The 72,089-nt window shown below is 34.9% G+C and overlaps 3 protein-coding genes and 3 non-coding genes across 8 annotated transcripts; 4 read left to right on the top strand and 2 right to left on the bottom strand.

Moving 5' to 3' along the window:
• The first annotated feature begins 2,517 nt into the window (after positions 1-2,517).
• On the top strand, positions 2,518-6,437 carry LOC141718035 (protein SIEVE ELEMENT OCCLUSION B-like). Its single transcript, XM_074520371.1, has 7 exons — positions 2,518-3,321; positions 3,428-3,517; positions 3,718-4,166; positions 4,273-4,385; positions 4,466-4,608; positions 4,720-5,418; positions 5,511-6,437. The coding sequence occupies exons 1-7, from the start codon at positions 2,569-2,571 to the stop codon at positions 6,153-6,155; spliced, it is 2,892 nt and encodes a 963-aa protein (XP_074376472.1). The 5' UTR covers positions 2,518-2,568; the 3' UTR covers positions 6,156-6,437.
• A 456-nt stretch (positions 6,438-6,893) lies between these two features.
• TRNAT-UGU (transfer RNA threonine (anticodon UGU)) lies at positions 6,894-6,965 on the top strand. The gene has a single exon. It is a non-coding gene; the product is annotated as a tRNA-Thr (tRNA).
• Positions 6,966-18,729: 11,764 nt separating this feature from the next.
• LOC141718034 (uncharacterized) lies at positions 18,730-22,991 on the top strand. Of its 3 annotated transcripts, none has more exons than XM_074520370.1 (5): positions 18,730-19,292; positions 21,296-21,332; positions 21,412-21,648; positions 21,744-21,791; positions 22,335-22,474. In XM_074520370.1, the coding sequence occupies exons 1-5, from the start codon at positions 18,991-18,993 to the stop codon at positions 22,431-22,433; spliced, it is 723 nt and encodes a 240-aa protein (XP_074376471.1). In that variant the 5' UTR covers positions 18,730-18,990; the 3' UTR covers positions 22,434-22,474. The 3 variants fall into 3 exon arrangements, with proteins under 3 accessions (XP_074376471.1, XP_074376470.1, XP_074376469.1); XM_074520369.1 differs by having other exon boundaries at positions 18,744-19,259; positions 22,325-22,991; XM_074520368.1 differs by having other exon boundaries at positions 18,746-19,292; positions 22,325-22,991.
• Positions 22,992-23,554: 563 nt separating this feature from the next.
• On the bottom strand, positions 23,555-26,411 carry LOC141718033 (glycerol-3-phosphate dehydrogenase [NAD(+)]). The gene is made up of 11 exons (XM_074520367.1): positions 26,058-26,411; positions 25,815-25,891; positions 25,639-25,711; positions 25,314-25,531; positions 25,097-25,204; positions 24,552-24,615; positions 24,426-24,463; positions 24,210-24,330; positions 24,054-24,108; positions 23,913-23,961; positions 23,555-23,810 (listed from the first exon to the last, which is right to left on the bottom strand). The coding sequence occupies exons 1-11, from the start codon at positions 26,194-26,196 to the stop codon at positions 23,628-23,630; spliced, it is 1,125 nt and encodes a 374-aa protein (XP_074376468.1). The 5' UTR covers positions 26,197-26,411; the 3' UTR covers positions 23,555-23,627.
• Positions 26,412-38,372: 11,961 nt separating this feature from the next.
• Positions 38,373-38,479, top strand: LOC141723105 (small nucleolar RNA R71). Its single transcript, XR_012576097.1, has one exon. It is a non-coding gene; the product is annotated as a small nucleolar RNA R71 (small nucleolar RNA).
• Positions 38,480-41,841: 3,362 nt separating this feature from the next.
• LOC141722981 (small nucleolar RNA R71) lies at positions 41,842-41,949 on the bottom strand. The gene has a single exon (XR_012575977.1). It is a non-coding gene; the product is annotated as a small nucleolar RNA R71 (small nucleolar RNA).
• Positions 41,950-72,089: the final 30,140 nt, after the last annotated feature.

Raw genomic sequence — 72,089 nt, 5'->3', positions numbered from 1 at the left:
CAACAGCTTCAAATCCAGTTCGATTAGGATACCATAATCCCAAGTTTGGTGACCCCTTCAAATATCTGAAAATTTTCTTTACAGCCATCAAATGTGATTCTTTAGGATTTTCCTGAAATCTAGCACACAAACATGTTGCAAATATGATATCTGGTCTACTAGCAGTTAAGTACAGCAAAGATCCAATCATTCCTCTATAACCTGAAACATCTACACGTTTTCCTTTCTTATCTTCATCAAACTTAGTAGTTGTAGACATATGTGTTGATGCAGGTGAGCTGTCAACCATTCTAAATGTTTTCAATTAATCTTTGACATACTTGGTTTGACTGATAAAAATTTCATCACTTATTTGTCAAACTTTAAGGCCAAAGAAGTAACTTAATTCTCCCATCATGCTCATCTCATACTCACTTTACATGAGATTAGAAATTTTTTGACATAGCTTAATTATCATTTGTTGAACCAAAAATGATATCATCCACATAGATTTGAACTAGGATAATATCTCCACCATACTGCTTGTAGAATAGAGTCTTATCGATAATTGTACCTCATGTAAATCCATGTTTGGCTAATTTCAGTTTCGACTTTAACGTAATAATCAAGTTAATTGATGAACACTTTGAGTCAAATTTGTAATGAGCGGCTATTTGAATTTTTTGGACGCAATCAGTCATCTACTTTATTTAACCCCTTTTCTTGGATAGAAATCAATGACACAATTGATATGGGTTTTATATCAAAATACACACTTTTCATGTCAAAAATTATCAACTGGCTATCCGATTTTCACGGGAACTCGTTTTAGCCACTTTAATTACTTTATATATCATTACAATAATTGTTAAAAAACGTTGACCTAAAATTTAATGAATTGATGATGTGTTTCTCAGAAAAAAATAATAATAGAGAAGCACAAAATTCTTTTTTATAATGCTATGTGGCTCTCATTTGCTAATTAGGATTTCATTAATTTTTGGTTAGTTTTATTTTGAAGATTTAATAGATTAATATATATTTCGATTCTAGTGATGAGAATGAGTTTTCGTGGAAATCAGGTAGCCCACTTGATATTTTTGACAAAAACAATGGATATTTTGATATAAAACCCGTTTGATATCCATATTTATAGCAAAATCTAGAACTTCTCGTACAGGTTTGCAAAGATTTTTTCTCATTATTTAAGATGCATTTCTTTTAAAAGTTTTGGTAATACGTTGTATGCAAAATTAGCAAGACAGTGATAAGGAGAACAGATTTTCCCATGGCTAGGGCACTTCGGAAACAAGCATGATTGTCCGTGCTCACTCTTATACCCTTGACTTAATGTTTACGCATTCAAACCTAAACTGTGGAAGTGCAGAAGTTGGCTTCCCTATCTGGGAATCTGCAGACCTTAGTGTTGCTAAATAAAATATGAAATCTGTTCAATTACTAAAACCAGAAGATTCAACTGTAGATTCAACCAAATCAATGACCTCTTAGCCTAATGGTACCTCCTTCGCTCTTGTTGCGGGAGGTCAAGATGGGTGTGTGAGAATGTGTGATTCTAAAAAAACAGTAGCAACTGCCATAAAGACGTACAATCAAACGTGAAGCATATACAGCACTAGCTTTATGGGCTTTTGCTTTAGTATGTTATTATTGCAGTAACCGCCAGGCAACGAGTGCAGAAATTCTTTTGTTTGCCATGTGAGTCACATATTACTGGTATGAAATACTAACATCAATCTTATACTAAAATAATGTTTGAATAATAGTAACCATACTTGAGCGTGAAACCTCCATTTAATCTACAAATAAGTCAGTGCCTCGTATTTCTGAATAAACATTCCATTTCAGTTACACTAATAGATTAGATAAAGGTGAAGCACCAGTAATTAAGTGTGCGAGTGTGCTTAATTAGAATTAAGAAGAGATATAATTCGACAAATAATAACGGTTATATTATAAATATATCGATTAGAAGTATAACAGCTTGACCTCGAAGCTTAGAATAAAGAAGAATCCATATATAGAAAAGATGAAGAAAGGAATGAGTAACAAACATTGATATCTTCCTTTATTTTAGTAATGTTTTGTTGCTTTCTCCTTCACTTCAAAAGAATCAGAACAATACTAGACTATGTGATGCACGCAAATAATTTGATAGTTGCTAAACTTGAAACACGTTGGAGGTCACACTGATTATCAACAGTGATTAAAAACTCTACGAAGGACTCAGCTTCGGACGATTAGATACTAGTGTAGTGAGTAGTGACAGTTAAACAAGTTGATTCAGTACTTCACTTGATTAATAAATTAACAAATTCTTAATGTTTTGGAAATTTAGTTAAAAAAGAAAGGCATTGGTGGGGTATATAGTGTCCCCAAAACACAAAATAGACTTCAGATTAACGTTTGAAATTATTCATTTTTCATGACAAGGAAGGTATTGCCACCTTTATTCTTCCTTGGTTGCAATGGAGGTGTAGTGTATATAAATAGCATACTCGCCCTCCTTGTAGTATAGAAAACTAGCAATAAAATCATCTATTTGCTAGCTTAACAGATAACAACGTAAAAATGAGCAACATCAAACAGTTGGTACCACCTCCTGCAGCGACAAATGCATCTAATATGCAGCAGTTGAGTAATGCCATGTCTTCTGCCCAGCAGCCGAGCAATACTATGCAGCCCTCCAGTGCTATGGCCAATATGCAGGCCACCACAAATGCTCTCAACAATATGCAGCAGGGGAATACTTTGGCCAATTTGCAGGCCAGCGCCAATGCTCTCAACAAAATGCAGCAGGGAAATACTATTGCAAATTTGCAGGCGGCTGCCAATGCTATGGCCAACATGCAGCAGCAGCAGCAGCAGCAACAACAACAGCAGCAGCACACCGGAAATGCAATGACCACTATGCAGCCATCTGGGAATGCTACGGCCACTATGTATCCAATGAATACAGTCACCAATATGTATCCAACGAATACAATGGCCAATATGTATCCGACGAATACAATGCCCAATATGTATCCAGGAAATGTGGCGACTAACTTGCTTCCAGGGAATGCTTTGACAAGCACCATGCAGCCAGTTGGGAATGCTATGACTGTTAGACATCCGATGAATTCCATGTTCAATCAGCAAAATTTAATCAAGGGTGACCGTAACATGTTCATGTCTTCGGATGACAATGTGATGATGAGGCAAATATATGATACACATACTCCTGATGGCAGAGTACTTTATGTCAGGCCACTACTCCATATTGTGGAGGATATCTTGTCCTTCACTCATATGAATACTCCTCTTGATGCTACCAATTCACATGTAATGTTACAAACTACAATTTCTGTCTTACTTATACATACACACTGCCAACTAAACAAGTATTTCTATGGAATGGTAGTTTAATCTGAACTGTGATCACATGCAGGGTACCCATTTGGATGACAAAACACACCAAGCTGATGTGATTTCCATGCTTGAAGCACTGTCTCACTTAATAGACCGAATTTCTTGCGAGGTAATATATGTCTTATTTTACATTGTATGCTAATGATCAAAATAAATATTGCAGACATGGGAAAATCATGTTAGCAATTGCTATATATATGATCTACAATGTGCTTAATGATTAAGCATAAAATTTTGCCTTATATGTATAGCATAGCCATTGATGTGACCGTGTTATATTTGATCCTAATAACAAAATCATATATACAGATATCAATCAAGTGTTTAAGTGGTTCAGACGGACATGTGACAACAGTGTCCATACTTCACATGGTATCAAATTATCCATGGGATGCAAAACTAGTACTAGCCCTAGCAGCATTTGCTTTCAGTTATGGAGAATTTTGGTTGCTTGCTCAACTGTACTCATCAAATCAACTTGCAAGATCTATGGCCATACTCAAGCAAGTTCCGCTCATCATGGAGCACTCGGGGTCTCTTCAACATCGATTTGATGCAGTGAACACGCTCCTCAATTCGATTATGGATTTGACGAAGACCATAATCGCATTGGAAGAATTACCAACCATGTATATTGCAAAGGACGTGCCTCCATTTTCGAGTGCCATTGAAACTATACCAACTGCTGTATACTGGAGTATCAGAAGTGTCATTGCTTGCGCAACTACTATTAGTTTACTGACTAGCATGGGCCATGAGTAAGTTTATTTACTGTACATATGAGTCAATAATTAAAGTTTCTTGTTTAATATATGATTCACTATTAAGATGCATTTTTGTTTAATCGGAATTTTAATCCATTAGGTACACGATATCAATGACAGAGCTGTCATGGGAACTGTCCACATTTGCTCAGAGGATAAAGCAGATACATGAGCATCTCAAGAGGAATTTAGATATCTGCTACCTACACATAGGTTTTCTATATATGATTTATTAGATGCGACATACATATGAAAGTAGATAGGTGTTTTGATTAATGTTTTGATGTTTGTAGATGAGAAGATGAGAGCTGCAGCTTATGAGTCATTAAGGCATCTGTTTGACGTGACTCACATTGACAATATGAAAGTTCTCAGGGCACTGATTTACCCGAGAGATGATATACAGCCACTAGTTGAAGGTTCCTCTAAAAGAAGGGTATGAATGCAAAAAAAAAAATAGTACACATAGAATTGTATGCTTTATTATAATTGTAACAAAATATTGTTTGACTTCATACATATTGAAAACATCTATACACATATACAGGTTCACCTGGATGTGCTCAGAAGAAAGAATGTCTTACTACTGATATCAGGTCTTGACATCTCTGCAGACGAGCTCTCCATTCTGGAACAGATTTATAGTGAGTCCCGTATCCATGGAACGAGATTGGAAAGCCTCTATGAGTTAGTCTGGATTCCAATTGTGGATCTTTCTCATATTTCCCACTATGGAACCACCCCTGGGCACTATGGAACCACCACCGGACCATATGGAACCACCACTGAGACATTACCAATGCAAAAACATAATAGTACCCTGCCAGAAGATCACAGTCTTCACCCAAGTAATTCGAAGACCATGTCTGTGTTTTCATCAAAAAATATGATGGATCCTCAAAACTATTCTGCTGTGTTTAAGCAGCACTGGACTGATCCTATGCAGAAACGTTTTGATGAGCTTACATCGACGATGCCATGGTACTCTGTGTACCATCCATCTATTATTGATCAGGCAGTTGTTAGGTTTGTTAAGGAGAGGTGGCACTTCAGGAAGAAGCCTATACTGGTTGTGCTTGATCCCCAAGGAAAGGAGGTAAGCCCGAATGCAATTCATATGATGTGGATATGGGGGACTACTGCCTTTCCTTTCACTAGTTCCAGAGAAGAGGCTCTTTGGAGGGATGAGACTTGGAGGCTTGAATTGCTTGTCAGTGGCATGGATCCAATCATCTACAATGACTGGGTGAGCTTATAAGACATCAACTCTTTTTTAGTTTTCTTATCTAATTAAACTTTCAAACTTATGAAGACTTAATTACATTTGGTTGGTCATAGGTAAAAGATAACAAGTACATAATTCTGTATGGAGGAGAGGACATTGACTGGATCAGGAGATTCACAAACACAGCGCGGGCTGTGGCACAAGCTGCTGGAGTTCAGCTAGAGATGGCCTATGTGGGAAAGAGCACAAAAAGGGAAATGGTCCGGAAGGCAATGTCAACAATCACTGTGGAGAAACTTAGCTACTGCTGGCAGGACCCCACTATGATATGGTTCTTTTGGGCAAGACTAGAAAGCATGTTGTTTTCCAAGATTCAAGTGAAGAAAACCGATGACCGTCATGATCCACTAATGCAAGAAATTAAGAAACTGCTGAGTTATGACAAGAGTGGAAGTTGGGCAATGTTATGCAAAGGCTCATATATTGTGACTAGTGGGCATGCACAAACTGTTTTAAGCACACTCCTAGAATTCGATACATGGAAAGAATATGTTCCACTTAGAGGCTTTGATGTTGCATTTAAAGAATATCATGATAAGCTTCATGTTGCAAACCTGCCGTGTTGCAGATTTGAGTTCTTGACCACTGCTGGAAGAATTCCAGATGGCATGACATGCCCGGAGTGTCTCCAACATATGGAGAAATATAGCAGTTTTCTTTGTTGCCATCCTGAAAATGCCGCGTACCTACCATATTAATGCAACAGGTTTGAGTGCCCCGGCCCTCAATTTTATATATATTTAAAGCTTGATTGATGTCAAAGACAGCCTAGTACATGTTACAATGGTCTTGTCTCTTTTTTTTTTTCTGTTTGTTATTATGTTTGTGGCAGTAATAGGCTGTCATATATACTTTGTTTGTATAATGTGAGCTATTATTTGGTGAGAGTGAATGTGTTGCTGTTGAGGCAAACCAAGAATAATGTAATCGTCCCTGGTTATTAATATACACATATAAACAAAGGTTTATCTTTGCGATAATATTTAGTTTGTGTTAGAAGTTACCACCTGGGAATTGATTAATTTGTTGAAGCCTTATCTTTGGGCATTTTGTTAATTCGTTGTACCACATTGTATTTTTTTCGCCATCATAAGCTCACCACTCACCAGATTAAATGAATTCAATATAAACAAGGAAAGAAAACAGCAGATATAAATATGAGAGGCTTCCAAAGAAGTGAAAAGTTTCTGAACTTATAAATGTAATCGACCTGAAACTACAAGAGTCTAAAACCATATCCAAAACAATAATAACTTGCACGTAAAAACATACGTAAAGAAGTGAAGAACAAAGTCATATAAAACAATGTGCTTCTTTGGCATGTACTAACCTAAAACAGAAATACTGCCCTTCTCCCTGTAAGTTGCTATATTAGGCAAGCTGCTACCTAAAAGCTAATTGTTATATATATTTATGTAACAATAGAAAAGCAATATGCCCTTATAGCTCAGTGGTAGAGCGCCAGTCTTGTAAACTGGAGGTCCGTAGTTCGATCCTGCGTGAGGGCACTTTTTCTTCTTCATTCTTTTTAAATTAACTTTCCAATGCACACCAACGAAATTCAAGATCCAAAAAACACACCACACTACAAAAGTCACAAAACCCCTATAAACCCTAATAAAAAATTGCAACCCTTTTTTTTGTTTTGTTTTCTTCTTTAATCCTTCAACTCTGGCTCACTCAAATTCAACAAAATGGCATCTATCTTGCAAAAACTAGCAAGAAACAACTCCACCACAAGACTCATCACTTGTTTCACGAACCCAATTTCAACTCACCCACCTTTACCATTCTTCAATCATCTTTCTCAAACCAACCCAACTCAACTCGTGCCACTCACTCCTAGTCAACCCAAAACAGAGGGCCCGTTTTCTCATCACCCTTTACATTTCTACCCAAGTTTCTCATTTGGGTGTTTTCTAAACCCCATTTCTTTATCTGGGTTGGTCCAATCTGGGAATCAAGAAGAAGAGGCTGTTTCCGGTGATTCGGGTTTGATTTGGGCTGATAGTGTCAAGAAGAAGCGGAAGCGGAAGATGAATAAGCATAAGTTAAAGAAGTTGAGGAAGCGGCTCCGCAGGAAAACTTAGATTTGGTGAGATTTTATGTTTAGGGGATTTGTTCCTCCGTATCTCCTTTTTTGCGCAAAATGTTCTTGATTTAGTCGTCCAACACTTTATTTGGGAATAATTTGAAAATGTGCTTTGATTAGACTGGTAATCATCAAGTGGGAATGCTGACTGAGCTTTTTTGTATTGTGTTACATTTGGTGCTTGTATTATGCTTCATGCGATTTAGTACATGATCTGACGTGTTTTAGTTTGGCTATTATGGTCATGCTTATTCTTTCTGGATTAAACAACACACTTTAGCTTAGTTACTCTGCTCATGCTTATTCTTCCTATATCATGCTTTTGGAATTTTAAGTAATGCCTTTCTGACTATACATTGTTGTGGAAGGCACACACTCCTAAGTAATGCTGAGTGCATTATTCGATTTTAAGGTGCTGATTGCTAAGCGATATGAAATGTATACTTTTTGGTCACTAACAGTAGTAGTTTAAAATATTCTGATACATTAAAACACATACACACACGCACACTTAGCGTAACATATATATTGTTGATTGAAATTATTAACAATAGTATCATGGCATAGTCTCAAACCTCACAGTAATAGGTCACTGTAGTTGTCAACCAATCTCACACTCGCAATCACTTCATAATAATTTTAGCTCAATTGTAGTTCACTAAGCAGTCAAGCTAAAAAATATCATTCTTATAATGGGATTGAAAGGCATCGAGTTTTATGAGTCATCGGAAGGTGTCCATTTTGTTGTGCTTCCCTGGTTGTGTTTGTGCTGCCCTTCCAGAAATAGCATGGTACTTATACTGACATTTTGTTAGGAGTAAATATATCAAGAACATCTTTGTACAGTAATGGTTTAGCTGAAAGTTACTAGGATTTAGTAATTTTCTGATGCAAGGAAAAATTGTGTTACAGGTATTCAAAGGACTACTACAGCCCCTGAAACTTACATTTTTATTTTACATCATTAGATGCAAAATATTAAAGTCTTATTCTTGATTCGAATGTTAGGCGCCCTTCTTGTAACATTATCTAAATCCCGAACATTCGAATGTGTCATTTTTCTTCATCTTAGGTCTATCCTGCATTTCGGTTTGTACATACTTTCTTATTTTGCTTCCAGAATTCCAGCTTAAAGTCGGACCAAATGTTTATGTGCAGACTTGTTGCTTAAACTTGTAGTTTGTCAACTTTCACCAGGTCGACACAATTTATCGAGATCTAGTTACAATGACTAATCATATTAGCTCTCATCATAGAATATTGAGCAGAGTTCTTTTCCATGGTACCATATCGAACAAGAAACAAGCAACCACTACATTGAGTTGCACTTATCTATTTTACAAAAATTCTTGAAAGATTGCATTCTTTGGAAGTTCACCACTAGTCTATCTACTTGGAAGTGTAAGATATGTGCTTTTACATAGGAGGTGAGAGAAAAGAGAGTCGGTGTGATTAAAAGCGTGCTTACAGCCACGCTTAAGTGCTAAATGCAGCGAAGCTCACATGTCGACCTTCACATTAAGTAAGCCCAAAGAAAATTGTAATCCTTGCTTGGTAGGCGTAGAAAGCAAGCAAAAAAAACTAAGAAAAATGTGCTAATGTGTAGATGAGAGTTTTCACCAGATCTGATTATCATCATAATAAGTGAGGCAATATATTAGTTTATAGGGATGTTTATGGTGCTTCTGGTGTTGAAGAACCACCATATAGATCAAAGTCACTATTAAGAGCAACTGATGCAAACAAAAGATAAGTATCATCTGAATCGTCTACTAGGTGTCTAATTGGCGAGGTCGAGAAAGAGTTAGAAGAGAAGTTTGAATTTTGTGGATAATAAGCATCTTCATATCAATTATAATGAAGATTTGGATACTTTTGATGATGAAGTTGTTTATGCACAAATTTAGTTGTCTATTAGCTTCTCAATGCCTTCGATAATTATGAAACATGGACCTAGTTCTTTCTTTTGTAGAAGTTTATTTTTATTAATTAGCATGTCTAGTGTTTACACTTTACACATATTCAAGTATATACTGTTATATATTGCCTTTCATTTCGAAAAATCCAGCACTTCGCTTTGCACTTCAGCTACAGGAGGCCCCTTGCGCTTCGCTGCACTTTTTGCCTTTTGTTATAAATGTAGCTAGAGCTAGTCTGCCATTTGTGAGTTGTGATTCTTCTCTTATCGGCCTGTATAGTTTTTGGTGTTTAGGTAACTGTTTAGGGAATAACCTTGTCAGCTTAACTTTTTCCATTTTATGGTCAAATGTAGACTTTTGATGTGGAAATCTGTTTTAAGCTACCTAAATACTCTATTCTTATGTTTGATTTTTTAGGGATGTAAGAACAATATTTACCAATTGTTTTTTGCTATTTTAGTAAGTGGTCAGAAAGGCTTTAAGTTAGGAATTGCAGATAAAGGGACTGATAAGTGATGAACATTGTAATCTGAAGTATGTCGGCCTGTTTTTTTTATAGCACATTGTAAGGCAAAGAATAGTGTATAGGTGGATATATATTTTTTATTTAGGATACTAGCTTATAACCCGTGCGATGCACGGGCTATAGCTAATTTTTTTTCTTGGTAGTTTTCTTTTCTCGTTCGCATAACATTTTTATTGTTAGATATTATTTTAAAATATTATTTCATATTAAATATAGTATAATATTTCGATAATAGGTTTTTATTCTTTTAAAAAAATTGCTTTAGTTGAAATAAGTAGATGCACGAAGAATTAGTAGTTTTGTGATTGTATAATTTAAGTTCTATTTATATAAGTCATTTTCGTATAACACATTTTTACTATTAATATACTTTTTTAAAAGTTATAAATAAATTCATATGTCGGTCCCGAGTCTTAAAAATATACATCTTAAAAATTTAGATTAGATATTTGTTTTAAATTAGATTTGTTAAATTTGTTTTAATTTAAAATATTATTTTAATGATCAATTATTCAAGTAATTCAATAAATAGAGACATTAATATTAAAAGGATGTGTTTAAATAAACAATTAAATTTATCCATTTAATTAGAAGCCGGAAGCAGCAGTTGTGTTATGTTTGTACAGGAGTGTCTTGTGTAAGCTGTTTATATATTCCAGTTTGCATATGTACGTAAGTTAATAGGAAGAGTAACAGTTATTTAGTAGAATTAGGAGATTAGACTCATTATTTTGTTAATTTTAGAAAGTTCATAATAATTATAATATTATTCTAGGAAGGTGTTAACCAACCGAACAAATTAAACCATGTTTCGCGTATAATAGTATAGTATAGGAGATTAGACTCATTATTTTGTTAATTTTAGAAAATTCATAATAATTATAATACTATTCTAGGAAGGTGTTAACCAACTGAACAAATTAAACCATGTTTCGCTTATAATAGTATAGTATAGATTTGGGTAGTGGTATTTAATTAATTGTGCAACACTAATTTTGTGTTCCAAAGTTTAGGGAGGAATAGGAAAGAATGAAACAAAAAAAATCAAGACAACTAGGAGCAAAGGAACAGGAAAGAATGAAACCAAAAAAATTCAAGACTAGGCAGAAAGCACCCTTTGTATCTTTCTCTTTCCTTATTTTTCCTTCAATTATAAACTCAGGACTCAGCGTAATACACAAAAATAACATATCAAAGATGTTTTTAAAGTTTTACAATGCCTGTATTGTTCGCATTTTGAGATAGAGAATGGTAGGATACTGTATTGAAATAATTATGTATATTTAGTATCCCCTACATTTGACTTCTAGTTTGTTTTTTTATCATCTTAAAACTTTTTTTAAGTGTGATACAAGCAGAGCGCTAACATTAATCAATTCATATCATTTATTTTTTGCTTTTTTTTTCTGTAGTGTAAGGCTGAATCCCAATTTGAACCTTCATATATTGTTGAATATACAAATGTTAGCAGAACGTGGACCATGAAATTTAATCAACATACCCTTTGTAAATATATAGATGTATATGCATATGCAGTATAGGTTGTATTTTCTTGATATATAAAGATGTGGTTTTCCCGGTACATCGATAAATTATGTCCGGCACTCCTCGCTTTTGTATTCTGTTGTTTTGTTTGGATTCTCTGTTCTCATTTAGTCTATCTTCCTGAACTACCCATGTCTGTTTTATCTTTCTTTCCCTTCTACGTGGATCAGTTATGCACGACTCACTTTGTGTGGGAATTGTATTCTTTTTATCTCCAGAGACCTTTCAACAAATAAACAAACCAAATATACCCAATAAATGCCACCGCCCATGAAGATGTTTACAAACAAATGTAAAAGAAAAGGGGAGGATAAAGATTACGAGAGGGAGAGAGAAAAGTAGATAAAATATATTGACAACTAGTAAAAACTTGAAAAATGTCACATGGCTTAAAAACGTAAAATCTCAAAATTTCCATTGTGTAATGGCTGGACATGGTTGCACTCATAGGGTTAGATTTCTTCGGTCTGCAAATATAAAATCTTAAATGTCTACAGAATAAAAGCCTGAAGGTCTCCTAGAGTTTCAGTGATTGCCTAATTATTTTATAATATGGTGTTGGTGTCATCTTTTGTTTGAGCTATGAAGACCTTAAGGTATATATAGTTTATGAAGTTATAATTGCACACTGGCTGGGATGTGCAACTTGCCAAATATATGAACCAAACGTCGTGGTGATGTTTTAAGATTAGAACATAGAACTTTGTTAAGAAATCACATGCGGATCAGTTGCTTTTGGCTGCAATGGTCGCCCCCTGCTTTAGATCAAGGCAGACAGGCTTCTTAGTTTTGATACCCATCCGTTGTTTTTAAGTTGGCATGCTTTCTTTTCTTTTCTTGGACCCCCAACTTATATTTTACCAAGGACCACCAGCACTGGACCTCTTCACACCTTGTAGTTTTTTCTTGAAGATTTGTGACATGGATCCTAAAAATGTTATTTATTATTCATAGTGTTTTGCTATATATTTAATGCAAATATGTAGGGAGAGATGGGGGAGGGGGACATATATATAGTTACTGAAGGGGATTGGAGAGAGGATACATTTGAGTATGATGGTGACCCCCACCTTGTTTTTCTGGCTCTTGTTGTTATGTATGGAGCCCATCACAGCACAAAAGTCCAGTTTTACTCATAGGAGCATCATACCTCCTTGTCTTCCATGTCCTCTATCAATCACATTTAGGGTCATCTCTCTGCATCACTTATTCTTATGTAGAGGGGCTCTTTAAGATATGCCACTTGTACAACAGTTTGGGCAGGATCTACCATAGTTATGGTTGTTGATCAGTTCTATTCCATCAATCTGCATGACACTTGAATGCGATGCCTTGTTTCAGTCCATAACTTGACTTTATTGGTAATATTTTCTAATTTTAGTTACAAATTTATACTGCGATACTGGTCCTCATTGTGAATAAACTCTCGAAACGGGTAAAATTATGCGTGTGTACTCAAATTTAAGTTGATTACAAGGGTCTGCATTTGTAACGGTGTCTGGTAGGTCCAAAATTTGGAGTGAGGAGGTAGAAAGGATGCCTGTGACTGAGTGATTCACATTATTGATCTGTAGTTATTCCCAGTCTTCGGCCTCTTCTTGGACTCCCCAGGCTAGCGCCAATTGCCCAAATATCCTCAAAGATGCTTGTTCAATTTCTATAATTTGATCTCCGAGCCCGACATTATACAATTTAAGGAAGCTGTTGAAAACAGCAGCAGCATGCGTTATTGTAATGAACTAGGTAACTATAAACTGTTAAAAAATGAAGTAGTAATAATTAAATTGCCCCAAATTTCTGGTGGTATGTTTGTTTACCATGAATCGGGAGGGGAATGTCCAAACAAGGAACTACGGAACAAAACGGAGGACAAATTGTCTCTGAGGATTGGAAATTCATTTGGATGGATTCGTATTTTGAAAGACGCGCGTCAGATAAGAAATAATTAGCAGTGCGGAAGCGGATCAATTTTTATTTTATTTTTTTGGTTTTAAACTTAATCATCTGAAAGAATAAAATACAACCAAGTACTTGGAAAAGTATATGTTAGTAGTGTATTTTTCTCAATATAGTTGGAAACAGGTTCATACACTTTATTAGATGAATGAACGGTGTTTTTACCCACGAGCCTAGCTTGGTCGGTCAGCTCTGGTCCCATTGTTTAATTATGAAGAGTGGGTTTTTATTTATCAATTTTATTTCAATCATTTCTTCTTGCATTTCAACCCTAAACACTGTGATGATCATATGGAGGGCACCTTGTCACGGACTTAGAACTCTCTTAGTTCAATCGCGTCGACACTTAACTCTTGTCTTCACTTGAGAACTACTAAGTAAGCCTTCTAGCCAACTAAGTGAACACACATAAGAACACTTAAAGTATTTAGAAAAATTGAAGAATTTTTATTACTTGAGAACACTAGTGTTTACAAGAGAGAGTTTTTGCAACTTTTTGGATGATCCTTCAAATGAGGGGACCTCCTCTATTTATACTACTGCAAGGAGAATTCTAGAACCTTTTACAATATTCTCCTACTCAAGAAGGTTTTAGGAGTTCCATCTAAAATATTTATTTAAGATATTTTTTAAGTACATTTCATAAATTTCTAGAGCTTTCTTTTATGTACAAGAGATTACTATAATATTTTAGATTACTCTAAAAAGATCCGCAACGAAAAATGACATGGATTGGTTCAAATTTAAACGGTTCGTGACAACCTGCTCTTCTTGCTTTGGTTTGTTTTTGTGGCCAAGTTGGTTAAACTACTTTCCATGGCTGTTTCATGAAATAACCCGCACATAACAATTCACGCGTGATTGAAAGTTGGTTTTTTGTGGGCAAGTTAGTTTTTTGAACCCAACTTAGGGATTTGATCAAACAAAATCTCTAATATTACTGTCAGTGTTTGCTATTTAGATTTTTGAAATAATTTTTTGATCCAAAATATTAATTTTGAAAAAAAATACTGGGAGAAATTTTTTCAATTTATGCATACAAAAATATAGTTAAAATATTTATTTACCAGACAGTTTTCTTCAAGATAGCTAAATTTAAACCGCTAGTTAATATATCCAACTTTATCAACTAATGAAAATAGTTAATTCAAATCGATATAACTAACAGTTAACAACTAATTGTCAAAAAAAAGATCATATTTAATTTAACAGCGAAAGTTCTCAAGTTTAAGTATTGTGTTATTTTATATGCCTTAGATTGTATTTGGTAGTGCTGTTGTTGAGATTGTGTTTGATATTTCTGTTGTAGATATCAACAGCAAAAAAACAGTTAAAATATTCTTTGGTAAAACTAAAAAGCTACTTTTCGGAAAAGTGCTTTTGACCTAAAATCTGCTGTTACAGAAAGTAAGTGCCCCTTATGCTTTTAGAAAAAATTGTTTTTTAGCTGTTGCGTGAAGTAAATACTGATTCCACCATCAAACCTTACTAAAAGTATTATTACTTTTATTTTTTTATCAAAACATATACTTATAAAAAAATTACCAAACATTCATCTAATTTTTACAACAACACTTTTTCTAACAGCACAATAATTTTTAACAGCAATCCCAAATATAGCCTTAGTTTATGTAGGAGCGTCGTTTTAATTTGTCCATTATTCTAAGAATCACTAACTCGGACCTTTAACCCCTTATTCGATCCAAGTTTGGAGTGATCGGGTGTAAGGACGATTTTATTAAAAATAGGTCAAATTTTGAGTTTGACTCCGAGTGAGTAAGGATGGGCATTTCCCCCGCCCCGTCCCGCCCCGCCCGACCCGACCCGACCCCGATCCGATCCCCTCCCCGAACGGGACGGGGGTTCGGGGCGGGGAATCGAGGATTTTTTCAGGTATAGGGCGGGGATCGGGGAGATATGTGTAAAAACTTCGGGGATCGGGGCAGGGCTGAGATTAGTGTCTCCCTGCCCCGATCCCCAACCCCGAATCGTATTTTAAATAAAAATAATATTATATATATAAATATCTCAAATAAATATTGAAATATATACAATAATATTATTATTTTCAATTTCTTATCTCCTAAATGATTTAAATTTATCTATCGTGATATTATTTCATTATAATAATATTATTTTTGTTTATTATTCTATAAATAAATATTAATTCAAATTAAGGTTAAACATCAATATTAAATTTTAAAGAATATATATATATATTATAATTTATTATGTAAATTTTTATTGAAAACTATTATTTAAAATTTAATTTTTATTAAATGAACAAATAAAGAAATTCTTTGAATACCCGCAGGGATCCCCGTTCCTCATTTGGGACGGGGAACATGGAGTAAAATAATCCCCGTTCGGGGATCGGGGCGGATTCGGGGATCGGTTTTGGGTTCGGGGATCGGGGTGGATTCGGGGATCGGTTTTGGGTTCGGGGATCGGGGCGGGGATAACATTCCCTGAATCCGAAGTGACCCGATGGTCATCCCTACGAGTGAGGCGGGTACTCGAAGTCATATTTTGGTTTGAATTCCTTAATTTTTATTAGTTCGTTCTAAAACTATCATGCTAAAAGAATAAATGTAAAATTTTATATGATGTGGTTAATTATTAAAATTTATTTTTAATAATTTTATCAAAAATTATCAAATAAATAATTTGTACTTGAAATGTGTTATTTCTATTATTGCTAATGTGTTAGGAAAATATTATTATTTTTAAATAATTAATGCTATAAAAGTTTAGTTCCGGTGGATTTCGAGAAAAAAAATGCCTAACATTGTATGCATTTCACGAATTTTTAATTTGTTCACATATTTTAGCTTATTTATTTTGAAAATAAACATAAGAATGTCAATCACATAAATATTTATTAACACAAAAAAACATATGAAAAGTTAGGAAACTTATAATTTTAATAAAAATTATTATTTAAATATTAAAATATAAGTAAGAAATTATAAATTATTATAAAGTTTGTGTAAAAATGTAATATCAAAACCTTAGCACATACTCCATCCGTCTCACCCAATTCTTTATACTGAGGTGGGCACGATTGTTAAAAAAATATACAGTAATAGTAAAAAGTAAAAAAGTGTGTAAGTGATGGTATCAATCAATATTTTAATTATATCATTATTATATAATATACATTTTATCCAAATTTTTGGTAATTATGATCTATATATTATTAATTTAATACGAACCTTTAAATCTTTAAACAAATTTATCATAACCATCTAAAATAAATAAATATTTTATAATCAACTCTAAGCAGCTATTCTAGATTGAATAGAATATCTCACTCTTTCAATGATTTAAACTAAAAATAAGTAGGTATCCTAAAATGAATAGTTAAATTTTGTAGTTGGTTAATTGATATTGTATTTGGGTATAAATAATATATGAGATTGTTTTTGTATCTATGTTATTCATGATATTTTTTTTTCAAATTTAAATAGAGGTAATTTATTCGTTTGTGTAATGATATTAAAATAATACAAAATAATATACACAATTCAGCCAGATTAAAAAAATTATACTATTGATCAAGGTTAAAATAAATTTAAAATCAAACTAAATATAATCAGTTGAATTTAGTCGGTGTAATGTATTTTGGAGTAAAACAAAATAATAACTATTATTAATTCGACTAAAAAAATCAAACTTACTATAATCAATTGGATTTGATTATTATAATGGGTTTCAGTATAAAAAAAATTCGAATAAATCTTAATATGATTCGTATACTATCTGGTATAAAACTTATTGTTTAAATTAAAAAAGGAGAAAACTGGGTCTGAGTTGACCTCAGGTATAAGGTTATAATAATTTTCCATACAAATGTTGGATGTCATTTTTGTAATAATTAAATCTGCTCATATATTTACAAAATATCCCCACTTATATTATATTTGTTTTAATCTCAGGGTTGATACTGGTTGATACGTGAGGGTGAGCTCAGTGCCCGCAATCTCTTAAAAAAATAACTATATTTCGTCAATTATATTCAAACAATAATACTACTATATATTTCAATTTGTAATTTTTTTTTAAAATTTAAATACCTATAAATAAAAAGATCGAATTAAATCTTTATTATATATATAAGAGTTATTTTATCCAAAAATTTAGACTTATTGTCCCTGCACTATCGGTCTAACATGAATAGTTAGTTTTTTTGCAAATATATGTGTATATGTATCATATAAATATTTTTGAATAAACTAATTCTGCATCTTAAAAATTACAATTCAATTTATATTAAAAAATATATTATATTTTAAAAATTTGTACATCGCACGGGTTCTAAGTTAGTATATAAAATGGTTATAATGGAGAAAATAGTATTTTTAGTTAATTTTTATATTACAAAACTATACTCCTTCGTCCCACTAATTTCTTTATAGTTTTTTCTCATACTTGGCGGCATTTTAAGGCTAACATAAAGGGTATATCTATAATTTAGTTTTAAAATTTTCTTTTTTATATAAAAATTAAAATATTTTATTTTTATTTAAAAGAAAAAAATTTAAAAAACTTAGGCAACTTCATTTTATAAGAGTCTTTGATTTCTGATCTCCCAATGTAAAGATTTGAGTGAGATAAAGGAAGTGTTATTTTAGGAAACTTTTTGAACTTAGAGAAATGAAAGGGACCTCCCAAAATGAAAACGTTAAAAAAATGAGTGGTACGCATAAAATAGATATCTTTTGATATAATTATTTAAATATATATAAAATTATTTATTTTTCAAAATAAAAATTTAAAAACTTACCATTTATATTATTTCAGGGCATGTATTCATTTTTGGGGTGATTCCTGCTACTCACAAGAACCCGAACTTGAACATGTTTAACTGATCTCAATTTGATTTGAGGTCGTCAGTCAAACTCGGCTCAACTTGATATCCTTTAATTAAATGAATCTAGTCGAGTATGTAGCTAGATGAACACTGGAGTTTGGTTTCAAGGTTAAATCTCGATTCAGCTCCAACTCAAATACAAAATTATTACAAACTATTTGGAAATTGTCCTTAAAATTTTATTTTCGTTGGCAAAAAATTTAATAATATTAAAATTTTATTCTTTTCAATTATCAGTTAGAGTCATTTATTAATTGAGGCTTGAATTACACCGGTACTCATGTGGTTCGACTACAGTGCTGCTACTCTCGCTCTATGCAAAAATGCTGAATACGAAAGAATAAAAATATAGACCACAAAGTCGCTTTCTATATAATTCTTCTCCTCTTGAAAATCATAAAAGTAAAAGAGAAATCATTCATACACACACCCTCTAGCTCCAGCCAGCCTAGCCCATTTTCAAATTCATCCCACTAAAGTAAGAAACCTCACCAACAATACAAAACATTCCACTTTTCCTGCACAAAACACACACACACACTTTGTTCATCAGTTGTTACACGCTTAGTAAAGCTGCTGCAGCCTTAGAGATTTACTAGTCTGAACTAGCTATATAAGGAGGATGGGTGGAATGACATCATCAATGGCAGCCAAGTTTGCATTCTTTCCACCAAGCCCACCTTCATACAAGCTTATCACAGATAATCTAACTCAACTTTTACTTATAAGTCCTTTTCCTCACCGTGAAAACGTGGAAATACTTAAGTTGCCCACACGTAGAGGCACCCAGATTGTTGGAATGTATGTCAGACATCCAATGGCTACTTCTACTCTACTTTACTCACATGGTAACGCTGCTGATCTTGGTCAAATGTACGAGCTCTTCATCCAGTTGAGTATTCATCTGCGCCTCAATCTCTTCGGGTAACTACTCTTGTATATTCATGTTAAGTGATTGGCTTTTATCAGGATCTTATATTAATATTTCGAACAATATATTATCTACCAGTGTTGGTTTAGATACAAAGTATTTTTGCCTACTATCTTTTTCGGATTATTAGGATAAGTCTTTTGTGCTGATGTGAACCGTAATTCATAGCTAGTTCGTGGTCTACAATATTTGTGTGTGTAAAGTACTTTTTTCTAGCTATTTTGCATCTGGCTTCTTGATAGTTAGATACATGGTGCTTAATCTTGGAGGATATGATTGATATTCGGCGAGTAGTTTATGAAGATCTCAAGTATTTTAGCTTTGCTTTTCCGGGATTTAGATTTACTTACAAAATTTGAGCTTTTTTCCTTGGGGGACAGATTTAGTATTAACAAATGGAAATATAAGATGTGGAATTAATTAATTTTGTTATGAATATTGTAATTCATTTAACAACCATTGAGGTAGAGGTGGAAACAGGATTCAGATATACCTGGGAATGAATATCTTATATAATTTACCAATTTTTCAAGATTGATCTCGGGTCAAAATAAATTTTCTACTAATTGTTACCTCAAACCTTGTTGTATGTCTCTGCTGCTAGTTTTGGATTGTCCATACACATTTTTAGATATCCTCTTACATGTATGATGTAACTATGAAGTGGATGTTGTTGATTTGTGCCAATGGTTCATTGAATTCCAAAAATCTGGCTGTTGTTGCGAGTTTCTAGCATAATTATTTGTACCAGAGGCTCAGACTGAAGTGTATATCAGAACAGACTGCAAGTTTGACCTTCACCCCAAGTCCCAATTAGTGGTAAAGTAATAAGACTGCAAGTTTGACCTTCACCCCAAGTCCCAATTAGTGGTAAAGTAATAAGTTACGAGGAATTAAATTTTAATCTGATTTGGCCCCGGTTTAATGTAATATATAAGTCTGCTATAGGATGTGACTGAAAAGTTTATCAGAAATCAGTGTAATATATATCTGCATTACATTTTGTGGAAATAGCAATTCTCTTTGAGTTTTAAAAGAGTTCTGATAGAGACTCATGTTGGCATGAATTTGAGAAAAGGAAGATATTCGTCTTTGTTATGCTCCAGTCTTTCTTTGTAAGCATATATTGCATTTTACTCAAATCACAGCGATGAACTGAAGCATTTTTCTAGCTACTTTCAAACAAAATAAATGGTGAAAAAGAATTTAAGAAAAATCACTTGGTCAATATATTTCCATTATGCTGAATAGCTGATGCAGAAGTAGATGCATAGAATATATCTCGTCATAGACCCAAATTTGTATCTTTCTGATATTAAACAGTAATTTCCTATAACTGTCATGAGACAAATACTTATTACATAAGTTTATCAGCATGCTTTACTTCCTCTGGTGGTCCTTATCAGTTATCAATTTATTAAGGTCATGAAATTGAAGTAAATGTTTTCTTTCAAGTGTGTAATTGTACTATTCTTATATCATACAAGTGCAAAACATGTGGAAAATTGAGTACCAACATGTGTTCTGGCAAGGTGATAACCAGAAAGCTGAGTTGGACCGCTGGGGATCAATGAGGCTATTAGTTCCAATTTTCTTCTATGCCTCCTCTTTTTCCTGAACAGATTAATGTAAGATGTTTAGCATGATGGAAATTAGCTCAAAGAAGCATCTTATAAGTTTAATACTAACATTCTGCCATAGATGATAGTTAAGTAATTTAATAATACTTGGCTTTGTATAATTAGAAGTCAATATATTGTTAAAAGTGTCTAATTCTATGGTTACCACTAACATATAATTAAAATTCGAAAGTCTTGACGGCTAATACCTAACTGTACTTAGTACATTGCCTAAGTGATAGATTGCACATTCAGAAAATACTTAATTCTTTTGGTGGTAGACACATTTTATAACTTTTCCGGGATATAAAAGGGTGCCCTATTAGTTAAATTTTATAATGTTTGACTTACCTGATAGGCAAGTTACTTCTATGCAGGTATGACTACTCTGGATATGGGCAGTCCTCCGGGAAGGTGCGGCCATTAGAATTTATAGATACATTACAACAAATATTGTATGGAAACTTGTGTTCATAAAATTCCTGTGGTGCAGCCAAGCGAGCAGAATACATATGCAGATATTGAAGCTGCATATAAGTGTCTTGAGGAGAGCTACGGTACCAAGCAGGAAGATGTCATCCTGTATGGACAATCAGTTGGTAGCGGACCAACTTTAGATCTTGCAACTCGTCTACCTAACTTAAGAGCTGTCATTTTGCACAGTCCTATACTGTCCGGCTTAAGAGTTATGTATCCTGTGAAGCGCACATACTGGTTCGACATTTACAAGGTAACATACATCTTCTTTACCGGTCCATCTCGTAAGTTCTCTTTAATTGCTTTTCTTTGTAGGGAAAATGTAATTTTTTTCTAATTTCATTGCAGAACATTGACAAGATCCCTCTGGTTCACTGTCCAATACTTATCATTCATGTAAGGCATTAAACATTTTTTTTGTACACTTTTGAGCTTGAATGATATTTGTATTGTGTTAAAGTCAATTAGTCTTTCTGCAACTAATAGTTATCTATCTTTTAAATGAAATCAAATTATTCAGTGAATGTAGGGTTTAGGTGGCTGTCTTGTCTGGTTGCAGATACCAACCAGGTGTCATATCTGTTCTTGCCTAATGAATCAAGATAGGTCAAGGGCTACCAGCTGTTGAGTTTATGGAAAATGATCTTATTATAGACCACTTATTAGGATGTGGCCATGTGGGTCACTGGAATGGGAGCTGTTAATGTTTTTATTAAAAACATATGTTTTTACATAATTGTAGTCACTAGCCACACTGCTCTGTGGCCCCTTTGCAATGTCAGGTTCATGATTAGATTAGGATAGAAAGGTTTGCAGCCAAGGATTTCTAACTTCTAACAAGACCGGTACTTTTGATCTTTTATATTGCTACTGTAAATCGATCGGCAAACTTCTTATGATCATCCTGTTTCTCTTAATTGTTTGTGCAGGGAACTGCAGATGATGTTGTTGATTTCTCTCATGGGAAGCAACTATGGGAAATGTGTAAAGAAAAGTATGAACCGCTATGGCTTAAAGGAGGAAAACATTGTGATTTAGAGCTGTTTCCAGAGTATACTAGGCATTTAAAGAAATTTGTATCAGTTGTAGAGAAATCACCATCACAGGGGCACAGTTCTAGGAGAAGCACAGACCATTTTGAACAATCTAGGAAAAGTACCGATGTTTATGAGGCTTCTAGGAAGAGCTCCGACAGGAGGGAGAAACCAAGACACAGCACAGACAGGCATGAAAAACTTAAAATTCCTTCTGGTAATAATGTTGATAAGCTGGAAAAAATAAGGATGTCTTTCGATCAAATGGAGAGGTCTCGAAGAAGTGTCGATTGCTTTGATAAATCTCGTAAAAACATGGACCATCAACTAGAGAGAGGTCGAAAAAGTGTTGATCAATTGGAGAGAGTACGTACAGGATAATTTCTTTTGTATACAGAAAATGTAGCATTCATGCTTTGGCCTGGTATTATTGGTATAAATTTTCATATTTATTGGTTTGTGTATTTGTACTTGGCTTGCCTGTGTTCATCAATGACTACTGCATGAGAAAGTTGTAGCTGTAAATTGGGATTCTTATAAATGTAACTTCTTTCTTCTTTTCTTTGCTTTTTTTTTCTCGCTTAAGTTTTGATCACTCATGGTAAGTAGAAATTCTGTGTGCTACAAAAAAAGTGCGAAAAATTAAAATGTCAGTTTACAGGTGATCAACTTGGTGTTTTGCCAAAAAAAAAGAAGAAATTACAATATCACATAAGACATAACCAAATAATTGCAACTAATAGATTATCACTATGATCTTTTTGTTCAAGGACATCCTGTGTGGTATATATCCAGATGCTAATAAAATATGGATAGTATACATGAGGCAGTATCCTAGGTTCCTAGCTACTGCCAAGATACACATTTAGCCGCACCTCTGGGCTATCTAGCCTCTCTAAACATCCAACTTTTTACTGATGTGAAAATAAGACAACAAAAATAGTAGACACTTGTAAGAAATCTGCAAACAGATAATATAATTGTGCATCATATATGAGGAGCTGTGATTCTGTGAAGCTGCTTTCAGTATTTGCAAACTGTTTTGATCTATTTCAAAACTCTCTTTTTTGAAATTTGCTATTTGTTTCACTTCTTTTAGTAACAAAGTCTGAAAAGGAATGCAGATGTAAGAAAGCCACTTAAATTATCTAAAAAACAAATATCTATTATAGCAGTTACTTCAATATATTCGGGGAAATCAGTATATCTGAGCCGAGCCTCCCAATAGTGATAACTTCGGTGCATGCTCACTGTATTCAACAATTGCTGATGGTGGAAGACGTCCACTGCAGATTTCATGGACCGTCGTAAAAAGGGGAAACAACTCTAACCATCCTCTGTGGTTTAAAACCTCATAAACCTCTTTCGCTGTCGAAACACCCTTCACAAGTTAAAAGAAACAATTATTAGCAACATCAAGCATCCAAAATAACTTGCTTGTGCATGGTTAGATATAATACAGCAAATAAATTTTGGTATCTACCTGCAACTTCTGGCCTTGCAGCATCTCAGCTTCAAGCTCATCAAAAGACCTGTAAATAAAATTTAGAGGCAAACTTGATCAAAGATTGTTACTGCTTTTATATTTCCAGATAGGTTTCTAACCAACGTAAATTTGAGAAACCTTTTGCCGCCGTTCCTAGCAAAAGCATCGGCACATTTCCTGTTTCTGCCCCCCACTGTAACATTCAAACAATTTCATTATTCTGTTAGCAGTATTGCTGAATTTGAATGAACTTAAAACATGCATGCAGAACAACACATATATCAGCCTCCTTACGGCAAGTTGTTATAAGATCCGCTACACCGCAACTCTCAAAGAAGGTGCTATCTTTAACTGAGGAGAAGAGTAGCTTAGAAAAGGCTTTCATCTCTCTTAATCCGATTCTCATTATTGCAGCCTAAACATAAAATGCATAAAATTAAAACAATGATGTTTAAGAGGTGACTTGAAAGATCGGTAATTACTAAGTTAGGACAGATATTAATTTTAAACCTTTGTATTATTTCCCATCTCCAGGCCATCCACGAAACCTGTCATCAGATATTAAATAATTTTTCTAACTATTGCTGAAGATAATTACATGGAGAAGGTACAAAAAAATGACAATAAACCAAGAACCTGCTGCAATGGCCACAACATTTTTCAGTGTCCCGCATAGTTCAACCCCTTCAACATCTTGAACCTGTTATTCAGCATTTGCTCGTTAGAATCATATTGTAGCCATTATTTATCTGCATACTGTGTCAGAATCAAAACCAGGCTGTGTATGATCCCCCGTCCGTCCCGGGCTGGGTCCCGAAGATCAGATATTTATTTTATTTATATATTTGTTTACTTTTTAGCCATGGCAGAATTTTAAACACTGATTGAAAGTTAAATTATTGGCCCCGGGTAGAGTTTTAGTACTAGTTCATCTCATGATCATTGGAAATCTTGGTTCCGCCACTATCTGTATATTGTGTAACTGTGTTATATTGCCTCAGTATGCTAGTATTGTCCATGTTCTATGAGTCAACTCCATAGATCGCATTAACTTATTCTATAGTCGAGATTGTATAAATTTCCGAACACTTACCTGCTTTACTTTATATTAAATGGTTTGACAGATATTCAACCCAAAAAATAATATGTTTGACAGACAAAAGCATGTTTTTTGTACTCACAGCTGAGACCATGAAGTAATTAGTGTTAAAAAGCTGAACCCATTTCTCCGCCATCTCTTTATTGTCTCTGTACCCAACTGTTGCTTCACTAAACTTCTCAACAGCAATCTGCATAGCCAGCATTCAATAGTTGATTAATAGTTAATACCCATATTCATCGGCTTCATCTAAATAATCAAAAAGTACATCTGCAATAAAAAAATACTGTTCAAATTACTTCATTAGCAATGTTGGCCCCCATCAATACACAACAGTTAATCCCGAGCTGTTCCTGGATAAGAGTCGAGATCATACATGGACCTTCCTTCTTGACCTCCATCCCTTTGATAAGGGAAATTGCTTGGGCATTTTGACTTATCTTTCCGACAAGCCTTCTGCATATACCCTCCATAAACTGATGCGGGGTCACAAACACTAACATGTTTGCATCTCTCACTGCAGAATTACTCCAAAATAGTTTACCAAAAGTCATGGTATCTACTTAAACATATACGGTCACTAATTATCAAAGATATGCTTCGATCATATTACTAAATCAGTACCTGCATTTTCAAGGTCTGGAACTGCAAGAACATTTTGGCCAAGCTTAACTCCAGGAAGATACTTAACATTTTCCTATTAAACAAAATATTCGATATTTTTCATTAGGCGGAAACATCAATCATCATAAATGTAGCAGTAAGAGTATTAAGAAATTAAAGTAGGGAACTTGGATTACATTGGTTTGATTGATCACTTGAGAGAGTTTCTGTCCACAAGGCAAAACCTCCTCAAAAACCCACATTCTCACTTCATCTACAAATCAACATAAGATTTCAAAAGGGTATTCTTATAAACATATAATCAAACAACAACATCACAAGAATCATGCATCAAACACAATAACAGATATAAAATCAAACAATTACAGCATAAAAATGCGAACTTTAAAGAGTGGAAAAAAATCAAGAAAACAACAAACCATGAAAAGACTCAAGTTTTAAAGTGTTGGAAGCAATAAGCTTAGCAGCTACACTCCCCCAATTGCCACTCCCAACAACAGTAACTCTTGATTTTGTGGGCATTTCAATTTGGGCAGCGACAGCTTCAGTAGGAGCCATGGAGAGAGAGAGAGAGAGAGAGAGAGAGAAGTAATGAAAAATTAATGGGGGGAGAGATAGAAGTAGAAGGAGAATAAATAGGAAGGAGGGGTGTGATTAATTTGGGGCGGAGGAAGACAGGAAGAGTGTCGTGAATAACAATGTGGTGTCATGTTAAATTTGGCGATCTACTCTATAAATGCCTATGCTACTTCCACCACCCTCCTCTCCCCCCGTTGCCTTGTGAAATTGACGGCTCTATATATATAAATTTAATATGTTTTTAAATATTATTTGAAATAGTATGTGAATCGAAATGGATATGGCATCAATTTTTTAATATTTATAGACATAGAAATTAATTAAAAAATTAATTAAAAAATTAATTGAAATTATTGTACAATTATAATCCTCCCCGTCATCCCTTTACATTCTTTTTCCATGTTTCGCACACAATTCAAATGTATATAAAATGAAAAATACTAAATGCCCCAAAAAATTTCTCAAATATGGGTAGTTATTAAACTTCCTAATAATCAAATGATATATATATATATATACGTACAAAAATTAAAATATTTATGTAAATAACAAAATAGTTACGTAAAAAGATTAAAATCAGAGAAATTTGTTTGGGTACCTGACGGCATGCAATATTGATATAAAATATAGTTTAAAAGTGGGGCATTAATTAAATTTATCATCTAAAAGTTATCAAATTTAATGTGAATGGTTAACATATTGGGCAAAACTTAACATATTTAACATTTAATTTACTTTAATAATTAAGGAAATGTGCGCAATTCTTTTCAGACAAGCGAAATAAAAAATATAAACAATATAAATGAGACGGATGGAGTAAGATAACTCCAAGAATGATTATTAGGGGTGATTGTGGGCCGAGTTAGTTAGATTAAATGCAAAATCCTAATTCAACCCATTTAATTCAGTTATATTAATTTTTAACTCAATTAAAGTTGGAGTTAAATTTCACCGAGTTTGGTTGGTTATAATTTAAGCCGGGTTAGTTCGATTTGGATCGGTTAAAATATGAAAAATTATTACGTCCGCCTACAAGAATGTTAAGATAAAAAAACACGATCCGTAGAATTTCTTTGATGCTAAGTTTTTACTATGATATATATATCGCGAGTCCTTTTGGTCTCTATATATTAAATGGAAACCATGGGCAAAAGAAGCATTTTTAATGGTTGTAAAATCACGATTTTGCCATTTTATATTAAAAAATTATTAAAATTTCATTGTTACATTATTTTTGTTAAAAAATAGATAAAATTGGTATTTCCACTGCAAATCACCCTTACCTATTACTTATAAATTTCCTGAAAGTTTCATATATACTATACATTTTTAGAGTTCACTTTCAAATTCTTATTAGGTAAGTCACATTTTTTTTTTATCAAATTTTTATTACAACTTTAATTTTTGAATATATAAAATACTACTCCCTTCGTCCCTTTGAATTGTTAACATTTAAAATGAAATTTTCAACACGCATTTTAAGACTCTTCTCTAGTATAGTTTTATAACTTATTTTGAAAATTTTCTTTTTCTGAATAATAGTTTAAATATTTAATATTTATTCAGAAAAAAAAATTTGAAAAATAATTTATATAACTATACTAGATAAGAGCCTTAAAATGCGTGTCGAACACTTCATTTGAAATGTTAACAATTCAAAGGGATGGAGGGATGGAGGGAGTAGTTTATAATATTCATGTGACTAGATTTTTTGAGTTTAGTTTTTGTAGTTAATTATTAGGTTGAGATTTTGAAACTTAAGACATCGCAAATATAAAAGATATTTTTATCAATTAAACATTAAATACTCTTTTTGTAAATTTATATATGTAAAATATTATTGAACTAGAAGGAAAGAAAATGTGTAATATGTGTTTATAAGATATATTAAACTGTAGCATAAAATTATAGCCACCAATTTGCTAAATGAAATACTAAATATGTGGACAATCGATGAATATTTTTGAAAGATTATTACTTTCTTTTATAAATTTAATAATTACATAATTAAATAAAATATATAATAATTCAAAAAAATATAGAATGTGGAAAATTTGAGTTTTAATGAGTTAAAAAATTAGATATTCAACAATATATATTACTTCGCTTAGACTAATGTACGATGAATCCAATATATATAACCTTGTACTTGTTTTCATCGTGGACTGATTTTATGACAAATGAATAATTTTAGAGGTTCCAAATTGGTAATCAAAATGGATCCCAAGTGACACGTGTTGTGGTTTGATCAACTACAAGTCAATTAATAATAGTGCACCCCTACATTCACATAAATTTCAAGTTGTTAAGTCACCAAAGCCACATCATTTGTGATCAAATTTTTGTACCTAATTTAGTATCTTCAACACTACTCATGACAGAAAAACGAGCATCAAGTCATAAATTTAGAAATGAATGTTAGTACATATCAAACAGTTGTTAAAAATATATAGAGATGTTTTATAACTTCAGGGCAACTAACCAAGGTTTTATAATATTGACCATCAGTTAAAAACACACATTTAGCAATCATTTAAAAGTTATCAAGTTTAACCTTAATTGTTAACATATTCAACAAAACTTAACATATTTAGTACTTAATTCACTTTATTAAGAAAATGTGGTCCATACTTTTGAGGCCGGCAAAATAGGAAATATGACCAATATTTATGGAGCGGAGGGAGTATATATTTGATCAAATGAGGCAACTCCAACAATGATTATTAGGGGTGCCTGTGGGTCGAGTTTAGCGGATTAAATACAAAATTATTACTCAACCCATTTAATTCGGTTTTATTAATTTTAAACCCATTTAAAGTCGGGGTTAACTTTCATTGGGTTTGGTTGGTTAGAATTTGAGTCGGGTTAGGCCGGTTCGAGTCGGTTAAAATATGAAAACTTATTACAATTGCGTACAAAATTATTAAGATAAAAGAAAATAGGCTCTATAGAATTTCTTTTATGCAAGTTTTTATTGTGATACCTATTATGCTTACCGCGAGTCCTTTTGATCTCTATATATTTAATAACAATCAAGCGCAAAAAGATTCATTTTAATTGTTATGGATCACAATTTTGCCCTTTTATGTTGGAAATTATAAAAATGTCATACTTATATATTTTTTGTTAAAAAATGGTAAAATTGGTGTTTTCACTACGAGTCGAACGCCTTACATGTTACTTATAAATTTCATGAAAGTACCCCATATACTATACAACTTTTTAAGTTCACTTTCAAATTCTTATTTGGTAAGTCACATCCTTTTTTTTATCAAATTCTTTTTTCATAACTTTAACTTTTGAGTAAATAAAATATTGATTTATATTATTTACGCGACTCCATTTTTTTAGTTTAGTTTTTATCGTTAATAACTAGGTTGATATTTTGAAAATTAAGACATCATAAATACAAAATATATTTTCATCGGTTAAACATTTTATACTCTTTCTGTAAATTTAAAAATGTAAAAAATTATTGAATTAGAAGGAAAGAAAATGTGTAATATGTGTTTATAATATGTCTGTCTATTTTACTCTCTTCTCTTCTCTCCATCTCTTTCTCTCTTCTCCTCTTTTCATAAAACGTAAGTAATCTCTTTTTGTTCTCCCTGTTATTTTTTTTAAACCCTAACTCTTTCTTCCTCCTTTTTTTTTATTAAAACCCTCACTCTTTTTTTATAATAGCCTTACTATTTTTTTTAAACCAATACCCTTAAAACAATACTCTGAATATAAGAATAAAAATAAACTTATAAAAACTATTTTAACTACAGCACACTGACATTAATAAATAATTAAATCAAATAATTCAACTAAAAATTATTATAAAAAATCGGGATGTTAAATTCTTCCCTCCTTACAAAAATTTCGTCCTCGAATTTTAACTGACAAATCTCTTTTTAAAAAAAAGTGGATATAGACAGACAACAAAGGAATACGAAACGAATAACATTCTTAACTAACGATCCATTCTAAAGTCTACCCATACTTACAGGTCGAGCCTAAAGGCAACTCTAAGGCTATAAGTCTATCTTACAACTACCCACAATTCATATATCAGCCTAAAGGTAAGTCTAAGGAATCTGAAAACACTAGCTCTGATACCAACTTTAACAACCCAACTAATAAGATTTCTCAAGATAATACTTATTTAAATCCAAACTCCATTAAAATCCGATAAAACTTTCAATTCTTGAAATAAAATACAACTAAATTACAACCAAACCAACAAATTCTGAAGAAAATCTAATAAAATACAAAACTCCTCAAAGTCTTGGAACTCGCACTCTTCCCCTTAAACAACCCACCTAAAAGAGAGAATACCTGCCGGAGGAAAACAAAGAGAACAAAGGACCGACAGTGAGCGAAAGGCTCATATACGGATAAAAAATAAAGCATAACTGAACAAATATTAAAAGATGACGAGGCTAAAGTACAACCGAATGTCTGATTGAAGATCAATAGAAATAATGAATGAGACAATTAGAAAATGGATACTCAACTTACAAATCAAAGCAATAATTTTTAAACAAATTAATTTTACCACTTACACATAATATAATCACAATAATAATATAACCGAAAGAATATTGATAAAATGGAATCATACCCTTACACGTACTCCTACACATATTCTCACACTTACAAAACAATACACAAAATAACTTACATACGAACATGGGAGATAATCTTACACTTACAGGATGTCCTACATTTTCGGTAATCCAGAATTATGTAGTCATCAAAACTTACAGGGGCTTGCACAACACAAATCAAATGCTACCTAATATCTTACAAGGGATTGCACGACAATAAGCACGTGCTACCCAAAAGGCCAAATCATACACATACTAGGCATGGCTATACGTGTACCACAACTTCGGCGACACGTCCATACAATTTATGTACACCGCATAGGAGGTGCCAAGCACGAGATTATCCACTCGCGACGGTTGTCTTACAAACTCCCAAGTCATACAAATAACATAAATAACTCAAAATAAAAACTCAAAGATCACACACTCAAATATCTTACATCCCCAAAATCATATATAAATTTATCAAATAACCTCAAAACACTATAACCCAACATCACGAAACAAAATAACTTAACAAACCACTAATTATTGATAAGCTCAAATCTGATCAGTTTCAAAGAATGTCAAATTACTGCATAAAGATGAAGTCAACTGAAAAAGTACGAAACACGAAAGTTGTAGGAAATTCCGAGACCTTTCCAGAATTGTAAGGCTCGTCAAAAACGAACAAGTAACGAATTCAGAAAATAAATAAATGCGGACTGCAGAACAGAATCAGCCCCTGATTACAATTGTATTTTGATGTTTAAGACATCAAAATCACAGAATTTAGCAGCAGAATGTAAACGCAAATTGCAGATATCGAAAAGTTCTTTTCATAATGGTATTTCTCATAATATTTGAACAAATATTCAATTTAATATGATTTTTCGAAGGTTGGATATTCAAACCCCGAAGTCAAACAGGCGGGTCATACAAATTGCAGAAAAACTCATATTTAGAAACCGAATTTCATAAACGGCCAAGAACGAAAGATTGTAGATAATTAAAAGACCTTTCCGAAATGACCGAAATCAACATATTCTAACAGATAACGAATCAGATATGAATTTAACAAGAAATCAAATCGTATACAATGAAGTAAGAATACGGAAACGAAAAACAAGAGAACAAAGAAGATATCCGTACCTCGAGATCTTAGTAACCGAGAATGAAAATCAATAAATTTAGAACCCCAATCACAAGAACCCTAATTTCTTAAACTCCAAATCCATAATCTCCGATTTGACTTTGTTGTTCATCTATTTCTCCTTGTCTTGCCTTCTCTTTTCCTCCTTTTCTATCTATTTTACTCTCCTCTCTTCTCTCCATCTCTATCTCTCTTCTCATCTTTTCATAAAATGTAAGTGATCTCTTTTTGTTCTCCATGTTGTTTTTTTTCAAACCCTAACTCTTTCTTCCTCCTTTCTTTTTTTTTATTAAAACCCTCACTCTTTTTTTATAATAGCCTTACTATTTTTTAAACCAATATCCTTAAAACAATATTCTGAATATAAGAATAAAAATAAACTTATAAAAACTATTTTAACTACAACACACTGACATTAATAAATAATTAAATCAAATAATTCAACTAAAAATTATTATAAAAAATTGGGATGTTACAACAGTTAACTCTATTTCACTTATGCAGGATTACAAGGCATCTAATATTTTCAATTAGCCAACCTATTTTGCATATCAATCTAGTAGTCAACATGATTTAGAATATCCTACAACTTATAGTTCTCTATGGAATTACAATATGCAGGAATGTGCTACCAAAACTTATTTATATATAAGCTACTCTTTCAACGGATGACAGAGTATATTATTGTTGAGTGGCATTTATGACACTTTATAACGCTCCGTAAAGCTTTAGATTGATGTTTTGTACTCGAGTTGTTAGTGTTTTTAACGTCTTTTTGTAGTGTTTTTTGCATTTCAGGCATTTATCAGGAATACAGGTGAATTGGCATGGTTTTGATGCTAATTTGGTGTTAGGATGTCTAGAATAAAAGCTCGTGAAAAGACCAACTCAATTCAGCAAGAAAAGAAGAAGTCAGCAATTTTTCCAGAGAGTCGGCGCGCCTTTGCTGAAGAAGCGCGTGGCCGCGCCAGGAAGGCAGAATGTTAGCGCGCCCGCGCTGAAGCAGCGTGCGGCCGCGCCAGGTCGGGAAATAAAATCCTGTTTCTCATGGAATTTTGATACGTTGAACTTCTACTCTGCATGGGCTGCTATATATACATAACTTATGTTCGTTTATCATAAGAAGACGTAGCAGAGCTTAAGGAAAAGGCATAAGAAGACCGTAGAACACAATTCAACCAAAGCGAAGAAAATCTAGTTTATACTTGTGATTCTTTGTTTTAAGTTGTAACTTTGGATGCTAGTTTTCTTATTCGTGAACCTATTCTCTTGTTTCGTACTTGGTTTTATTAAGGATAAAGACTACGTTTATTATACCATGCTTTCATCGGAACCCACGTTGATGATGAGTCCGATTATGGGCTAATCATTATCGTGGGGTTCTAACGGATTTATTTTTGGATTTCTTTAGTTAATTAGTTTCTGTTAGGGCGAAAACACGCGCTAATATTCACGCAAGTATACGCGTTCGCAAGTAGTATAAGATATAAATCAGATTCGTTCCCACAGAGACTGGTTTAGGTTAAGTTCAATTTATGCACCAATGCAACAATGTATGGTTATCGCTCAATGCTAAGACAAATAACAAATTGGGTTTTTATTAAACTTAGAGATTATACTAAATAACATTAACTAAGAGAATTGAGGTTAAATTAATATATATGATAAACATGGGATTCTAACTTCATTACTACTCCATTCAATAGCCTTATTGTTCTTAACCTTGGCATGTGATGGTGATGACACTAATCAGATAATACGAAACTGATAAACGCCAACTTTCGTTGCACGAGTACCATTCTACCAGACATCTATAAAAGAGATAGAAGCTGAATATGCACCAATTATATTGAGACCCTATATGTCTATAGAATTTGATAACATAATGGTTTAAACACAAGTTATCTATCTTGATTACATAGGGCAAGTAAAACGGTTAGAGTTACCTACGAATCATGCATGCACATACATGAACCTATGCTAGCATGGTAAGTTCTAAACCTCTATATTCACTGTCGCTTCAATAGAGATTAACACGCTATCTTATATGTTAGCTACGCATATAAGACGAATAAGCACAACCAATACTAGGATATCATACAATCACCACACACCAAGATATCGAAACAATTAATTATTGAAATCCATAAGTAAATCCGCTAGAATCCCATGACAACGATTAGCCCATAATCGAACTCATCGTCACCATGGGTTCCAATGAAAGCATGGTATAAACAAGGTCTTAATAAACTAAATAATAATCAAAGTACGAATAAACGAGATCTAGGTTCAACAAGAACGAAAACGAGCATCCAAAGTTACAACTAATTCAAAGAATCACAAGTTGAAAACAAGATCTTCTTTTTTGGAGTTGTTCTGTGCTTCTAGGTCTTCTCCTTGGTATCCCAATCTTCCCGGATGATGAAAACCCTTTTTTTTAAGTATATATACGCCCTTAGTGGACCTGGACCCTTAAAATCGTCAAATTCCACTCAAAAAAGGCTTTTTCAGCGAAATCAGCGACCAGCCGCGCCCTGAGCAGCCGCTCAGCTCTCCTGAGCGGGCGCTCAGCTACTGACTGAGAAAAATATTCTGATGAATCTTATTTGGGCCATAACTTGAGTTCTACTCGTCAGAATTAGGCGATTCAACTGCCCACGCGAAGCTATTGAGATTCTCTACAACTTGACAATGGCCTTGGCTTCCAATTCTGATCACTTTGAATCATATTTTCTTTAAAAGCTCTTTTCTTCATTTAACTGATACCTGAAATGCATTAACATAAAAACACATCAAAATACCAACAACTTGAGTCCAAAACACCAATTTAAGCTTGTAATAAAGCATTCCAAGTGGATATAAAATCCACTTATCACACCCCCAAACTTGAATCGATGCTTGTCCTCAAGCATAAACAGACTCAAAACTACAAAACAATCCTAATGCATGAATGCAACTATGTGAATGCAACTAAATGATAATGCAATTGATCCCCTCAGAATAACCATAACCAAATGAATAAACCAATGCATCTAAGAATGCAATAACTTGAAACAGAGTTCGAATAAATCCCACAAACCAACTCACAAACCAGAAACGTGCGTGTGTGGATGCTTAACAGATATGCTCTCGATACTAGATTAATAACCATAACTTATCTATCATCGAAACAATCAAAAGTTTATAAACATAATAGACAATAAACGCATTATGACTCACAACACCTCCTTTCTACTAGAGTTATACAAGGATTCACACTATTATTGAACACATAGCAAAGATGCTTATTTGATCATGCAATGAATGAGGTCCCAAAAGACTTATACAATAATACCCATGTAGCGAGCGTTAGGTTAGTGGATCCCAGACTATAAAAGCCTTAGGTCACTAGGCACAAAGTCCCCTAGAACTTAATAACTCGAGTATTAAAGAGCTCACTCTTGATCAATTATGCATAAACACATACTTTTTTTCTTTCTTTTTTTTCTTTTTTTTCTTTTTTTCTTCTTTTTTCAATAATTTCTGAATGAGTGCGTTTCGCTCCATCTCATTCAACCCTAGACTACTCATAAAAATATGAGCCGGCTACTAGCCATTTGACACCTAGCCTTACAACAACTAGCAATGAAATCCAAGTTTTTCTCCAGATAAAAAAAATCAGTATTTTTACGTCATTACGAGAATATCACAAATTCTAAATATAACCAAGTGATTAAATCTCAACAACAAACAAGTATGATCATGATCTAGATCAAAAGCAACCCTATAAGACTTTGTGAAAATATTTGTTTCTGGCATGCAAATCAATTCATTCGGACTTAAACATCCCTCTATTCATCATCACCACACTCAAATCAACATCAACTTATCAAATATCATAGTCCATCTTAAGGGATCATGCTAAATATGCATGCAAATGTAACTATATGAAATCACATAAAAATAAACAAATATGTCCTAAATGAACAATCATGCAAAAATATGAATAAACTAAAACTAAACATGCAATATGAATCTATATGGATCTATATGGACATACACTACGAATCCTTACATTATCACCCCCAAACTTAAAATTTTCAATGTCCTCATTGAAGGTAATAATAAGGATTTCAGGCATACCTAATTAGCGGGAGAGTCACCCTCGTCGGGTGGAGGATCAGGTGGCCAATCAACCTCGCCACCAGTGTCTCAAACAACAATACCGAAAGCATGTGTCAAATTTGCAGCAAAATGACGGTGAATGTCGTGCATGGCCTCCATACGCCTAATTACTCGCATGTACTGCTCATCACCAACACCAGTCCTATCAACTACCTGTTGCACATGAGAAGAACCCTCTATAGGCACTGGAGGATCCATTCGGCTACCCTCTACATCATCAAAGATATATCCCAACCCCTTGTCAGGGGGTGCACCTAAGAATGAATAACTCAAGTGATTTGGCTATCGGTTGAGCTCAAGTATGGGAGCTTCTTGAGTAAATGGTTTAAAACGCTCCTGAGAAATTTTCAGCTCTGCTAACCCAAGAGAATCGAATGGCATATCCAACTTCCTCTTCCATGGAGGTGCATTCAAAACATGCAGTTGCTCTAGTTTAAAGCACTCCTCTTTAGTTGTGGGTAACTTTATTTCCTTGAACACATTAAAAGTGACCTTTTGATCGTAAACCTTCATCGAAAGCTCTCATTTTTGCACATCAATCATAGTTCGGCCTGTAGCCAAGAATGGTCTTCCCAAGATAATGGGAATCTTCTTATCTTCCTCAAAATCAAGAATTACAAAGTCAGCAGGAAAGATGAGTTTATCCACCTTGACCAAGACATCCTCCACTATACCTCGTGGATAAGCGATGGAACGGTCAGCTAGTTGCAATGACATGTATGTTGGTTTCAGATCAGGCAGACCAAGCTTCTTGAAGATAGATAAGGGCATCAGATTGATGCTAGCTCCTAAATCACATAAACACTTGTCAAACGACAAGTTTCCGATGGTGCAAGGAATAGTGAAGCTTCCAGGATCTTTAAGCTTCGGAGGCAACTTTTGTTGCAACACAGCACTGCATTCCTCCGTGAGAGCAACGGTCTCTAAGTCATCGAGATTCACTTTCCGAGAGAGAATACCTTTCATAAACCTCGCATAGCTAGGCATCTGTTCAAGAGCTTCAGCGAAAGGTATGTTGATATGAATTTTCTTGAACACCTCCAGAAACTTCTTAAACTGCTTATCCGGCTTTTTCTTCAGCAGCCTTTTAGGAAAAGGAGGTGGAGGATAGATCTTTTTCTCCCCTGTATTACCCTCAGGAGGAGTGTGTTCCACAATAGTCTTCCTTGGTTCCACCTCTACTTCCTTCTGCACATCTTCTTCAGCCAAAACTTCAGATGCTGGAACTTGAGACTTTTCAGGCTCTTCGTCTTGCTGAACTTGGGGGCTTGCGACCTTTCCAGACCTTAAGGTGATGGCGTTCACCTGTTCTTCAACTTCCCTCTTGCCTGGATTTATTTCTGTATCACTAGGAACTGTTCCTGGTGGTCGATTCAATAAGGCATTAGCAATTTGCCGATGCTGGAACTTGAGACTTTTCAGGCTCTTCGTCTTGCTGAACTTGGGGGCTTGTGACCTTTCCAGACCTTAAGGTGATGGCGTTCACCTGTTCTTCAACTTCCCTCTTGCCTGGATTTGTTTCTGTATCACTAGGAACCGTTCCTGGTGGTCGATTCAATAAGGCATTAGCAATTTGCCCTATTTGGTTCTCCAGATTCTGGATAGAAACAGCCTGGCTTTGGCATATAAGAGCCTGGTTTTTGCACATAAGCCTCAACTCCTCCAATTCAGATTTTTCATTCAAAGATAGACCCGCATCATGAGTTTGTTGTTGAAGTTGGAGTTGTTGTGTTGGTGTAAATTGTTGCTGAAAACCAGGAGGGTTAAATAGCTTATTTGCAAACTGCTGGAACGGCTGTTGCATCGCATTTTGATTGTTGCTCCAGATGAAGTTAGGATGATTTCAGTTGTCAGGATAATAAGTGGCGGGAACTGGCTGCTGCGATCTCTGAAAGTTGCTCACAAACTGATCCGAGTCACTAGATATAGCACATTGCTCTGTCGCATGCGGACCTGCACACAGCTCACAAACACTGGTTATCTGCTTAACACCATAGTTAACCAGAGAATCGATCTTCATAGACAACGCCTTTAGTTGAGCAGTGATAGCCGTAGCTGTATCCACCTCAAGAACTCCTGCTACCTTGCCCTGTGGACATCTCTGGGTTGGATACTGATATTCATTAGCAGCCATCAGTTCAATTAGATCATAAGCTTCCTCATAGCTCTTTGCACATAATGCTCCGCCTGATGCTGCATCAAGCATGGGTCTGGACTGTGCTCCCAACCCATTGTAAAAACAAGTGATGATCATCCAATCAGGAATTCCATGATGAGGACACTTCCTAAGCATCTCCTTGTAGCGCTCCCAAGCTTCACATAGTGATTCTCCCGTTTGCTGCACAAATTGAGTAATAGCGTTCCTCATTGCAGCTGTCTTCGCCATAGGGAAGAATTTAGTAAGAAAATTCCGAGCAAGATCTTCCCAAGTAGTAATCGAACCAGCTGGTAGAGAGTGTAACCAGCTCTTATCCTTGTCCCTCAAAGAGAATAGGAATAGTCTCAGCTTCACAACATCTTCAGAAACACCGTTAAACTTGAAGGTGTCGCATATCTCAATGAAATCCCTAATGTGTGTATTGGGATCTTCCATTGGAGAACCCCCAAACTGGACTGAAGTCTGTACCCATTGAATTATGCCAGGCTTGATCTCAAAGGTATTAGCTGTGATAGCTGGTCGGACAATGCTAGATTGAATGTCATTGATCTTGGGTTGAGAAAAGTCCATCAAGGCTTTCGTTCGTACTGCTGGATCTCCCATTGTAATGAGTACCTGGAACACAAACAAATAAACTGTGAAAGTAAAAGAATCCGAGTCAGTGAACTTTAACGACCACTGATGACAAGCACAAAAACTAAAAATTAACATCGAGTCCCCGGCAGCGGCGCCAAAAACTTGTTAGGGCGAAAACACGCCCTAATATTCATGCAAGTATACGCGTTCGTAAGTAGTATAAGATATAAATCAGATTCATTCCCACAAAGACTGGTTTAGGTTAAGTTCAATTAATGCACCTATGCAACAATGTATGGTTATTGCTCAATGCTAAGACAAATAACAAATTGGGTTTTTATTAAACTTAGAGATTATACTAAATAATATTAACTAAGAGAATTGAGGTTAAATTAATATATATGATAAACATGGGATTCTAACTTCATTACTACTCCATTCAATAGCCTTATTGTTCTTAACCTTGGCATGTCATGGTGATGACACTAATCAGATAACACGAAACTGATAAACGCCAACTTTCGTTGCACGAGTACCATTTTACCAGACATCCACAAAAGAGATAGAAGCTGAATAGGCACCAATTATATTGAGACCCTATATGTCTATAGAATTTGACAACATAATGGTTTAAACACAAGTTATCTATCTTGATTACATAGGGCAAGTAAAACGGTTAGAGTTACCTACGAATCATGCATACACATACATGAACCTATGCTAGCATGGCAAGTTCTAAACCTCTATATTCACTGTCGCTTCAATAGAGATTAACACGCTATCTTATATGTTAGCTACACACATAAGACGAATAAGCACAACCAATACTAGGATATCATACAATCACCACACACCAAGATATCGAAACAATTAATTATTGAAATCCATAAGTAAATCCGCTAGAATCCCATGACAACGATTAGCCCATAATCGAACTCATCGTCACCATGGGTTCCAATGAAAGCATGTTATAAACAAGGTCTTAATAAACTAAATAATAATCAAAGTACGAATAAACGAGATCTAGGTTCAACAAGAACGAAAACGAGCATCCAAAGTTACAACTAATTCAAAGAATCACAAGTTGAAAACAAGATCTTCTTTTTCAGAGTTGTTCTGTGCTTCTAGGTCTTCTCCTTGGTATCCCAATCTTCCCGGATGATGAAAACCCTTTTTTTTAAGTATATATACGCCCCTAGTGGACCTGGACCCTTAAAATCGTCAAATTCCACTCAAAAAGGCTTTTTCAGCGAAATCAGCGACCAGCCGCGCCCTGAGCGGCCGCTCAGCTCTCCTGAGCGGGCGCTCAGCTCTCTGAGCAGGCGCTCAGCTACTGACTGGGAAAAATATTCTGATGAATCTTGTTTTGGCCATAACTTGAGTTCTACTCGTCAGAATTAGGCGATTCAACTGCCCACGCGAAGCTATTGAGATTCTCTATAACTTGACAATGGCCTTGACTTCCAATTCTGATCACTTTTAATTATATTTCCTTTAAAAGCTCTTTTCTTCATTTAACTGATACCTGAAATGCATTAACACAAAAACACATCAAAATACCAACAACTTGAGTCCAAAACACCAATTTAAGCTTGTAATAAAGCATTCCAAGTGGATATAAAATCCACTTATCAGTTTCGATGCCTTAGTGTGTGGTGATTGTATGATAACCTAGTATTGGTTGTGCTTATTCGTCTTATGAGCGTCGCGAACTTATAAGATAATGTGTTAATCTTTAATGAAGTGAAAGTGAATTTAAGGGTTTAGAACTTGCCATGCTAGCATAGGTTCATGTATGTGATATGCATGATTCGTAGGTAATTTTGACCATCTTACTTGCCCTATGTAATCACGAGAGATAACTTGTGCATTAAACCGTTATGTTGTCAAATTCTATAGACATATAGGGTCTCAATATAATTGGTGTCTATTTAGCTTCTATCTCTTTGTGGATGTCTGGTAGTATGGTCTTCGCACAACGAAAGTTGGCATTTATCAGTTTTGTGTTATCTAATTAGTGTCATCACCATTACATGCTAAGGTTAAGAACGAAAAGGCTATTGAATGAAGTATTTAATGAAGTTAGAATCCCATGTTTGTGTCATATATTATTCAACTCTCTTTAATCTCTTAGTTTATATTCTTTAGTATAATCTCTTAGTTAATCTTAGTATAAACAACCCTAATATGTTATTCGTCTTAGCATTGGATAATAACCATACTAGTGTTGCATAAATACATTGAATGAAATTAACCTAAACCTATCCCTGTGAGAACGAACTAGAATTTATTCTATATTACTTACGATCGCGTATACTTGCGTGAATATTAGCGCGTGTTCTAGCCCTAACAAGTTTTTGGCGCCGTTGTTGGGGATATCGGTGTTAATTTTTAGTTTATGTGTTTGTCATCATTGGTCGTTAAAGTTCAGTGACTCGGACATTGGTACTCACTTAATTCCTTGTCGTGTTTCAGGTACTCTGGCGAGCGTGTATGCATACGCGTTCTCAGTCTCGTAAGAGGACACTGGATCAAGCTGAGGAAGAAGTGGTAATCGAGGAGAAAGTTAGAGAAGAGATCTTAGTTGAGAAAGAAGAAGTTCTTATTACAATGAGAGAACCAGAAGTGAATCCAAAGGCTTTGATGGACTACTCTCAACTAAAGATCAATGATATTCAGTCTAGCATTGTTCGACCAGCCATCGCGGCTAATACCTTTGAGATCAAGTCGAGCATGATTTAGATGATACAGAACTCAGTTCAGTTTGGGGGTTCTCCGATAGAAGACCCCAACATGCACATAAGAGATTTCATCGAGATCTGCGACACTTTCAAGTTCAATGGAGTTTCTGAAGATGCTATTAAGTTGAGGCTTTTCCCATTCTCTCTGCGGGATAAAACTAAGTGTTGGTTACATTCTCTACCACCAGGATCTATCACCAAATAGGAGGATCTTGCTCAAAAGATCTTAACTAAATTTTTTCCTATGGCGAAGACTGCAGCAATCAGAAACATACTTACTCAATTTGCTCAGCAATATGGAGAATCTTTATGTGAGGCTTGGGATCGATATAAGGAAATGCTAAGGAAGTGTCCTCATCATGGGATGCCTGACTGGATGATCATTAACTGTTTCTATAATGGGTTGGGTGCTACTTCTAGACCCATGCTTGATGCAACATCTGGAGGAGCCTTGTCGGCTAAAAGCTACGATGCAGCTTATGAATTAATTGAACTGATGGCTGCTAATGAATACCAGAATCCTACTCAGAGGCTATCTCAGGGCAAGGTAGCAGGAATTTTGGAGTTGGATGCAGAACTTGTTATAGCTGCTCAACTTAAGGCTTTGACGATGAAGGTGGATTCTCTGTCTAATTATGGAGTTAATCAGATCACTAGTGTCTGTGAGCTTTTTGCTGGTGCCCATAAGACTAATCAGTGTGCCATTTATAGTGAATCAGCTCAGTTCGTGAGCAACTTTCAGAGGTCGCATTAACTTGCACCAGCCACCTATCATCCTAACAATCTATCATCCTAACAATCGCAATCATCCTAACCTTAGCTGAAACAACAATCAGAATGCGGTTCAACAGCCTTATCAGTAGTATCCAGCAAAGCAGTACACCCCCCCCCCCCCGGTTTTCAATAATCGCAATATGCACCAAGGCAACAACTCCAGCTGTAACAGTCTAATGAAAAATCTGAATTGGAAGAGTTGAGGCTCATGTGCAAGAGCCAAGCTGTAACATCCAGGAAATATCGTGTAATTATTTTTATCAATAAATGATTATTATGTGATTATAATATGAATTTTTGGTGAATTATCTGATGATTGATAATAATAATTGGATGTTTAAATATAATAAAATATGAGTGTGTTAATTTTAATATGTCCAAAATAAAATATAGATAATTAAGGTATATTTTTAGTAATTTTTGGAGTATTATATGATTTTATAATGATTTATAAATTTATTAATTATTTTATGAATAATTACGAAACTATTTTATAAAGTCGGGAATTGTCCAACTTCAACCATTTTTATAACCGGAAACTCTTCCGAAAACTCCTTCCTAACCTAATCTGGTAATTCCGGACATTTTCCGTGTTTTGACTTTTTCGATCCGGATTACGGTATGACCCATGTGCGGCCCGGCGCAAAAATTTTCGATACGATAATCATTTCGATAAATCAACAAAACCCGTATTTTCAAAAGAAGGGATAATAATACATTATTTTCGTATAAAGTATTTTATAAAAAGCTCGGTTTAGATAATTATCCAATACGGGTATCAAATCGGATCGTTTTTGCCGTTACTTTGCGGCTAAGTAACTAATTTATCGATCCAAAATGATCCAATATTCCATAAATATAAATAGCCTAATCTTTATTTTATTTTATTCGTATAATCATAATCATTCAGTAAATTCCCGTGAAATACAGAGTAAACCCTAAAAATACCGCGTTCTTCAAAATCAAACCCACAAACTAGTGTTTTATCGAACTCCGATTCGGGCGTGCCATATATCAAATCGAAGCTCCCGAAAAGTACTTTCATAATAAATCATCCGTTTTTATACAGGAATTAAGGTATTATTCTTATTTAATTATTTTATTTTGAATTAATTAAAGATTAAATTATGAAAATTTGTTCTTGATGTTGTTGATATGAATTGATGATTCCATTGTGTAGATAATATTTTTCTAGTCAATTTGGTATATTATATGTCAAAAATTGAGTTCAATAACATATAATAATTGAGGTTTGATTTTCTGAAAATTATTGGAAATTTGTCCTTGGTGTTCTTGAGAATCAATCGACCATTTGAAGGTGATTCTGATGTCCAAATTTCAAGTATGAGTAACCAAAATGAATCTCAGATCACCCTCTATCATTTTATATCATCAAATTAATTCGATGATAGATAATTTTTCAATTCATAATTTTAGGGTTTATAGCTGATTTGGGGGTTTTTGTTTGAATGATTGTTGATTCGATTTGATGTTACAGTTAGCTTTATCTTCTAATTTCCAGTCGATTTATGTTAATTAATTGAGTGTTCTATTATAGGAAGTATCAACCGGAGTTCATGGGTTTTGAAGTTTTTATTTTTGAATTTTCTGAATAATAATGATGTTGTTGTTAAATTTTGATTATGTGATTATATTATATGTATTATAAGCTTCAAATTGACACCTGAATCGTTGTTTTTGGTTAAGAATTGCCCTTGATCAAATTTTCGCCGGAAAGTTCTTGGGTTCGATCGGAGATTGATCGGAATCGGGGCTCTGGGAACACATCGGGATTCCTGTTGCTTGATGTGTGTTTCCGAGTTGATTAGGAATCAGTTGGTGTAAAAATGTGGTGAAAATCGGGACTGCTGGCCAGGTTTGGGATGATCGGAAAACGGCCGGACGTCGGCCGGATTCTGGACATTTCCAGATTTCCGGCGACGTGTTCTTGGCGTTGCCGGTCATCTTCTCCCTTCCGTACCACCCTTTGATCTGTTTTGCAGAAATAAAACTGTAGAAATCTTTTTGTGAGGTATCTAATTTTAAAAAGAATTCAAAAATCCTATTTAATTCTAAAAATCATTATCTTTATTCTAAAAATTATTTTTTAATTTGAAATTAAATCTTAATTATTTAATTAATTAATTTTAAGTGATAATTAATTATTTAATTAATCAATTAATTTAATTATTAATTGGTTAGTTTATTTAATTAATTATTAATTAATCTTAATTAATTTAATAATTAGATTTAATTATTTATTTTGGATTTAAAAATTCTGAAAAATAGTTCGAACTTTAAAATATTATTTTAAATTATCTTCAAGGCTCGATAATTATTTTAAAATCAAATTCAGGTGTTCGGACCGTATTATTTAATTATAAAATGATTCGGAGACCCGTTTTAATTCCGAAAAATGTTCAAAAATTCATAATAAATCAATCGTTCGTCCGTTTAATACGAAACGAACGCGTCTAGACTCAGAAAAATATTATGCTTTCATTAAAAGTACTTTCGAGACCAAATTTCTTCAGTATCAAAAGATCTTTTGTTTTACGAGTCATTCCGAGTCGGTTATTAATCGATAAAATACCCGTTTTGACCCGATTCCAATTCTAAACGTATCGAGACCTATCTTTTGGCAATTCAACTTATGTGCTACATGAATTATGTGACTATGTGTTATATGAAATATATAATACGTGCCTTGTGTGTTTATGTGTTATGTGAACTATGAGTCCACGTGTGGATTAAACTTTATATGATTAAAGATGATCCATATCTGTTATTATTGGGCGGATAGATGATAAGGATAAACATATAGACTAGACAACTATATATTGTCAATTAATTGAATGGTATCTTTTATGATAGATACACATAGTACGATGCATTCAATGCTAGACAAAGATTGTAAAAGTAAAGCCTGATTACGTATAGTAATGAGACGAGTGGATTCAGAATAGAGATAAACTTGAAATAGCGATTGTTAAGAAAGGTCAAGTGGCATGTTAATGAAAATACAGATACATCAGGACTGAGTAATATGGTAGATAGTTAAAGATCAGAGGGATTCTTAATTGAGGCAAGTATTCCTAACCTTTCTTTTAAAATACTGTAAATATTTCTTCGTTCCTATTCTAAGTTCAGAATAGTTAAATGTTTTTATATTTTGCTGTAATTACTCTTATTTATGCAAGTGCCTTTTTATTTTGTTCCTTGATTATCGATTGATCTCTTGAGAAAATACCCATTCTTTCGGATTATTTGCGAACCCTGAATCAGGATGTTTTGAAATCAAAATGATTTGACATCAAAGTACTTCACAGACTGGATGGTTATGATGAGGGCCAGTGATGAGCTGGACACTAAGGGCCAGAGATGGCTGGTCCCTTGATTATTAGGCCATAGTTGCCTTGGTACCCCATATGTTGGTTGGGTCTATGCAGTTGGGTATAGATCCGCCCTATATCCTGATTGATCAGCAGGTTATAGTGTATATGTTGGTTTTTAGTGTCCAGTCTAATTTATTGTTGTTCGCCATTAACGACATTCCTTCTTGAATAGTTCATAATTACAAAATCAAACAAAGATTGGATTCAAAGGGATGAAACATTGAAACGTTCACTGTTCTTTTACAGAAAAATGTGATTTATGATGAAAGGCCAATGAGGGCCGACGTTTTGTTCGCTCAACTGTTTAAATATGTAAAGATGTTTTGAAATCATTCAACAATCATTTCCAGGAGTTTTTTTATCTAATATCTGGAAACCCTTTTATGATACTTGCTGGGAATTTTTGGCTCACTCTTGCTTTGTGAACTCTTATTTCTTTCAGTATCAAATGATGGCAAAAGTGAATAGCTTTTAATAGACAGCAAAAGTGGAGAAATCTCAACTGAAGAAATTTGGAGATGTCAGAGTGATCAATACGAGGAAATTAGTAATGAGGTAATGAAATTGTATTTAGAAATTATAATTTTAGAAGGCTAGATTCTTATTTCATACCATAACCTGTAAGCGATCCGGAATAATGAGGGGTTATCTGTATATTTGTTTTAATATACAGGTTTATATTGTTTAAAGTTGTTTAGTGACACCCAATCCTGACCCCGGATTTGGGGGTGTTACAGTTGGTATCAGAGCCACAGGTTATTGGTCCCTGAAATAAAAATAGGTGGAAGTAAGGATTGACAGATCATATAAGATAAGGAAAATCCTAAGTATACTCATTTTGATTTCGAGTTGAGTGTGAATTAGGATTAGCGGATCCGATATGGATTAGTGAGATAGGATATTGTTAAGATAAGTGGAAGGCGAGTATATTGACGATATAGATATATTGAGTTCCTAGGTCCTATGGTTGCGAAGAGTCAACAGCTCGATGGATTTGGTAAATTGCCCTGCTTGTAGGTGATTTTAAAGAAGAAGGAGATTTTTGCGCGTGAGAACTTCGTATAAGGAAAGACAGGAAAGTTCTAGTATGAGGCAAATTAGAATTGCGTAACCGGTTAAGCTCCATGCTGGAGGCAACGCGTTGATTGAAGCTAACAAAGAGCCAACGTTGCAAGTTTAAGGGCACCACTGTGGCAAGGAGCGTTTTAGCACTTTTCGGGCGCCGTGTAAGGAATGATATATACCCTATGGGATATACTGAAGATTAACAAGAAGATACAACCCTATGTACGGACAAAACGTCGAATTACGTTAATCGGTGGTAACTACGACATCAAGGACGATGATGAAAATATCAAAGATAGTATCGGATGTCAGCATCGTAGTTAGAATTATGAATAAAATGGTATGCAACGATAAATGAAGTATTCGGTGGCTAGTGAAGGCGAACTGGATTCAATAAAAAGCAGAAGAGATATTGGAATGGATGAACCTTAGGTGGTCGTTTCCTTGATTAGGTACCTTGTTGTGGTTGAATAGAACAAAAACCAACTCATATAGTAAGAATGACCAAATATGCGATTTTCAAAATTCTAAAACAAGTTTCCGGAAAAAAGACTTTCTTAACAGAATTTCTAAAAGATCTTTACACAAAATCAGTTTTAAAATTTTGGTTGTCAAATTACTATTTGAGTTCTTATTGTTATAAGTATTAGAGTACCCAGAAGAATATTTGATCGAACTCAGTTTTGTTAAATCAGAAGGCCAAGTAGAGCCGCTAATATAGAGAGGTTTAAAATTTCCTCGGAAGGAGAGTGTAAACCCGGGTTAATATATCAACAATCAAATCAACGTGCAGAAACGTTATTTATTCAATTTATAAAATGATTAAAGTTTAAAATAGGTTCGTTGACCCAAAGAAGCTCGAGGATGATTGAAGAAAATGGAAGAATCTTCCAAATGATTGAAGAAGAATAATATTTCTATCGACGGAGTCGAGGCGTTGCAGGATTAATAATTACGCTACGCGGCATAGAAGAGATTAGAAATTATGATTATAAATTCCGTAGGAACGCGATTATGGTTGAATTACTCAAGTATTAAACGTGGAAGCATGACGCAGAAAATACAAGACTTACATGGCAGGGATGAAGCAAGAAGTGATGACAGAAAATCCAACGAGAAGACAATTATGCTCAAATTGGTAGAATGTTAAAGGCATTTCCAGAGGATATTCCGAATCTATCATCTGACGTGGATCTGGAATCCGTTACTCGAACGATCCCTGAAAGTATGCATCAGCAAAACGTAAATGGCGACCAATGGTGTCATTCTTTTCTATGACTGCGTACACTCTTCTTAATTGTTGGATACGTGTGAACTTCTCTCAGTAATAAATATATGAAAAAAATATTTGTATTCGTTTTGAATAATTTCCCTTCTCAAAATATTTCTTTTTGCTCGAGACAAGCAGTGTTATGATGTGACGCTTTGTCAAAATGACGAAGATTCTGGTGGGACGCCACCTAATCATGTGTTGTATGCCATATAGTATGAAAGACTGGCCATCTTGAGTACAAATATGGTTATCTCATTTATATCTAAATCATCATTCATTCTTTCCTTTTCGATTGTGACTTATTGATTTATAGATCCTTCCGATTGTTTACTTTTATTCTTATTCTTTACAAAAGTTTTCCAATCAGAATCATATACACAAATTCTTTTCTTGTGTAAAGTCTACTCTTTGAGTGTTCTAAAAGAAGTTAAATAACCTCGTGTAGCAGATGGAATTACTTGTTGAGTATAAAGATGGTTACAAGCCAATAAATGGTGGACAGGTCCGTACAAAGAAGAATGATTATGTCAATAACGTGGTTGTCATGACGACATCAAATCAGAAGCGGAAGTCTGTATACGTGATATGTTTCAAGTCTAATATTAGGGGCATGAATTAGAGTAGTTAGCAAACTGTATGAGGTAAATTAACCATAGAAATAAGCAAGTGAAGTTGTGTACACCAGACAAGGCAATCGATTGACGGGACAACAGAAGTAGATGAAGGAACTCTCAATAATGACCCAGACAAGCGATTAATACGTAAAAAGGCGAAACATACTTCACTCACGGGGAGATGTTGTCATGAAATTTCGAAATTGAAGAAATCTCGAGTACGATAAATCTCAAGCGTGTCCTTCAAGAAACTGTTAATACTCCTAACCCAAGTAAGTTAGATATGGTAAATTCAATACCTATAATTGGGTCAGTGAAGAAGGTTTCATATGAAAAGACGCAAAGGAAGATGAAGAAATGGTGATCTAATTGCGAAATCTTTTAAGAAGTGACACTTTAGAACCAAAATGAGTTTTCATTAGTGTGAATTGAGACCATGTGTTGATTATCAAAAATTAGACAAGTTAACTAATGAAAGAATCGCATATTCTCAAGGGTAGAGGATTTGTTTGGAACGGATTTATGAACAGATATAAGTGATATGAATTGTTAATTAGAGAGCTTAATGATGAATTAGAATAAGCTTGGAATAAAGTTTTTGAGAAACAGCAGAATAATTTTATATTCATTAGTGGAGTTCCGAGATATTTTGAAGGAATAAATGAAAGGTATGGAGATGTCTCTAGTTGGATAAAATGATGTATGTTATGTTAGTTAGTAGTATATGTAAATATCAGTATGATATGTTCTGAAGTATGGTGAAATGATGAGTTCATGGTGGTGGATTGATATGATTGATTGTTTGATTGTTAGTGTCGGCTTGAGTCCGACTGGTAGTCCATATTATAGAGGAGATGCTGCCCAAATTTTTAGAAATACCCTACCTTTAAAGTCAAAAGTATAATTTCGTGTGTTATTAATATTCACGTTGATACTCCAAATGATTGCGATCTCGGTTCCTGAAAGAAGTGGCTGTAGCCAAACTGACTTTATATAGTTGGTCTCTGATTTCATTTATCTAGCCATCACTTGGTTTGATTGATCAATTAAAAGAGTTAATTGGTGAATTTTACCAACTTATGGTCAGTTAGATGGAAATCGATTCCAATTAGATTAAGTCAAATTCTGATGTGATTTCAGATCCGAAGTCAAAGCAATGAGAAATTTGGAGGAAGTAAGGACACCAGTAGAATTCAGAAGTTTAGCGGAATCAGCACGATGTTACGGCAAATGTGTGAGGCTTTAATTGGATAAATATGCCATTTGCAATAAATAAGAGAATTAAAATGTTATTTGCGCATACGAGTGAGAAGAACATTTTCAAGAACTAAAAGTTTGAGATAAGAGCCAAGAGAAGGAAGGAAGAGAATGAAGAAGAAATTAATAACTACATCAATATGGACGTTGTTAGACGATCAAAGAGATGTTATAATCTGCAATAAGGTGTTATTCAAGGACTTGAAGGTATACCGCTATAGAACGACGATGTAATAAAAATTATTCCAAAATATTAGAGAACTCGCGAATATAAGTATATGATATAGCTGACAATATTGGCATGTGAACTAAAGAAGGAGATGTCTTGATTATGCAAGAAATATGATGTATAGTGGGCATAAACCTTATTAATCTGAAACATATCTTTAATGCGAAGAAGCCAAATATGTGACAGAAGGGAGTTGAAGTTATATAAAATAAAAGTTGTGTGATTAGTGATTATGTGAGTAAGGCTAAGGAAATTGCTGTCAATGGATTTTGATAGTTCTGTTAACAAGAATTCAAATATTTATTAATAGAAGGCTTTCATTTCAGCATTAGCCACAGAAGGGCTTATCTAATGATAATCAAATCAGTACAATTAGAAAGAAGGGATTGCTTATATAGAGAAGAGACAATAAGTCATGAGAATGGAGAACTTGGCTAGAAAGGAAAGTGGAATCAAAAGGATGATAAAAAAAGGGTTATAAGATTGTCCAGGATATAAGAAAGTTAGTAGGGCATGAAGTGAGACACCTATATTTGGAGATAGGAAATTTATTCGAAGATTGCGATTAAGTATGGAAATTTAAGCAAAGGTATGGATTAACATGGCATAAAAATGGAAATAGAAGGACATGTAAGTAAATGTCATTTTTGTTGAAGAATCGAAGCCAGCATCAGAAGGTGAACCCATTTCCGTAACCTTTTTAAAAATGAATATAGCTCATTAAGGAGCAATATAGAGAATTACTTGAAAACCAGAGATAAAGTAAACGTTATTTAAATTATTAAGGATATGTTAATTAAACCCAACCATTCTTTTGTTAACAAATACTTTACCTGATGAATAAGTTGATATTGCTACAAGGAGATTGTGGTGCGCTATCAGATTCAAGTATGGATTGGATATCTATAGGGTATCCCAAACTTAGTCATTCCCTGTTATTAATAAACAGTTTATCCAATAAGTGGGTTAGTTGCGGCTTGAAGAAATGATAATATGTCATCAGATCCAGGGATTGATGGTAAATGATCAACACTATTTGACTGAAGATTTGCCAGAAATATTTGGAATACGGTGAATTATGTCGAACCAGAATAGTATATACCACTTCTAGATGAGCGAACATTAGGTAAGGAAGAACTAAAAGAGAGGAATTTGGATAAACATTATTAATTTAAGGGAGTCAAGTTATTTCAAGAGTATGAGGCAAGACATAGATGTCAAAGAAGACTTTCTGATAATATGACATAACGAAAAGAATAAATGTTATATGTGACTAGACGTCAAGGGAGAGCATGGCAGTTAGTTTCGTATGAAAACTCCTTGAAACCAAAATAAATAATAATTTGTATTAGAATATGCGGGTGATACCTTCAGGTTAATTAATTTTCTCTATTCAATTGTGAGTCAAGGAGATAAGATATGATAATATGTTTGTGCATCAATCGTACCAGTTGAAATTTTCTTGTTAACTCTTAACTCTAGTGTAACTTCGAGAACGTTGGGAATTAAATACCCTCTGGCCTCAGTACATCATTCACAGATGAAGAAGAAGCTTACGGGAATGATTAAAGAGCCTCAAATGCGATGGGAAGCGATTACAAACTAGGTTATTTGAACTAAGAAACATATGGGAATGAGGTTCAACAATGAGTAACGGTTGGAAACGTTCATGAGCGCAAATTATTAGATTTAGAAAAAAATATTATTATTAAGATGTGTTATATTGGTCCCTCCTAGATAGTAAAATATACATGATAAGTAGAAGTGAGTTGGATTCACCGCCACCCGTATAGCGAATTCATAGGGTGTTTAAAAGTATATACCCAGAAGGAGTAATTTAGATCCATCATATATAGAAGATGGATATTTGAATTGAGTTATACGAGCAACAAATAGAATATGATGTTAATGAGAGGCTGTTGAGGAATGATTGATATTGTACGTTAAAGTTATGAAAAGTTGTAAGGTTGAAAGATTCACCTGAGAAAATGAAAGTGAGATACTTAAAAAGTATCAGTATTATTCTTTAGTGTGATTCTGAGGACATAATCCTTTTAAGGGCGGAAGGATGTAACATCCAGAAAATATCGTATAATTATTTTTATCAATAAATGATTATTATGTGATTATAATATGAATTTTTGGTGAATTATCTGATGATTGATAATAATAATCGGATGTTTAAATATAATAAAATGTGAGTGTGTTAATTTTAATATATCCAGAATAAAATATAGATAATTAAGGTATTTTTCTGGTAATTTTTGGAGTATTATATGATTTTATAATGATTTATGAATTTATTAATTATTTTATGAATAATTACGAAACTATTTTATAAAGCCGGGAATTGTCTAACTTCAACCGTTTTTACGTTTTTATAACCCGAAACTCTTCCAAAAACTCCTTCCTAACCTAATCTGGTAATTCCGGATATTTTCCGTGTTTGACTTTTTCGACTCGGATTACGGTATGACCCATGCGCGGCCCGACGCAAAAATTTCCGATACGATAATCATTTCGATAAATCAACAAAACCCGTATTTTCAAAAGACGGGATAATATTACATTATTTTCGTATAAAGTGTTTTATAAAAAGCCCGGTTTGGATAATTATCCAATACGGGTATCAAATCGGATCATTTTTGCCGTTACTTAGCGGCTAAGTAACTAATTTATCGATCCAAAACGATCCAACATGATCCAATATTCCATAAATATAAATATCCTAATCTTTATTTTATTTTATTTTATTCGTATAATCATAATCAGTCAGTAAATTCCCGTTAAATACAGAGTAAACCCTAAAAACACCGCGTTCTTGAAAATCAAACCCACAAACGAAACGATCCTACATGATCCAATATTCCATAGATATAAATAGCCTAATCTTTATTTTATTTTATTCGTATAATCATAATCAGTCAATAAATTCCCATGAAATACATAGTAAACCCTAAAAACACCGCGTTCTTGAAAATCAAACCCACAAACGAGGGCGTTATCGAACTCCGATTCGGGCGTGCCATATATCAAATCGAAGCTCTCGAAAAGTACTTTCATAATTAATCATCCGTTTTTATGCAGGAATTAAGGTATTTTTCTTATTTAATTATTTTATTTCGAATTAATTAAAGATTAAATTATGAAAATTTGTTCTTGATGTTCTTGATATGAATTGATGATTCCATTGTGTAGATAATATTTTTCTGGTCAATTTGGTATATTATATGTCAAAAATTGAGTTCAATAACATATAATAATTGAAGTTTGATTTTCTGAAAATTATTGAAAATTTATTCTTGGTGTTCTTGAGAATCAATCGACCATTTGAAGGTGATTCTGATGTCCAAATTTCAAGTATGAGTAACCAAAATAAAACCCAGATCACCCTCTATCATTTTATATCATCAAATCAATTCGAGGATAGATAATTTTTCAATTTATAATTTTAGGGTTTATAGCTAATTTGGGGGTTTTTGTTTGAATGATTGTTGATTCGATTTGATGTTACAGTTAGCTTTATCTTCTAATTTCCAGTCGATTTATGTTAATTAATTGAGTGTTCTATTACAGGAAGTATCAACCGGAGTTCATGGGTTTTGAAGTTTTTATTTTCGAATTTTCTGAATAATAATGATGTTGTTGTTAAATTTTGATTATGTGATTATATTATATGTATTATAAGCTTCAAATTGACACCTGAATCGTTGTTTTTGGTTAAGAATTTCCCTTGATCGAATTTTCGCCGGAAAGTTCTTGGGTTCGATCCGAGATTGATCGGAATCGGGGCTCCGGGAACACATCGGGATTCCTGTTGCTTGATGTGTATTTCCGAGTTGATTAGGAATTAGTTGGTGTAAAAATGGGGTGAAAATCGGGGCTGCTGGCCAGGTTTGGGATGATCGGAAAACGGCCGGACGTCGGCCGGATTCTGGACATTTCCAGATTTCCGGCGACGTGTTCTTGGAATTGCCGGTCATCTTCCCCCTTCTGTACCACCCTTTGATCTGTTTTGCAGAAATAAAACTGTAGAAATCTATTTGTGAGGTATTTAATTTTAAAAAGAATTCAAAAATCCTATTTTATTCTAAAAATCATTATCTTTATTCTAAAAATTATTTTTTAATTCGTAATTAAATCCTAATTATTTAATTAATTAATTTTAATAGATAATTAATTATTTAATTAATCAATTAATTTAATTATTAATTGGTTAATTGATTTAATTAATTATTAATTAATCTTAATTGATTTAATAATTAGATTTAATTATTTATTTTGGATTTAAAAATTCTTAAAAATAGTTTCGAGTTTTAAAATATTATTTTAAATTATGTTCAAGGTTCGATAAATATTTTAAAGTCAAATTCGGGTGTTCGGACCCTATTATTTAATTATAAAATGATTCGGAGACCCGTTTTAATTCCGAAAAATGCTCAGAATTCATAATAAATCACCCGTTCGTCCGTTTAATACGAAACGAACGCGTCTATACTCAGAAAAATATTCTGCTTTCATTAAAAGTACTTTCGAGACCAAATTTCTTCTGTATCAAAAGATCGTTTGTTTTACGAGTCATTCCGAGTTGGTTGTTAATCGATAAAATACCCTTTTTGACCCGATTTCAATTCTAAATGTATCGAGACCTATCTTTTGGCAATTCAACTTATGTGCTGCATGAATTATGTGACTATGTGTTATATGAAATATATGATACGTGCCTTGTGTGTTTATGTGTTATGTGAACTATGAGTCCACGTGTGGATTAAACTTTATATGATTAAAGATGATCCTTATCTGTTATTATCGGGCGGGTAGATAATAAGGATAAACGTATAGACTAGACAACTATATATTATCAGTTAATTGAATGGTATCTTTTATGATAGATACACATAGTACGAGGCATTCAAAGCTAGACAAAGATTGTAAAAGTAAAGCCTGATTACGTATAGTAATGAGACGAGTGGATTCAGAATAGAGATAAACTTGAAATAGCGATTGTTAAGAAAGGTCAAGTGGCATGTTAATGGAAATACAGATACATCAGGACTGAGTAATATGGCAGATAGTTAAAGATCAGAGGGATTCTCAATGAGGCAAGTATTCCTAACCTTTCTTCTAAAATACTGCAAATATTTCTTCGTTCCTATTCTAAGTTCAGAATAGTTAAATGTTTTTATATTTTGCTGCAATTACTCTTATTTATGCAAGTGCCTTTTTATCTTGTTCCTTGATTATCGATTGATCTCTTGAGCAAATACCCATTCTTTCGGGTTATTTGCGAACCCTGAATCGGGATGTTTTGAAATCAAAATGATTTGACATCAAAGTACTCCACAGACTGGATGGTTACGATGAGGGCCAGTGATGAGCTGGACCCTAAGGGACAGAGATGGCTGGTCCCTTGATTATTAGGCCATAGTTGCCTGGGTACCCCATATGTTGGTTGGGTCTATGCAGTTGGGTATAGATCCGCACTATATCCTGACTGATCAGCAGGTTATAGTGCATATGTTGCTTTTTAGTGTCCAGTCTAATTTATTGTTGATCGCCATTAACGGCATTCCTTCTTGAATAGTTCATAATTACAAAATCAAACAAAGATTGGATTCAAAGGGATGAAACATTGAAACGTTCACTGTTCTTTTACAGAAAAATGTGATTTATGATCAAAGGCCAATGAGAACCGACGTTTTGTTCGCTCAACTGTTTAAATATGTAAAGATGTTTTGAAATCATTCAACAATCATTTCCAGGAGTTTTTTTTATCTAATATCTGGAAACCCTTTTATGATACTTGCTGGGAATTTTTGGCTCACTCTTGCTTTGTGAACTCTTATTTCTTTCAGTATCAAATGAGGGCAAAAGTGAATAGCTTTTAATAGACAGCAAAAGTGGAGAAATCTCAGCTGAAGAAATTTGGAGGTGTCAGAGTGATCAATACGAGGAAATTAGTAATGAGGTAATGAAATTGTATTTAGACATTATAATTATAGAAGGCTAGATTCTTATTTCATACCATAACCTGTAAGCGATCCGGAATAATGAGGGGTTATCTGTATATTTGTTTTAATATACAGGTTTATATTGTTTAAAGTTTTTTAGTGACACCCAATCCTGACCCCGGATTTGGGGGTGTTACAGTTGCGGTTTCTATCAAGGCCTTGGAAAATCAAATTGGACAAATTGCCAATGCCTTGTTAAATCGTCAACCTGGTACACTTCCTAGTGATACTGAAGTACTAGGAAAGAGGGAAGCTAAGGAGCAGGTAAAGGCGATTACCTTAAGGTCTGGGAAGGTTGCCAATCCCGAACACTCTCAAATTTCGGATGAAGAAGCTGTAGCTGAGGAAGAAGTACAGAAGGAAGCTGAAGTGGAACCAAGGAAGACTACTGTTGAACACACTCCTCCTGAGGATAATATAGGGAAGAAACAGATCTATCCTCCACCTCCCTTTCCTAAGAGGTTGTAGAAGAAAAAGCTGGATAAGCAGTTTGAGAAGTTTCTGGAGGTGTTCAAGAAACTTCATATCAACATACCTTTCGATGAAGCTCTTGAATAGATGCCTAGTTATGCGAAGTTTATGAAAGGTATACTCTCTCGAAAAGTGAAGCTTGATGACTTAGAGACAGTTGCTCTCACGGAGGAGTGCAGTGCGGTGCTGCAACAGAAGTTGCCTCCGAAGCTTAAAGATCCTGGAAGCTTCACTATTCCTTGCACCATTGGAAAAGTGTCGTTTGAAGAATGCTTATGTGATTTGGGAGCTAGCATCAATCTGATGCCTTTGTCAATCTTCAAGAAGTTAGACTTACCTAATCCAAAGCCTACTTATATGACTCTGTAGCTGGCTGATTGTTCTATTACATATCTGCGGGGCATTGTTGAGGATGTTTTGGTCAAGGTGGATAAACTCATCTTTTCTGCTGATTTTTTAATTCTGGATTTCAAGGAGGATAAGAAGATTCCCATAATCTTGGGAAGACCGTTCTTGGCTACTGGCCGAACCATGATAGATGTGCAGAAGGGTGAGCTCACCATGCGAGTGCTGGATCAAGATGTAACTTTTAATGTGTTCAATGGCATAAAGTTCCCTACCGAAAATGAGGAGTGCTTAAAAGTGGAGTTGGTCGATTCTATGGTAGAACTTGATCAATTGCTAAGGTCTGATGCATTAGAAAAGGCCTCGTTGGGGAATTTTAATAGTGAAGATGATGAAGGTGATGAGCAATTACAACATCTGAATGCTTCTCCCTGGAAGAGGAAGATGGAGATTCCTTTTGAATCTCTTGGAATGGAGGAGCTGAACAAATCTCCCAAGCGCTTCAAGCCATCTATTGAGGAAGCTCCTACACTTGAGCTTAAACCATTGCATGAACACTTAAGTATACATTTTTAGGTGATACATCTACTTTGTCTGTTATTATTTCATCTGACCTTTCAAGTAGTGATGAGGAAAAACTCTTAAGAATTCTGAGAGAGTTCAAATAGGTAATTGGATGGACGATATCGGATATTAAGGGAAACGACCCTTCTTACTGTATGCATAAAATTCTGCTAGAGGAAGGTAGCAAGCCGACTGTTGAGCAACAAAGAAGGCTAAATCCGATCATGAAAGAAGTTGTGAAGAAGGAAATTCTCAAATGGCTAGATGCAGGGATTATCTATCCCATTTCTTACAGTTCTTGGGTGAGTCCAGTTCAGTGTGTGCCAAAGAAAGGAGGTATCACCGTTGTTGCTAATGAGAAGAATGAGCTCATTCTTACTCGAACAGTTATGGGGTGGAGAGTTTGCATGGATTACAGGAAGCTGAACAAGGCCACGAGAAATGATCACTTCCCTCTGTCGTTTATTGATCAGATGCTTGACAGATTGGCTGGGCATAAGTACTACTCTCTTATGGATGGCTATTCGGGCTATAATCAGATTTGTATTGCTCCGGAAGATCAGGAAAATACTAGTTTCACTTGTCCATTTGGTACTTTCGCCTTCAGAAGAGTTTCTTTTGGTTTGTGTGGAGCACCAGCCACATTTCAGAGATGCATGATGGCTATCTTCTCTGACATGATTGGTCAGAATGTGGAGGTGTTTATAGACGAATTCTCTATGTTTGACGATTCATTTGATGAGTGCTTGCAGAATCTTGGCGACATTCTTAAAAGGTGTGTTGAGACCAACTTGCTACTCAACTGGGAGAAATGTCACTTTATGGTGTGATATGGCATTATTCTTGGTCACGGTCTCTTGTAAGGGTCTTGAGGTGGACAAATCCAAAGTGGGGGTCATTTAAAATCTTCTTCCACCAATTTCCGTTAAGGGAGTTCGCAGCTTTCTTGGTCATGTGAGTTTCTATAGGCGGTTCATCAAGGACTTCTCAAAAATTTCTAAACCTTTGTGCAATCTTCTGGAGAAGGATGTCCCGTTCAATTTTGATGACGAGTGCCTAGCTGCTTTTGAGTTCTTAAAAAAGAGTTTGATCACGACACCTGTCATAACTACACCTGATTGGAATGAACCTTTTGAGATGATGTGCGATGTAAGTGACTATACAGTTGGAGTAGTTCTTGGGCAAAAAAAGAACAATATATTTCATGTGCTCTACTATGCTAGTAAGACCCTAAATGGTGCTCAACTGAATTATACTACTATTGAGAAAGAACTTCTGGCTATTGTCTACAGTTTTGAGAAGTTTCGATCTTATTTTCTTGGGGCGAAGATGACAGTTTTCACTCATCACGCTGCAATTCGATATCTCATCTTGAAGAAGGACTCGAAGCCTAGATTGATTAGATGGGTTCTTTTGCTTCAGGACTTTGAATTAGAGATCAAGGACAGAAAAGGTACTGAGATTCAAGTCGCTGATCATCTCTCGTGTTTGGAAGATCCAAATGCAACTTCACAGGATAAAACATTGATAAGTGAGTCTTTTCCCGATTAGCAGCTGTTTGGAGTGTAAGAGGAAGAACCGTGATTCGCAGACATTTTGAACTACCTTGTGAGTAATATCATGCCTCCAGACTTATCGTATGCTCAAAGGAAGAAGTTTCTTCATGAGGTGAAGTGGTACATGTGGGATGAACCATATCTGTTTTGGCAAGGAGATGACCAAATCATCAGGAGATGTATTCCTTACAGTGAAACCAGGGGGGATCTTGCGAGACTGTCATTCGACTGTTTATGGAGGCCACTATGATGGAGAGAAGACATCAGCTCGTGTCCTTCAAGCGGGATTCTTCTGGCCTACATTGTTTAAGGATGCGTATCACTTTGTTTTAAAGTGTGATCGATGCCAGCGTATGGGTAATATGTACAAGAGGGATGAGATGCCTTTTAATGTGCTTCTCGAGGTTGAAGTCTTTGATGTTTGGGGAATCAACTTCATGGGGCCGTTTGTCATATCTTGTAATAATCAGTATATCTTGTTGGCGGTCGATTATGTGTCGAAATGGGTTGAAGTCAAGACTTTGCCGACAAATGATGCGAAGGTAGTGCTTAATTTTCTTCATAAGAAGATATTCACATAATTTGGGACAGTAAGAGTCATAATCAGTGACTAGGGATCGCATTTTTGTAATCACAAGTTCATTGCCATGATGCAAAGGTATAATGTGAATCATCGCATTGCAACAGCCTACCATCCTCAGACTAATGGTCAAGCTGAGTTGTTGAACAGGGAGATCAAGCGTATTCTAGAGAAAGTTGTGTGTCCATCAAAGAAGGATTGGTCTTTGAAGCTTGATGAAGCTATTTGGGCATATAGAACAGCATATAAGACTCCATTGGGAATGTCGCTGTTTCAGTTGGTTTAAGGTAAAGGGTGCCATTTGCCTATGGAGCTCGAGCATAAATTGTATTGGGATTTGAAGAAGTTGAATCTTGGTTTGAATGCAGCTGGTAAGAAGAGAATGCTTCAATTGAATGAACTCGACGAATTTTGGCTTCAAGCGTATGAAAACAATAAAATTTATAAGGAGAAAGTCAAGAGATGGCACGATATAGGTCTAGTGCTCAAGTCATTCGTGCCGAGACAACAATTATTTAACTCTCGTCTCCGTCCTTTTCCTGGAAAATTGAAGTCGAGAAGGTTAGGGCCTTTCATAATCAAAACTGTGTTTCCGCATAGAGCTGTGGAAATTTTTGAGAATGATCCAGGCCAAGCATTCAAGGTAAATGGTCAGAGGTTGAAGCACTACTATGGGGATACGGAAAAATGTGAGGTGGTTAGTGTCGTTCTATTGTCTACTTGATCTTGAGATACTACGTCAAGCTAACGACGTAAACCAAGCGCTTCTTGGGAGGCAACCCAAGTTTGTTATACATTAGTAGGTAGAGGAAGCAGAAAGAAAAGAGAAAAACATAAAAAAATCAGAAAAATAAAAAAATCCAGGGCCAACTACTGTAGCACGACGCATAGCGCCTGTTTTTCCAGTAACTGAGCGCGCCGACGCTGATCTGGCACGCAGCCGTGCTGAATTGACAGAAACTGGGCGCGGCCGCGCCACCTCGGCCGCGCTGCGTCCCTGTTTCAGAAAAAATATAAGTAAGTTTTTGAAGAGAAAATCGGGGTATTTCAAATAAAATCAATTCACTTCCGATTTTTACTCTTCCACATCCCAAATTTCCCTATCTAAATCAAACCCATTATTCCCATTATTCCCATAATCAATTCCCACTCCTTTTTCATAACTAATTCTCTCCCAATCTCCGATATATACATACACTTATACACAAATTTCTCCATCACTTTTCAAAAATCTCAAACACCCAATCTCTCTTACAAACTTATATTCTCTCAAACTTATTCAATCTCAATGGCACCAACAAGATAGCGAACTCAAGTAAGCAGCAGCACCACCGATTCTTCGAGTGCAGGTGGTGTGAGGCCCAGACTTTTAACTCCCGAGGCTGAGGCGGAGTATGAGAGGCTAATTTCGAAGCCTATAGCCAAGGAGCGTGGTTTTCTGCCATCGGGAAAAGATGGTAAGTTGTTGGAGATAATTGTAGATATGGGCTGGTTATTTTCTGCGAGACACCCGCTGCTGTGCCCATGAGTATGATGCATGAGTTTTATGCTAACTCTAAGGCGGAGAAGAACGGGTTCATGGTGATGAGGGGGATGACGATGGACTACAGTGCAGAGGCGATTCGTAGGGTGATTGAGCAGCCCGAGAAGAAGGAGCAGGAGAACTGGAATGAGAAGACTCCGGAGGAGTTTAACTTGGATTTGATTGTTGCTACCCTTTGTGTGCCTGAGACTCATTGGAAGTTCAAGAAGGGCATGAATGAGTATGCCACGTTCCCTGCTTCGTGCATGAATAGGTTTGCATATGCATGGAATTCTTTTATTTGAGCTAATATTATGCCATCTTCTCAGGTGCATGAGATTACCGTGGAGCGTGCACGGTTGTTGTGGGGTATTCTGCAGGGGGATTATGTGGATCTTGGGATGGTTATCCATCAGGGTATTTTGAGGTTCTTACGAGAGAGTAATACGGTTTTGATACCCTATGCGTCCATTGTGACGAAGTTGTGCATGGCGGTTGGCGTTTGTTGGCTCGCACATGAGCAGCTGCAGCTCCCTAGTGCTCGATTGATAGTTCGACATTGCTGAATATGACAGAGTTATATGGTGTGAAGCCCGATCCTAAGGGGCTTGGTTATTTTTATGGCCATCTGCCAGGTAGAAGATCAGTGAATCAGACTTATGCTGGTGGGACTTCGCAGGCTCGTCGAGCAGCTTCGACAGCTCAGTTGGGAGATGAGGCTAGTCCTTCGAGATCGCAGCAGCAGCAGCAGCAGCAGAAGGAAGCACATGTGAGTGCTGGCTTGAGTACAACGCAGTATAGACGTCTAGCTAGGAGGATGGATGTGATACATGACATTCATAGCAGGTTTGTACATGACCTAACCCAGGTGTTGGGGACTACTTTCAGAGCCACATGAGTTGACATCTAGTGGCCAATATTCGGTGAGGACTCGGTGTATCCACCTCCAGAAACTCCTGACACTCCACCCCTAGAGGGTGATGATCCTGGTTCTGATTAGGTATGCTTGATTCCTTGCTATAAACTTCACTAAGGACAATGAATATTTTAAGTTTGGGGGTAGTAGTTAAGGATTTATGTATTTTGTGTGAGTCACATATATTTGCATATTCATGCTAGTTTAGTTCATATAGTTGTATATTTGCCATGTAGTAGTTTTTATTTTTACTTTTGTAGTTTTTATAATAGTTTGTTCATATAGTTTCATGCATTTGCATAATAACATGATCCCTTAGTTGATTTTTCCGATTGATTTGTGATATTGATGCTAGTGCAGTGATGTCATATTTTGTGATGTTGATTTGCATGCTAGAGACAATTGTATTTCACTTAGTTTTATAGGTTGCTTGAGGGCTAGATCATGGTCATGATTTATTTATTTATCGAGGTTTAATCGCTGGTTTATATTTATAATTTAGGATATTCTCTTAATGATAAAATAACATGGATATTTAAAAATTAGAGAAAATTGGATTTCATTGCTAGTTGTTGTGGCTAGGATTCAAATGGCTAGTAGCCAGCTCATTTTATATGAGTAGTCTAAGGTTGAACAAGATGGAGCGAAACACACTCGTTCATAAATTTGTTAAAAAAAGAAAAAAAAGAAAATGAAAGAAAGAAAAAAAATATATATGTTTATGCATAATTGATCACAAGTGGGCTATTTAATACTCGAGTTATTAAGTTCTTAGGGGACTTTGTGCCTAGTGACCTAATGATTTTAATAGTCTGGGATCCACCAACCTAACGCTCATGTTAGATATATTTGATAATGTCATGGCTAATATGATTTATGTTTAGATTTCAGATCTTACTTAACAGGACAAGTCAGTACTTAACCATTAATCAGTACTTATACTGGAAGTCAGGACTTAAGGATATCAGTACTTATATTATCAGGAGATAATCATCAGAAGTTAGATATCAGAACTTAAGTGCTGAAGGACGTTCAGATAAGGACAATAGCTGATTAAAGGAAAGAAGATCGAGATAAACATAAGAAGAGATATGCATGAAGAAGGAGTTTCGTGAAGAATGGAATACTTGGAAGAAAAGATATCTGATTGATATATTTTAGGAAGCAGAATTATATTCCATATCAATTAGCGATTATCTTGTAACTGTGTAGTATATAAACACAGACATAGGGTTTACACTATAAGTGTTATCATATTCAAGAAGATTATTCATTGTAACCCTAGCAGCTCTCGTGATATTTGTTCATCACTGAGAGGTAACAGTTCCATACTGTAACAAAGTTTATTGTTTCAATAAAGTTTGTTTTCTGTTACTTAAGATATTAAAGTTCAATTTGATTGTATTATACACTGTATTCACCCCCTCTACAGTGTGTGTGACCTAACAAGTGGTATCAGAGCTAATCTGTTAACACACATACAGTTAAAGATCCAAACACAATCATGTCTGACACAGAAACTCCAACTAAGCCTACAAAAACTGAAGAACCTCCAAAGACACAAATCCAAAGTCGGTATGAGACTATCAGAGTTCCCATACTGAGACCATCTGAATATCCCATATGGAAGGTAAGGATGACCATGTTCCTGGAAGCAACAGATCCAGAATACCTTGATAGAATCAAGGAAGAGCCTCACAAACCAGCCAAGCTCGCTGTTGCAGTTGCAGGTGAAGCAGCAAAGACCGTACCAAAGGAGAAGAGTGATTATACTGCTGAAGATATAACATCAATTGCTAAGGATGCTAAGGTACGACACTTACTGCATAGTGCCATTGATAATGTAATGTCAAACAGGGTAATCAACTGCAAGACTGCTAAGGAGATATGGGATGCTCTGGAAACAAGGTGTCAGGGAACTGACACAATTAAGAAGAACAGGAAGACAATACTCACTCAAGAGTATGAACATTTTGACTCAAAGACTAATGAGTCATTGAATGATTTATATTATAGATTTGTCAAACTTTTGAATGATTTGTCATTGGTTGATAAAGAGTATGATCTTGAAGATTCAAACCTTAAATTCCTGTTAGCTCTTCCTGAATGCTGGGATTTGAAGGTAACGACAATAAGAGACAACTTCAATCTTGATGAAACAACTCTTGATGAAATCTATGGAATGCTCAAGACTCATGAACTTGAGATGGAACAAAGAAGCAAGAGGAAAGGAGGAAAGTCAAGGACAGTTGCTCTTAAGGCTGAAGAAGAATCCCCCAAAGCAGCTTCCTCAAGGAAAGACAAGGGTAAAGCTCTTTTTATAAAGTCTGAAACTGAGTCATCAAGTTCTGAAAGTGATGATGACTCAGATTCTGAAAGCTTGCCTGAGACTGATGCTGATGAGGAGATGATGGAGCTGTGTGCTCTTATGGTGAAAGGAATCACAAAGATTGCATACAGGAAGTTCAGGAAGGGAAAGAAGTTTTCCAGGAAAGGCATAAGTTCTGATAAGAAGAATTTCAGAAGATCTGAAGGCAGAGGAGGAAAGTCTGACATAGGAGATTATACCAATGTTAAATGCTATAACTGTGGTGAGAAAGGCCACATATCTCCTGATTGCAAGAAGGTAAAGGGTGACAAAGGCAAGGCTCTTCTCACAAAGCAGAAAAGCTGGACAGACAGCTCAGACTCTGAAAGTGAGGAGAACTATGCATTGATGGCAAATGTTGATTAAGAAAGTGTTGAGAGCAGTTCTGAAGCTGCTGAAACAAAGGTACCTCAGACTACTTATGCTTTTCATACTGATGATATTAATGAGTTGAGAAGATATCTTAAAACCATGTTTGTTAGTTATAGAGATCAAACTTTAACATGTGAAAGATTAACTTCTGAAAATCTTGCTTTTAAGAAAAGAAATGATTTCTTAGAAAAAGAGTTAGTCATGTTCCATCAAACTCAGAAGGATAGAGATGATGTTTTTTATGTTAGGGATGAAGTGCTAAAAATGAATGAATCTCTAAAAACTGAGTTAGAAAAGGAAAGAGAGATTATCAGGACTTGGACTAACTCTGGCAAAACAACTCAAAATTTGCTAAGTAGTGGAAACTGGAAAGAGGGCTTAGGTTATGGAGAGAATAAGAATGACAAAGGAACTGAAGAAATTAAGCCTGTTGTTAAGCAAAAACCAAAGTTAAAACCTGTTAAGTTTGTAACTGTAAAGTCTGAAAATGAGAAATCAGAAGTTAAAGAGGAATTAACTTCTGACAAACTAAAACAGGAAAAGACAGCTGAAGTAAACATAGGCTTAATGACAAAGAAGCAGCTTAAGCATAAGCTGAAAGATGTTAAGAATGCAAACAAGGTAAAATCACCTAGGAAAAATAGGAATGGAAAGGAAGGTGTGAATAAAAGCAATGATTATAAACCTGTTCCTGATGCTCCTAGGAAAACATGTCATAACTGTGGAAGTTCTAACTATCTGGCTTCTTTTTGCAGGAAGAATAAAAATATTAACTCCTTACCTTCAAAATTAGGAGTTAAGAGTCAGTCTGTTAGATACAAACCACAAAATCCTTGTTTTCATTGTGGTAGTTTATGGCATTCCATTTATACTTGTAAGGAATATCATAGTTTGTACTATGATTATTATCAAATAAAACCTTATTTGAAGAAAGTTTCCATTGTTCCTTCTAGTGTAAATTCTGATTCAAAGTCTGATAGTGTAAGTTCTGATAAGAAAAATGTTAACATAAACTCTGATGCTAAATCCGCTGCAAATGTTAACAAACTTAATAAGACCAAAGGATCCAAGCAAGTCTGGGTCCTTAAAACTAATAATTAGTGGTCTTTGTGATTGCAGGGCAACAGGAAAAATATTCTAGTTCTGGATAGTGGATGTTCAGGACATATGACTGGAAATAAGGCCTTGCTATCAGAATTTGTGGAGAAGGCTGGCCCAAGTGTTTCTTATGGAGATGGCAACATTGGAAAAACATTGGGATATGGCAATATCAATCTTGGGAATGTCATAATTAAAGAAGTAGCTCTGGTCTCAGGACTTAAACACAATCTGCTGAGTATAAGTCAAATCTGTGACAGAGGTTATCATGTTGATTTCTTTGAAGAACACTGTGAAATTGTGAGTAAATCTAAAGGCAAAGTTGTTCTGAAAGGATACAGGCATGGTAACATTTATGAAGCTAAGCTTTCAACAAGTACTGATGGTTCTGCAATTTGTCTGATGAGTAGAGCATCAATTGAAGAAAGCTGGAATTGGCACAAGAAACTCTCTCATTTAAATTTCAATAATATAAATGAACTGGTCAAGAAAGATCTTGTGAGAGGACTGCCAAAGTCAGTATTTGCTCCTGATGGCCTTTGTGATTCCTGTCAGAAAGCCAAACAAAGAAAATCTTCATTTAAGAGTAAGACTGAATCATCAATTCTTGAGCCTTATCATCTACTACATGTTGATCTATTTGGTCCAGTGAATGTCATGTCTATTGCAAAGAAGAAATATGCGTTGGTCATAGTGGATGAGTTCACCAGATACACATGGGTGTATTTCTTGCACACAAAAAGTGAAACTACATCTATCTTGATTGATCATGTCAAACATCTGGATAAATTGGTCAAAGATTCTGTGAAAATCTTAAGGAGTGATAATGGCACTGAGTTCAAGAATTTGATAATGGAAGAGTTCTGCAAAAACTATGGAATAAAGCAGGAATTTTCTGCTCCTGGAACTCCACAGCAAAATGGAGTTGTTGAAAGGAAGAATAGAACTCTCATTGAAGCTGCACGTACAATGCTTGAAGAAGCAAAGCTTCCAACCTATTTCTGGGCTGAAGCTGTGCAGACTGCTTATTTTACTCAAAATGCAACACTCATTAACAAGCATGGAAAAACACCATATGAGATGGTGAAGAAAAAGAAGCCAAATCTGAAGTACTTTCATGTATTTGGATGCAAGTGTTTTATTCTCAAGACTCATCCTGAACAGCTATCCAAGTTTGATCTAAAAGCTGATGAAGGAATCTTTGTTGGATATCCACTTTCCACAAAAGCCTTCAGAGTCTATAATTTGAGAACAAAAGTGGTCATGGAATCTATCAATGTCTCTTTTGATGACAAGAAGATTACTGGTCTTGAAGATTTCATTGACCATGATCAGCTGAGATTTGAAAATAAAGACTCAAATTCTGATACTGAAAATCCTGAAAGTCTAAGTCCTGATACTGTAAACTCTAATGGATTAAACTCTGATGTTATTGAAACTGTGGTGACTACGTTAAAGGAAGATACACCTATGCAGGGGGAGCATACTCAAGATCTTACCACATCTCAAGAAACATCAGAACATACATCTGGCTCTTCAAGTTCTGATTCGTCAAGTTCCGATAAGCCAAGTTCTAATAGGTCTAAAAATCTAAATTCTGAAGAATCCAACTCAGAGAGCATAGTTTCAGGGGGAGCATCAGAAAATGAAATTGAAGACAACATGGATCATGGAGGAGCATCCAGTTCTAGAGAAAACCTTCCATCTGCAAGGAAATGGACAAAATCACATACACCTGATTTGATAATTGGAAATCCTGATGCAGGTGTCAGAACTAGAACATGTACTTCAAATGAATGTCTTTACAATTCTTTTCTCTCTCAGACTGAGCCAAAGAAAGTGGAAGAAGCTCTTCAAGATGCTGATTGGGTGCAAGCAATGCAGGAAGAGTTGAATGAATTTGAAAGAAACAAAGTCTGGACCCTAGTGCCAAGACCAAAGAATAGATCTGTTGTTGGTACAAAGTGGGTATTCAGAAACAAAACTGATAGTGATGGCATAATTACAAGGAATAAGGCAAGGCTGGTTGCAAAAGGATATTCTCAACATGAGGGAATTGATTATGATGAAACATTTGCACCAGTTGCTAGGTTAGAAGCCATAAGGATATTTTTGGCTTATGCTGCTCACAAAAAGTTTACTGTCTTTCAAATGGATGTGAAAAGTGCTTTTCTCAATGGAGAATTGGAGGAGGAAGTATATGTTGAACAACCTCCAGGATTTGTAGATTAAACATCCAGATTATGTCTACAGGCTTGATAAAGCACTTTATGGACTTAAGCAAGCTCCTAGAGCATGGTATGAGACTTTAGCTCAGTTTCTTCTGGAAAGTGGATTCAACAGAGGAACAATAGACAAAACACTGTTCTACCTCAACCATGGAAAGGACTTACTTCTGGTCCAGATTTATGTTGATGATATCATTTTTGGGTCTATAAATGACAGACTTTGCAAGAAGTTTTCCAAACTGATGCAGTCAAGATATCAGATGAGTATGATGGGGGAACTTAGCTATTTTCTGGGCCTTCAAGTCAAGCAGAATGAAGAAGGCACTTTTATTTGTCAAACTAAGTACACCAGAAACTTGCTGAAGAAATTTGGAATGCAAGATTGTTCAAGTGCATCCACTCCCATGGTCACTGCAACAAAACTGGATAAGGATACTGGTAAATCATTAGATATTACTGATTACAGAGGTATGATTGGTTCTCTACTCTATCTAACTGCTAGTACACCTGATATCATGTATGCTACCTGTCTTTGTGCAAGATTTCAAGCAGATCCAAGAGAACCTCACTTAACAGCTGTGAAAAGAATTTTTAAGTATCTTAAAGGAACAGCTGATCTGGGATTGTGGTATCCTAGAGAATCAGATTTTAAACTAATAGGTTACTCAGATGCAGATTTTACAGATTGCAAAATTGACAGGAAAAGAACAAGTGGAAGCTGCCAATTCCTTGGAGGCAGATTGGTTTCTTGGTTCAGCAAGAAACAAAAGTCAATTTCCACATCAACTGCAGAAGCTGAGTATATTGCTGCAGGAAGCTGTTGTGCACAGATTCTTTGGATGAAGAATCAGTACTGGATTATGGGTTAACATATTTCAAAATCCCTATTTACTGTGATAATCAAAGTGCTATTGCTATGACAGATAATCCAGTTCAACACTCTATGACAAAGCACATCAGCATCAAGTACCACTTCATAAGGGAACATGTGGATGAAGGTACAGTGAAATTGCACTTTGTTCCAACAGATCAACAACTAGCAGATATCTTCACAAAACCACTGTGTGAAGCCACTTTTACAAGATTGGTAAATGAACTTGGAATGGTTTCAGGTTCTTTTTCTAAATCTGCCTAGTTTTGTTCTGATGCATCAGACTTTATAATCAGTATTTACAGAATGTAATCTCTTTGTGTATTCTGTGATTAATTGAAATATGCGTTTAAGTACTGATTGTTGTCTGATATATGTTTCTAAACTCTGATACGTGATATGTATGTTTAAGTAAATATTCAATCCTATGAGGATAACTGTGCTAGATACTGACCTAGTAGTCTTCAATAAACAAATGATCCCATGTAAGAAGTAATTATTTCTGTGGAAATTTTATGACACAAGCAAATTCTGATAATTGAGCTTAGTTGAGTTTACTTTGTTTATCTTATTACTAAGTCACAAATTAGAATAATGCTACTCATCTGTTAAGTTCTGATACTAGTAAAACTGCTGAATGTACTAAGTGCTGATAAACCTCACTTATCAAAAGAAAAACCAAAAGGATCAAAGAATAAAATCAGGTACTCCTTTGAGATCTAGAATAAAAATGTAGAAGGGACGACCCAAGTGTATTGCTGGTATTAAGTAAATATGCATTAGAAAAGCAAAATATTTTCTTGGTGACTTTTCACACTCTATGATTACTAGAGAAATACTCTGATAATAGCATAAATTCTGATAAGCAGTCGTGACTCACTTACACTGAGAAGCCACTGTAAAATATAATTTAAAAAGATGCATAAAATTAGCACAAAACAGTTGAGGTGGACTCAAGCATGAACTCATTCATCAGTAGGTTTCAGGATAATGACAGCTCTTTAGCAAAAATTTTAGTTATGCCTTATTTCTTAGATGTACTGAAGTGAATCAGACTTTACTCTTTGTCTGCTATTTAGCTTGATGCACACACTAATCACTCCATCTGAATGATGAAAATTACTGTGGTGGTCTATGTTGTTTTAGATAAACAGTCATTGTGTCATCTTGCACTAATTCTGAGGACAAGTTCTGGTTGCATATTCTAAAGATTAAGTTCTGAAGAGTATAACTCAGAACTTGTATGAGGATTTACTCAGATAAGCATTCCTTTTTCAAGTTAAGAAATTATGTTCTGATGACTGTTAAGTTCTGATATAAGTCTAAGTTCTGATATTACAGTCTAAATTCTTTACTTGACTTATCTGTGGATAAAATTTGATAACAGTCTCGGTTCAAACTAGAATATGTTTAAGTGGAAGATTAATAGTCACTATGGTTAGGGTTAATGGTATTCGTACTTGAACAGTCTACTTTTACTTGTTACTTGTGCGCATTAAACCATGTTTTCTCTTTCCAATGAATGTTATTCTTTTTCCAAGTCTGGGGAGACGAAGTAGAATTAATTCTACCCGTCAGCATTAAATTCCTTTGCGTCTCCTGGCATTCACTTGCCTATATAAGCAACCACTTCACATCAGCCTTCTCATCAAATTCTTTCTCACAAACTTACCTTCATACTTTTTCTTTCAAAAACACAATGGTCAGATACAACATGTTTTTGAATTACCAAACATTTAATATGGAGCTAAGCTGTGCTGATTGGCAGCAGGAATGGCACGTCACGGCCATTCCTGAGGAGATATGGGACTCTGTCCCACAGGAGGTACTGACCCACCTCCTGTTCTTCTATATGGATTACCATCGCCATCTGGAACGATTGGAGGAGGAAAGGCTGGAAGCTCTCCGCCAACAAGAGCGAATCATCCGACTCACCATTCTGTTTGTCGAGAGTAGGAAGAAGAAACGATTTATTTTCTTCTTCCTATTTTTCTTCATCATCAGCCTTGCCCTGCTTCTTGAGCTAGGACTAAGGCTGTTGATGTTAGGTTTAGTAGCTTAGGGAAATCTTGTATAAGTACTGATGTAATTTCAATTTCATGGATGTATTCTCTTGATATATTAATGAAATTTGTTTTTGTTTCAAGATTTTGTCTCTAAGTTATTTTGTAATGCATTGATAAATCCTGATAATTATTCATATTCTGATGACCATATAAATTCTGTTTTAATTTAAGTTCTGATTTTTCTTTATCAGCACTTACTCATCTGATTTATCTTGGTCATTTTCACTTGATTTATTTTCAGAATATTAATGATGCAGTGAAAAATAATTAAATCAGTGGGAACGGTTTCAATTTTGAATTAAAACTGTTTCACCTTGATTAATGGCATATCTGGGTAAGTGGAACGGTTTTTCCTTGAAAACAGGCAAGTGGGCAAGTAATGATTACTGTTTTCTCGCGCCCAGTAACTATCCGTTATTACTGCATGTCTGACAGGTGTCCAACGGTAACATTTTTTTTTCCAGAGTATAAGTACGACAGAGAGAGGATTTCTTTAATCTTTTATTTCCTTCATACTTTTTCTCTCTACTTGCTTTTACTCTCTCTTTCTCTCTTCTTCTCACGTTGGTTTTTCATACAGACATTTTATCAAACACCTAACATGCACTTTTACATCTCAATTTTTCACATGGAACCTAAGGATTTAATCATTGATGGAGCTAAGTTTGTTCCAAATAACTATGCTGCAATTCTTGATCATGCTGAAGCTCCATCTGAATTGCATTTTGTGCAAGATCTTCTTGCACACAGTGAGATTGGGTATGCATTAACCCAACCTTCAGTCTTTTCGAGCCAACAAGTTCGGACGTTTTGGAGGACTGGGCACTTTGATGATGGTGGTAGACATGGCACTCCTAGTATTGTTTTCGAAGTGGGTAATTCTTCTTATGCAGTCACTCTTGGTACAATACACAAGGCTCTACATCTCCCA

Source organism: Apium graveolens, chromosome 4 (genome assembly GCF_009905375.1).
Source record: "Apium graveolens cultivar Ventura chromosome 4, ASM990537v1, whole genome shotgun sequence".
NCBI lineage: Eukaryota > Viridiplantae > Streptophyta > Magnoliopsida > Apiales > Apiaceae > Apium > Apium graveolens.
The sequence above is the reverse complement of the archived record's forward strand: the minus strand, read 5'-3'. Positions and strand labels throughout refer to the sequence as shown.

Coding starts and splice junctions, on each gene's coding strand:
- LOC141718033 (XM_074520367.1), bottom strand. CDS start 26,196: ATGGCTCCTACTGAAGCTGTCGCTGCCCAAATTGAAATGCCCACAAAA. Junction 25,205..25,313: donor GGGCCAACATTGCTAATGAA/GTAATTTGAACA, acceptor CTGGCTATGCAG/ATTGCTGTTGAGAAGTTTAG. Junction 23,962..24,053: donor GCTAGGAACGGCGGCAAAAG/GTTTCTCAAATT, acceptor TTTTATTTACAG/GTCTTTTGATGAGCTTGAAG.
- LOC141718034 (XM_074520368.1), top strand. CDS start 18,991: ATGGGTGGAATGACATCATCAATGGCAGCCAAGTTTGCATTCTTTCCA. Junction 19,293..21,295: donor CTGCGCCTCAATCTCTTCGG/GTAACTACTCTT, acceptor ACTTCTATGCAG/GTATGACTACTCTGGATATG. Junction 21,649..21,743: donor ACTGGTTCGACATTTACAAG/GTAACATACATC, acceptor ATTTCATTGCAG/AACATTGACAAGATCCCTCT.
- LOC141718035 (XM_074520371.1), top strand. CDS start 2,569: ATGAGCAACATCAAACAGTTGGTACCACCTCCTGCAGCGACAAATGCA. Junction 4,167..4,272: donor CTGACTAGCATGGGCCATGA/GTAAGTTTATTT, acceptor TTAATCCATTAG/GTACACGATATCAATGACAG. Junction 4,386..4,465: donor TATCTGCTACCTACACATAG/GTTTTCTATATA, acceptor TGATGTTTGTAG/ATGAGAAGATGAGAGCTGCA.